Below are 72,089 nucleotides of genomic sequence, written 5' to 3' on the forward strand. Positions count from 1 at the left end.
GTAAAGTTCAAGGATATTTAATCTTATCCTCTTTGGAAACTAAAGAGGAAGTCGACTTGAAAAACATAGTTGTTGTTCAAAATTTTCCTGAAGCTTTTCCTAATGATATTCCTGGTTTACCACCTGACAGAGAGATTGAATTTTCGATTGATTTAATACCTGGAACTGGACCAATTTCAATGGCACCTTATAGGATGTCACCTTCTGAATTAGCAGAGTTGAAGAAACAATTAGAAAAGTTGCTTGAAAAACAATTTATACGCCCTAGTGTATCACCTTGGGGGGCTCCTGTTTTGTTAGTTAAAAAGAAAGATGGAAGCTTTAGGCTATGTGTGGACTATTGACAATTAAATAAGTTTACCATAAAGAATAAATACCCTCTTCCTAGGATAGATGATTTGATGGATCAATTGAGAGAAGCCACTATGTTTTCTAAGATAGATTTAAGATCAGGTTACCATCAAATCAAAGTGAAAGCAGAAGACATACAAAAAACTGCATTTAGAACAAGGTATGGTCATTATGAATATCAAGTGATGCCTTTTGGAGTAACCAATGCACCTGTAGTGTTCATGGATTATATGAATAGGATTTTTCATCCGTATTTGGACCATTTTGTGGTGGTTTTATAGATGATATCCTCATATATTCTCAAACTCATGAAGAGCATGAAGAACACCTTCAAACTGTTCTCCAAATCCTGAAAGATAAACAACTGTATGCCAAACTTTCTAAGTGTGAATTTTGGTTAGAGGAGGTTAAGTTTTTAGGACATGTGATCTCCAAAGACGGAGTGTCTGTGGATCCGTCTAAAGTTGAAGCAATTCTGTTATGGGAACCTCCAAAGACGGTAACAGAAATCCGTAGTTTTTTGGGTTTGGCAGGATATTACAGGAGATTCATTGAGGGATTTTCTAAAATAGCTATGCCTTTAACTCAACTCACCAAGAAAGGACAACCCTTTGAGTGGACAGAAAAATGTGAGAATAGTTTTCAAGAGCTTAAGAAAAGATTAACTACTGCACCAGTTTTAGCCTTACCCAATCCTAATGGACAATTTGTCATATTTTGTGATGCCTCAAAAATGGGATTAGGGTGTGTTCTTATGCAAGATAGAAGGGTAGCATCATATGCTTCTAGACAATTGAGAGCTCATGAAAAGAATTACCCAACCCATGATCTAGAACTAGCTGCCATTGTTTTTGCACTCAAGATATGGAGACATTATGTGTATGGTGGTAAGTTTGATGTTTTTAGTGATCATAAGAGTTTAAAATATTTGTTTGATCAAAAGGAACTGAATATGAGACAAAGAAGGTGGATGGAATTTTGAAAGATTATGATTTTGAATTACATTACCATCCAGGGAAAGCCAATGTTGTGGCTGATGCACTGAATAGAAAATCATTACATATCTCTTCATTAATGATTCATGAGATGAATTTGATAGAAAAATTTAGAGATATGAATTTATCAACTACAGTAAGTCAGGATAGAATACAATTGCATGCGGTTCAAATTACTAGTGACTTACATGGACAAATTGGTGAGGCTCAGGTAGTTGATAAATTCATTCAAAAGAAAAAGAGATTATTGGGTAAAAAGGATGGTGGAAAATTTAATATAGATCAAAAAGGAGTTTTGAGATTTAATGATAGGGTATGTGTACCTAATGATTCTGAAATTAAGAAAATAATTTTAGGTGAGGCACATAAGAACAAGTTGAGTATACACCCTGGGGCAACAAAAATGTATCAGGATCTCAAGAGAATGTTTTGGTGGCCCAAAATGAAAAAGGAAATAGCACAATATGTGGCTACATGTTTGATTTGTCAGAAGGCCAAGATAGAGCACCAAAAGCCAGCAGGAATGTTACAACCCTTAGATATACCTGAATGGAAATGGGACAGTATAGCAATGGACTTTGTAGTTGGTTTACCACGAACAATTCATAAGTTTGATTCCATATGGGTTATCGTGGATAGGCTGACAAAATCTGCTCACTTTCTACCCATTAACATTAGGTATTCACTAGAAAAATTGACTGAACTGTACATAAGGGAAATTGTACGATTGCATGGTGTACCATCTAGTATCATATCTGACAGAGATCCTAGGTTTACTTCAAAATTTTGGGGAAGTTTACATCAAGCATTAGGAACTAAGCTTCGCCTTAGCTCTGCATATCATCCTCAAACAGATGGACAATCAGAAAGAACCATACAATCCTTAGAAGATTTATTGAGAGCTTGTGTGCTGGAAAATTCGGGTAGTTGGGATCAATATCTGCCTCTGATTGAATTCACGTATAACAACAGTTTTCACTCTAGCATAGGTATGGCACCCTATGAAGCTCTATATGGGAGAAAGTGTAGAACTCCTTTGTGTTGGTTTGAGACAGGAGAAGATTAAATCTTGGGCCCTGAATTGGTGCAACAAACCACGGAAAAGATCAAAATGATTTAAGAAAAATTGAGAACGACTCAAAGCAGGCAGAAAAGTTATGCTGATAAAAGAAGACGACCTCTTGAATTTCAGGAAGGTGATCATGTATTTTTGAAAGTTACACCAACAACTGGTATTGGTAGGGTAATGAAATCAAAGAAACTCACACCTCGATTTATTGGTCCTTATCAAATCCTTAGAAAAATCGATCCTGTTGCTTACCAAATTTCTCTACCTCCTTTTCTTTCTAATCTTCACAATGTTTTTCATGTGTCTCAATTAAGAAAATATATTTCTGATTCATCTCATGTAATAATGTCTGATACAGTACAGTTAAAGGATAACCTTACATTTGAAACAATGCCTGTACAGATCACAGACAGGAGGATCAAGCAGTTGAGAGGCAAACAGATTTCACTGGTAAAGGTCATCTGGAATGATGTTACTGGAGATGCTACGTGGGAATTGGAAGAGAAAATCAGGGAAAACTATCCTTATTTATTTCTAAGCAATAAAAATTTCGAGGACGAAATTTCTGTAAGTAGGGGAGAATTGTAATATTCTAAATTTATGATACAATATTATCTTATATATATATATATATATAAATATATATATATTCTTTTTAAATTTTAGTTACCTTATTTAACATAGATAAAATTGGTTGTATTATTTTTTTTTTATATAGTTATATTTCACATTTTTTTTTATCATGTATATATAAATAAATCTATATATAAATATATATATATATATATATACACGACATCCAACAATGTTATAAATATTTATCATATTATGATTATATATATAATTATCTATTACAACTTATATACTTTAATAAGTAATTAGTATAAATAAATAGTGTTTTATTTTATAAAAATTTTATGTTCAGAAAGATAAATAAATAAATATATATATATAAATATATATATATATATATATATATATATATATATATATATATGTGTGTGTGTGTGTGTGTGTGTGTGTACTAATTAATTATATTATAAATATTGCCCATGAGAAATAACTTATTATAAATTTACATGATGTTATAGACATATAAAATAAAATGGTTCAGTGGTTTCATTCCTTGTGCTTAGGAACTTCAAGTGCTTGGCCTCCCTTCCTATTCCGTAAAGAAGAGAGAAAGCAGTGTAGTGAAAAATAAAATCTTGATAAACCTACATTTTAAGGTAAGGGGGAGGAGAACTTTGTTTCTTTAAATTTTATTTACTACTATGTTATTTATTTATGTTATTTTCTTGATTCATTTATCTAGTGAGGTGTCCCTAACCTCATTTATTTGCTTAACTTATGTTTATTTTTATCTACAATAATTGTTAAGGTGTTCATATGTTATATTGTTTAATTATTTTATAATGACTGTTATATTTATTTAATTATTTGATACTCTTAATATATTTTATTTACGTATACGTTATTTAATTAAAGCTTAAATGATGATAAATTATCAAATTTATTTAGCGTGGTTATTGTTATGATTTATTATAATATAATTTTGTTAAATTGTCTTTGACTCGTTTTAAAGATAAATATTATTCTATGGCCATAGAAGATAAAATTTGAATTATTTGTAGCTGGAGGTTTGACCTTGGGGATTTAAATGAGTAAGAAATTATGATTAAAAATTCTTGCGCTGGTTGATATTATAATACTCATTTATCCTGACTAGTCACTACAATTGTAGTTCAAATTTTATATATATTGTTAACTATTGTTACGCATGCTTCATGATTATAAATATTTTTTTTGAAAATGTTATCACTCCTTATGTTTCTTATGTAATAAAATAATTAAATAAAAATAGATGGATGTTCCAGCGATACCCGCCCCTTTCCCTGCTGTCATTTCTGCTGTTTTCTCTGGAACCACCTGGAGCGTCGATGCTCTCGCCAACTCTGTAACTTTCAATGGGGTAGCAGTGTCGTCGTTCACTTTTTCTCCCTTACAAGAAATTCTCACGATGATAGATGGACCTATCATTGTGACTTTTTACTTACCCCCTGCAAATCACGTGAACCCTATCGTAAATTTGTTCCAACCACCTATGTAAATATTATAGAAGTAGACAAAGGAAACTATGACTTGTAATAGGAATGTATAGTAAATGTTTTCAATAGTAAGTAGTATATGTATCTGTAAGAAAAGCAACCACGTGCGTAGGGAAAAATATGGTATGATGTAAAATATTATTATTATATATATGTTTTCTAGTTACAAATATTATATATATATATATATGCATATTACTGAAATTAATACGACTAGACGTTACACAAAGAAAGTGTAGAAAAAGGGTGATTGTGAAACTGAGTACTAGAAGTTTGTCTTTCTCATAGCTGAATTCTAGTTCTCTTTGTTAGCCTTCTTACAAATTAAATTTTGCATGATCTAGATCTGAGTCTGTTTGTTGTTTATTCTTTTACAGATGGATCGGGGCAACAAAAAGGAAAAGGAAGTTTCTCGTGCTTCCGATTTCGATTCTAGTTCAAAGCAAAACAAGCTGGGTCTTCAGAGAAAAGGAGGTAGATGTTGATATGAATTTCAAGTTATACATACAATAAGAGGCTTTGGTTTAAATACATGCATATGTCTTTTTTAATTTCTTTGAAGAATTATTTCTAACCGGCTTTCTTCCAAAAGTTCCAGGCTCAAGAAGAAAATGTTAGAGGCCGATTTGAAAAATCAAGCCAAAACATTAGAGGTGATTAATGTTATTTCAAGATTCCACTTTAGATCGAATTGATTTTGAAAATTCCTATGTTACATATGCAGGATGAATTAGCCGGACTTGAACGACAACGGGCTTTCTACCAAAATCAGAAGCAGTTCTTGATAGCGGAAAAGCATGCATTGGAACTGGAAATCCAATTGCTTTCATATATAGAGCCGTTGTTGACTGTTGAGTGATATGGCAATTAATTAACCTCATTACTTTGACTCTAATCCCAGTCTTATCTTTGGAATCTGCTTGTGTTTGTATTTCTCTGCATGTTGCTCGTAATAAAATTGTCTTTCGAATTCATTTATGGCTAGCTAGTTGACGTGGATTCTGGATATTTTTATCCCTGGCAGTATAAAGTTCCAATGAAAATGTTTAAGGAAGTTTATTTAAGCCTATTAAAAAGTTACCTTTATCAAGATAAAATAACCTAAATGTACAATAAATTAAGACTATACAATGCATTTTATATTAAATCCCTTGCGACAATAATAAGCTTATTAATGGTGTAGGTTTGAATGGTGAGGGAGATACCTAAGCAAGGTTGGAACAACGCATCATATGTGAATTTGTAAACGTAGAGTCCACCTACAAACATTTCAATACCCAAGCCATTAACTAAAATTTTAATTTACGAATATTATTCCTAATTTGAACTAAATTTAATATTGAAAGATTATGAATTATCAAAAGAAGAACACGTGGTCTTCAACATGCACATAGACACCCATCTAAGTATGTTCAAAAGGGAAATCTTTTCTAAACCGGTGAATGAGAGGTATAATTTGTTATTAAAAGAAATATTATATAGTTACATATAAAAAATGTTATGATAAATATAATACATAAGTATAAATTTATTTAACATATATTTATATAATTTTAATATTGATTGTGAATGAGATTTAATATTATATATTGTAGGTTACTATAGTTTATACTTATACTTTTTAAAAATATACTAAACATATATTATATTTATAGTATAAATAAAATTAACTTTTAATAATAATAAATATTGTGTCATTATAAAATATATATATCACTATATGATGAGTTTTTTGTAAAGTATATGTTGACGAATTCATTTTTAGCATGGAGCTATAGATGAATAATGCATCTTAAGTTAGAAGCTAACCTACAAAACAAGTCGCAAAACATTACAAAAACAAAACTAGCTATATGGCTGAACGTAAAATTGTGTGTAGTTAAAATGCATATTTAAAATAAAGAATAGTACTGAATACTTCTAATTAAAAGTTGAAGAGTAGAGTTTTGGAGTAGATTTGTAGAAAAAACAATCATATAAATTATACAATATTTTAAAATTGAATAAGTACGGGTTAGGTCACTACAAAGTTACCTATCATGAATGGTTAATGGTTTTATTTGGTGAGATGGATTTAAGGCATAAGACAGTTGTATGCTATGGATTGCTGCATGATGGTGGTGATCATAAGGTTATTGACATGTTATTTAATTAAAAATTTTGATTATATTAATAATTAATGTTTTATCCATGATTAGTTGAGGATTAGATCCAAGTATGGAGATAGTTTTCATATGATCTGTATGTAGTCTAAATTAGTAATTGGTCACTTAATTTTCATTTCAAAAGTGTGTATGCACGAGTATAAAGGTTTTTACATAAATAACATTTGAGTATCATCCAGGCTACTCAAATGTTATTTGGTAATTGATTGTTATGTATAGTATATTTGCTTTGAAATATATATATATATATATATATATATATATATATAACAACAATTTATGTACCATTCATTGGTTCATTTTTATAGAAAAACAGTGATGGAGAATAGAGACACAGCATTCCACCTAATAGAGATACAATTTTTGAGGCTTATTCCATTGTCGCCTTCATTGAACAAAAGAAAATAAGGAAATAGATTAATTGCTTGATATGAGTTTCATGTTATACTTACTTTAATTAAGTGTGTATGGTTTACATATACATCTATGGAACTTAATTTGTTAAATATAAATTTGTCAATTTTTAATAATTAGGAATAGTTATATTATTATTTAATTTCTATATTAATTAACTCCTATATTAATAAACTAATTATTCAATATTACTCTTCAACAAAAATCATAATTCACATAATTATTATATAATTTTTCTAATTTATATTGTGTTTTTTGATTGAACTTTTATATATAGTTAATTAGGAACACTTTAGTCATTTTTCTCAAGAACTTTAATAATTTCCAGAAAATTTTAAAAATATACTTTTAAAAAATTTTAATCTAGAGTTTAAGACTAGGAGTATAAGAGTAGATTTTGGATAAAATAATCATCATATATTTTGTTACTATAGCTTAAAATGAGATACGTATATTATATTTACAAATAGGGCTAGCTAGTTGATCCCACAATGTTACATGTGAGGATAGGTTAATGGTTTCGCTTGGTTGGATGGCTTTGAGGTATACGACAATTGTATGCTATGAGTTGTTGCATGATGGTGGCTATCATAACGTTACTGACATGTCATTTAATTGAAATATTTGTTTGTATAGTTTTTCTAATTTATATTGTGTTTTTTTATTGAGCTTTTAAATGTAGTTTAGTCATTTTTAAATATAGCTTTTAATTAGGAACACTTTAGTCATTTTATGCAATAACTTTAATAATTAACTTCTAAAAAAAATTTCAAAATTTACTTTTAAAAATTTCTAATTTAGAGTTTAAGATTAGGAGTATAATAGATTTTTGAATAAGATAATCATCATGTTTTTGTTATTATATTTTAAAAAGAAATATGTATATTATATTTTCAAATTGACAACCCACAATGTTACATATGATGAATGGTTAATGGTTTTGCTTGGTGTGCTGGTTTTGAAGCATAAGGCAGTTGTATATTATGTGTTGTTGCATGATGATGGCTATCATAGGGTTACTAACAAGCCATTTAATTGAAAATTTTGGTAGTATTAGTGATTAATATTTTGTCCTCAATTAGTTGAACATCAGTTTCAAGTGTTGAGACAACTTTCATATGATTTGTACCTAGTCTAATTAGTAATTGGTCACTCAATTTATGTTTAAGTGTGCCTACATAAGTATCAAGGTACCCTAACTTCACATAAACATCTTAATATTAACGAGGCTAGCTACTCAAATATTAATTCACTAAATTACACTAATTTTGCATTCATGCATGCTCTTAAATATTAGGTAATTGGTCGTGTGCAATGTATTTACTTTACAACACTATATAAAAACAACTTATAAACCAACAACCCCCATTGCACAAAAAACTCTACTTTGCAGCTCTCAATATTCCATTTGTTGTTTCATTTTTAAAGAAAAATAGTGATGGAGAATAGTGACACAAGCAACTCTCCACCTACTAGAGATGAAGTTTTTGAGGCTCATTCCTTGTCACCTTCATTGATCAAAAGAAGAGAAGGAGGTAGGTTGCTTGATTTGAGTTTTATGTTATACTTACTATATATGTGTTTGTTTTACATATACACGCATGGAAGTTAATTTGTCTTCTTTTATTTCTTTTATAAAAGGGAGTTAAACCGCGTTTATTTCCAAAGATTCGAGCTCAAGAAGAAAATCATGTTGATGGACAATTTGGAAAATCAAGCCAAATTTTTAATTAATTTGGAGTTAATTCATTTAATTAACATTATAAAATCATTGTTATTAGCAATTTCAACTGTAGAGACAATTTTTATATCATTTATAGGTGGTCTAATTAGTAATTGGTCACTCAATTTTTATTTTAATAGTGTGCACGTACGAGTATCAGTGTATCCTAACTTTACATAAACAACATCCGAAGCTACTTAAATGTTATTTGGTAATTTGTTGTGTGTCATCTTTTTTGAATATATATATATATATATATATATATATATATATATATATGAGGAGAGATCAATTTTACTCCAGGAATAAGTCAACCTAGACTTATTCCGTTCAATAACTTATGTTTTATATCAAATTGCAACGATCCAATCGTTCAATTTAAAGTTCTTAATGTATAAAAAATTTGAAAATCATTTGATACTTCGTTTCATTAATTCAAATCAATGTATAAAATGATTTTACGATTATCCGTCAATTTGAATTAATGAAATAAAATATCAAATAATTTTTAAATTTTCTAAAAATTTGCAGATTTGATCTATGCATTAAGAACTTTAAATTGAACGGTTAGATCGTTGAAATTTGATGTCGAACATGAGTTATTGAACAGAGTAAGTTTACCTATAGTAAGTCTACGTCTAAGTAGACTTACTCCTAGAGTAAAAAGATCCCTCTTCTGTATATATATAACAATAGCTTACGTACCATTTGTTGTTGTTTCATTTTTATGAAAAAATAGTGATGGAGAACTGTGACATTAGTAGCTCTCCACCTACAAGAAATGTAGTTCTTGAGACTTATTCCAATGTCGCCTCCACCTAACAAAAGAAGAGAAGGAGGTACCTAGGTTTCTTGACTTGAGTTTCATGTTATACTTTTAAGTGTATTTGGTTTACATATACATGCTTGGAACTTAATTTGTCATATATAAATTTTGTCAATTTTTAATAATTAAAAATAGTTATATATATTATTTTAATTTCTATATTAATTAAGTCACATATTAATAAAAATAATTGTTCAATATTACTCTTCAAAACGAAAAATTATAGTTCACATAATTATTTTATAGTTTATCTAATTTATAGTGCTTTTTGGTGGAGCTTTTATATATAGTTAATTAGGAACATTTTATTTTCTTTTGCAAGAACTTTAAACATTTCTAAAAAAAAATTCAAAATTTAATTTTAAAAAATTCTAATCTACAGTCTAATACTAAGATTATATAGGTATATTTTTGAATAAAATAATCATCATATTTTTATGACATTTTAAAATAAAATATTTCTTTTATATTTATAAATATTGAGAAGTTAATAGGGTAATTAGCTAACCCCACAATGTTACATGTGATGAATGATTAATGATTTTGCTTAGTGGGATGATTTTGAGGCATAAGGTTACTACTTGATGATTGCAATCATAGGGCTAGTGACACGCCATGTAATTGAAAATTTTGGCTTTATTAATGATTGATGTTTTTGTCCACAACTAGCTAGTTGAGGATCAGTTTTAAGTGTGAAAATAACTTCCATATGATATATACGTTACTTAATCACTACAAAAAAATTATAATATAATGACAAATTTTATAGTGATACAAAAATTATTACTAAAAATTACTTTTATTTATACAATAAATATAATATATATTATTTTATTGTTAAAAATGTAGATATAAATTATAATAACATGTAAAATATGTTATTAAATTTCATTTAAAATTAATATTAAAATTATGTTAAATAAATATATATCTACATATATCTATAGTGACTTTTTATTGTATATAACATTTTTTTTTGTAGCGAATTAGTAATTGATCACTAAAATTTCGTTTGTGTACATGCACGAATATCTGGATAACCTAACTTCACAATAGCATCTTAATATTCACGAGGCTACCCAAATTTTAATTCACTAAAATACACTAATTGAGCATTTCATGCATGTTCTTAGATATTTGATAATTGGTCATGTGTAGTGTATATGCTTTGTAACAATATATAACAACGTACATACTAGCACTCCATTGCACAAAAAAGTCTAGTTTGTATCTCTCACTATCCATTTGTTGTTTCATTTTTATAGAAAAATAGAATGGAGAACTATGAAATGAGGACCATCTTTGGTGACACTAGCAGCTTTCCACCTGCAAGAGACGTAGTTTCTGAGGCTTTCATTGTTGCTTCGAATGAACAAAACATGCTTGACGAAAAGAAGAAGAGGAGGTAGGTTGCTTGATTTGAGTTTAATGTTATACTTATTATCAATGTGTTTGGTTTACATATACATGCATGAAATTCAATTTGTCTTCTTTTATTCTTTTGTAGAAGGGAGTTAAACCGGGTTTATTCCCAAAGATCCGTGCTTAAGAAGAAAATCATGATGGAAAATTTGGAAAATCAAGCCAGAATTTTGGAGGTGATTCATTTAATTAACATTTTAAAATCTCTATTATATTAGCAATGTTTTTTGAAATTTTATTTTTTAACCAAGTTGAATATGTATGGTTGTGTGATTTATGCAGTTAACTTTATTTAATATGATAAGAATTTTGTTATTGTTGTAATATTATTATGAATCTCAGTCTTAATAGTTGTAAGATCTTTGTCTTGTAAGTTGATCGTCATGGAATCAATTACGATGATAATTTACGCTTGTGAGAATAAGATTTTATATTAACCTTTACACTTGTAGCTATGCAGTGGATCACAACTTTCAAACATTTCTTTGATATGATGAGGATGTAATGCATTTATACATTTCTATGTATATACATATGTAGGATGAAATGGCTAGACTTGAACAAGAAGAGGCTTTCTACAAAAATGAGAAGCAACGCATGAAGGTGGAAGAACAACGATTATACCAGGAAATAGAATTTTTTGAGAAAGAGAGATTGCTTAGACAAGGTAACTAATATTAATACTTCGCATGTAATCCCCATATTATCTTTGAAATGTGTTTTTGTTTTCCCACAATAAAGTTGTTTGTTGTAGACCAAATGCAAAACTTAAGTGGAGATAATTTCACTAATTAATTTTATGACACTCTTTTTTCCAGCCGAAGATGAAAAGAACATGGGAGAAGCAATTAAGATGAGGGAACTCCAAGCTAAGAAAGATGAGCAAGTAGATTCCTGGTTGCTTAATTAGAAAAGCACTACTATTCTTACGTGAATTAGTGGTTTCTTTTCGCATTTCTCTGTGCAAGATGTTGGTTTCAACAAGACAATAAAAAGTGGTCCTCGTATTCTTAATTAAACCTACATTCTAGATATATTCTTAACCTTGACAATACCAAGTTCCAATAAAAATGATTCTTTTTGTGGGGCTTGGGGGTGGGTTGGAGAGACTAATAATAAAGAAAAGAAAATTACAAGTTGATAGTACCAAGTTCCGATGAAAATGACTGTTTTTTTTTGTGGGGGAGAGTAAATGGAGACTAATAATAAATAAAAGAAAATTAAAATTTTAGAAACTACACCCCACTTACAATAGCTACAAATTGGTGGTGCAAATCAACTAAGAGAACTTTCAAATCAAGTAGTGGGGTACCAAAGTTTAGTCTTAACTTTGCTAATAAGTCAGCACAAATATTACTTTCTTTAAGAGTATGCTTAAGAACAACATCAAGATTTTCTCATCAAAGATCATGTGGATATTTTTTTTTTTCAACTTGTATGAAAGGAAAAAGTATAAAAATAGGGAGAAATTGTATTTGTATCGGTTTTTCACTCGCGTTCATTTTAGTGGTAACTTTTTCTTTAATTATAATTTATTATTATACATTTGTAATTATTTTCATATCAAATCTTCTTTAACAAACAATGTTGCTAAAGATAAATGAACTTGTTTTCCCATGTAATTCCTTCTCGGTCCTTTGTAAATGGATGATAGTATTGACCATGTCATATAAAAAGATTAATAATTTCACTTTAAATATAAAATTTTAACATAATTTATCATAGAAATTATAGAATTTTGTACATGTGTATATTTTATATGAGATTTCCTTATACATCCCTTGCCCAAAGTCACGGGAAATGAAGTGGAATATTCATACATACCACCACATCCAAGTCGGATGTGGAAATTTCTTGAGCAAAATATGCATGAAACCAATGTGATTATGCCCAGATCCATAGGTTAGCCATGGCGAATCTGAGACCCTAGATTAGTGGGAATAATTTCTTTAAAAAAATTAATAATTAATAATTATTAGCATATATATATAAAGAACAAAATATAAATATTGAAAATAATCATCAATAGGTTCAATTTATAAAATTAAGAAGTGTAAAATACAATATTTTTAAACATATACTAATAATTTAATTAAAATGAGATGGTACATCTATCCATCATTACTATAAGAGTTAATCACCTATATATTGTCAGTGTAAAGTTTTTTTATACTGGTAACAAATTATGTCTTTTAATTGTGTCATATCACTGTTAAAAGTAAATGTGTTTATAGTGACATAACACAATAAAAGAAATAATTAATTGTCAGTGTAAAAAAACTTTACACTGATAGTGTATATAAGTGATTAACTTTTATTATAATGTAGATCTATTATTATAGGTCGATGAATGAAACAAATCATATAAGTGAAATTGCTCCAAACACTAATCTTAACTAGTCATTAATTTATGTGAAATCGAGGGTTTTTTTTTTTTTTTTTTTTTTTTTTTTTTTGCATAGGATTGTCATTTCATGATCGCCTCATGTTATGCTTGTTTTTAAACCATTTACGCTAGATAGCGAGAATTCCTAGTTTTATGGTTGCTTGAATATGCGACTTAAAATTTACATGGTTGGTTGCATTTCTAATGTGTACGTATTTTATACATATATAGTTGTGATCTCTAGAAAGAAGTTGTGGCTCACCACTAACATTTGTGAAGGATATATATGGCCATATAGGATTTCAAAATGTATTGATTTTGTGTATATGGAGGGTTCAAAGTTAATTTTCTGACTTTGAATAATGATAATTTTGATTCAGTGGTAATTACTTTAAATGATATATGTCTAATTCGATTTAACTAAAGCATCAGCAGATTTAAATTTTGTATATAGAAAAATAAAAATTTTCAATATAAAAGTTAGCTGACTATAGTTAGATCAGCATAAATACAATTGTGGCATCTTAAAAACGAAAAAAACATAAGAAAGAAACTAACTAATTCTACCTTTAATTTTTATGTTCATTTATTTTTTATAGCTTTTGAGAATTTTAATTTATGTAGTGAAAAAAATAATAAATAGCAAGTCTAACTACATACTAAATATAATAAGGTAGACTAGGAAAAATTCAAATTCTACATTGATTAAAGATAAGATAATTAAAAATTAAGTATATAAGTGAGAAATAACTATTATCGTACAAGTCAATTTTGTATGATTAAATTAGGTTCAAATCTATCATTTAAGATGGTATTAAAACTATTTAAATTCACTCTAAAAGAGTTGTCCATCATTCATACACACCAAGCTAGCCCAATAGTATTAGGTATGAGACAATCTATTGGAAAAAATCTAAGTCCCAAATATTAAAGATCATTAAAAACAAAGATCACCTACTATTTATTTACATATTAAGCTCAATAATAATTAGAGAATATATAAATGAGGGACAATCCTCACATTACAAGTTAGTTTTGTAAGATTGAATTATGTTCAAATTCATTTTGTAAGATAATATAAGAGTTATTTAGATTCACTCTAAAAAGATCATCTATCATTGATATATGCATCAAGTCCAATAGTTTTGGGTATAAAAGAGTATATTGGAAAAATAATTCAAAGTCTCACCTATCTTAAATATTAAAAATGATCACTTATCATTTATTTACATTAGTTAAAAATAAAATAATTAAATAATATATAAGTGAAAAATAACACTCACTTTATTATAAAATAATTAAGATTATATTTACTGTGTAAGAGACAAACACAGAAAAACATAGGAGCACCTAAACAAGGAAACATAAGTGCTTTTTACACATTATTCCTAAATTGAAGTAAATAAGAGACAAGGCTAGGTTGGACCATTACTTTTATCCTTTAGATTATTATCAGTCTTATAGATTCTACCATATACATCTTTTCACACAAAATTATTTCTCCCTCAACCTACTCCCACCACTCTTGTGCCAACCACCATACGTGACTGCTATAGTAATTAATCGTGATGCATAGACTCTTGCAGCATTGAGGGAACGCTAAAGGCGTTGAGCCCCTCGCGATCTTAGACTAACAACAATCTTGCAACAATTTACCAGGAACCTCAAATCCAGTTCTTTGATTTTGTAAAGATAGAAGGTTTGGATTCACATAAATTTGGGACCACTAATTGGCAACGTACCAGTAGACTTTGTGTATTTCACGTACACAAATCAAATTTTAACCGGTATATTAGGAGGTCCATTTTTTAGACTAAATATTTATTATAAATAATTAAATTTTATAATAAATTATATCTTTAAATAATGATGGAGAACAATATATAATACTAGCAGCTCTCCACATCTAAGAGATGCAATTTTGAGACTTATTCCATTATTGTCTCTACCAAACAAAAGAATATAAGTAAGTAGGATGCTTGATTTGAGTTTAATGTTACACTTACTTTAAGTGTGTTTGATTTACGTATACAATTATGTAACTTAATTTGTCATATATAAATTTTGTAAATTTTTAAAGATTAGGAATAGTTATATTATTTTAATTTCTATATTAATTAATTCTCATATTAATAAAATAATTATTCAACACTACTCTTCAACTAAAATTGTTGTTCATTTAATTATTATATAACTATTATAATTTATATTGTGTTTTTCTTAATTGTTATATATATATAGAGAGAGGAAAATACAAACACTTTAGTCCTTTTCGCAAGTACTCTAATAATTTCAAGAAAACTTTCAAAACTTATTATTAAATATTTCTAATCTAGAGTTTAAGTAATAAGTAATAATTTTTATATTTTAAAAATAAGAAGCAACATATAATTTAGTCCTTACAGATGTTATAGATTTTCATTTTGTTTTCTATATGTGAAAAATTATTAAATAAATTTCAATACATAAAAATTAATATTATTGATTTAGTCCCTAAAATTGTTAATTATCTTACATATTTCTAATTTAATCCTTATATATGTAACTCATTCTTAAGTTGGTTTCCACACAATCAACACATTCTTTATTTGATCCTCTATGTGTAAGAATCAAATTAAGAAAATACAAATGCTTAGGAACCAAATTAAGAGTATGTTATTGTATAAAGGTTAAATTAACAATGTGTAATAGAGTTAACAATGTCAAAGATCAAGTCAGTATTGTTCATGCAAGTTTAGAAATTTAATAAGTTTTTATGTATAGGGACCAAATTTAGAAATTACAATACATGTAAAGGCTAAATTGTATATGTAACTTATAATTAAATAGTTATATTAAATTTTCAAATGTTGAAAAGTTAATCTAGCAGTTGATCCCACAATATTACATGATAAATGGTTAATGGTTGCTTGATGGGATAAGATTTTTGTTGTTGTTGTGATATTATTAATTATAAAGATGAGTTTTATCATAATGATAAGATTGTTGTTGTCTTGTAACTTTATATTATCACAAAATCAAATTATGGTAATGATTGGTTGGTGGGATGGTTTTGAGACATAAGGCAAGGTTGTTGCATGACTTAATTGGTGGAAATCATATGTTATTGACATGTCATTTAATTGAAAATGTTCACAATTTTACTCAAGGATTAGTTTCAAGTGTGGAGAAAGTTTTTGTATGATATGTAGCCTAATTATAATTAGTTCCTCAATTTTCATTTCAAAATTGTGCACCAATATTAGTGTAAACAAACTTCACATAAATAACATCTTACTATTAATGAGGTTACTCATATGTTAATTGGCTAAATTACTCTCATTGACCATTTTTATGCATGCCTTTAATTATTTGGTAATTAGTCATGTGTGTTATGAGTGTAGGTTTTTATCTTTGAGAAACATTCTAGAGAATTATTTATATTCATTAGATTAAAGTTGTGTTGACAAAATTCTAATCATTGATTTAGGAGGAATCACTAATATAAATAGAGGTGATGTCTTAGAGTTTGTATCAAGTCAAACTCAAGAAGTGATCAATTATAGATATAACATATTCCTCCAAAATTTCTAATATTATTATCAAATATTTCTAATAAAATTTTATTCCAACAATGTGTAGTGTATCTATTTTGAAAAGAAAAAAAATATATATATATATAAGAACTACTAAGAAAGTCTAATTCTCTTTATTAGGCTTCATACAAATTAAATTGTGAATGTACTTTCTTGTTAATTCTATCCATCTAATTTTGAACCAAACAAGCTTGACCAAAAGAAGAAAAGGAGGTAAGTTGTTGCTTGATTCCGATTTCATGTAATACTTGAGATAAATTTGTTTGATTTACATATATCCGTGAAATTTAATTTGTCTTCTTTATTATTTATTTTATAGAACGAAGTTAAGCCAAGTTTATTCTCAAAGATCCAAGATCGAGAAGAAAATCTTATTGACTAATATAGTTAATCTTATTTAATGGGATAAGACCTTTTATTTTTTTGATAGGTGATTCTTATCATAATGGTAAAATCATTGTCTTGTAACTAGATGTCTAGATCATAAGAGAATAAATTTCTTCTAATAACATTTACGTTTATGGGAATAAAACTACTCCATCCGTTCTAAATTAAGTGTAGTTTTAATATTTGAAAATTATTTTAAAATAATTGATGTTTTTACTTTTCAATATAGTATTAATTTTTTTTTTCTAATTTACTCTTCATTAATTATTCAATCACTACTATTAAAATTATTGCATTTATTGAGAAAGTGAGATTATTTTGGTAATGATACATTTATATATTGTTATTCTTAATTTATGTGGAGAAATCGTAAATTGTAATCATTGTATGACGGAATGGGTATATATCAACTTTTATCACACTTGACTATATTCAACTCAATAATTAATTTAGTATGTCTATATTGTTGATCTCAATTTTCAAACATTTCTTCTATGATGAGATATAACCCATTTATATATGTATATAAGGATCAAATGGTCGGACTTGAACCACAACGAACTTTCCTCCAAAATGAGAAACAACTCATGATGGTGGAAGAACATGCAATTTGTCAGGAAATAGAATGTTTTCAAAAAGAAACATCGGTAATTGGTGGTAATTAACTAACATTGTTTGTATGTGTTTGCATGTACACCAACTCACAAATTTTTTTTTTGTAGATTTCACTAATTTTTAGGCACTATCTCTTTAGTTGTAGATAACAAGAACTTTTGAGAAGCAGAAAGGTTGAGGGAACTCCAAGTGAAAAAAGATGAGCAAATGGATGCATGGTTGCTTAATGAAAGAACCATACTATCTGTATGTAGTGAGTCAAGAGTCTTGTTTATGCAATTCTTAGTACAAGATGTTTTAAATAAAGTGGTGATTTTTAGAACAACAATTAAATGGAACACTCTATCAAATTTTGTTAAGTCAAAAGATAATTTTAGACCCCTTAAGATTTCAAGTTTTAATAATAAGAAACATATATATTTTTCAAGAGATTTTTTTTAAGACAAATGTTTATATAACGATTCGATTGAGACATTTATTTATCTTAACATTAAGTCTCATAGATGAAGAATTTCATCTATAAAATATATGCTCTTAATTTATATCATTTATGATATCTAATAACAAAATCATTTTTGTTCACATGATTCCTTAATAGATCAAATTGATAAAGTTATTTTGGTACTCACAATTCATTAAAAGAATTAAAGACATGATTTTCATATAAAAAAAAGGACTAACATATCTCGTAAAAAAATGGAAAAGTAGGAAATGTTGTTTTGGATTGACACATGCATGGTTCCTCTCCTAAAAGGTGATAAGTAGTTTCTTGATTGAATAAAAAGTGATAATTTGGTAAAACGTATTTAAAGTAAACATTTAATGCATTAATGAACACTTTTCTCTACAAAGAACAAAGATAAAGACAGACAAAGCAGACTTGTGAAATATGCTCAAAAATTTGCAAATATCATCTTTATGAAACACCTATATAAAAAAGCTTAAAGATTTAGAAAGAAAGAGAACACACATTCATTGTAAAAGATATATTCATTCTATCAGTAAAGAAACAATGTACTTAATAACTTGTATCATGTCTTGATAGTAAGACAAAATAACATTGTTAACTTACCCAACTTTAACTTAGTATTATTGCTTTGAGTCTAGAGACTTGACTATAAAAAAAATATTTGGTTATTTGTGTAACACCCTCTACCTTACATTTCATAACACATTATAATATAAAACTGAAATACCTCAATATTAAAAAGATCAAAATTCATACATGTAGAAAGAATCACCTTTAACATAACTGCGAAAATATCAAATTACAAAAGAAATAAAATCAACTATTCAATGTAAATAACACAAATCAAATCCTAACTACTCTTAACTAATCCCCAATGACACATGTTCTATCAGAGCAAAATCCAATGTTGAGAACTAGGCTTCATCACCAACATCCTCAACACCATGTTGGTGGTTACTTACAAAAATCACAAGAAAATAACACAAAGGAAAAAGGGATGAGAAACATCTCGCTCTGGCTCACGGTGCTAGAATGCAAACCAGTTAGCCAAACACAAACAACACATACAGTAATATATGACATACATAGTTCATTCATAACATAATAAACAAAAACATTAAAATTATAATGCATATGCAATGGACACAAACTATATTTTATCATACATATGACGCTAGTAAAAAATATCACACATGTGCATTGTTGCTAGCAATATACTAGAATAGTCTAGGAATACATGTTAGGTCACACCTTCTACGCGCTCTTACTAGAAGGACTTACTATCAGGGTCTGGTTAGGATAGTTAAGCCGTGTAAGATACACACCATGTTAACGAAGGCAGGACTTAGACTTCCAAACTGAGTTCTCCCTAAGGTTGGTTCCCAAGCTTTTACACAAGGGATCTTCCCTGACTATGTATTCCATGTTGTACCCTTACAAAAACATTTTTATGCATATGATGCATGACAAACAAAGTTTATGCATTACATTCACATGATTCCATATAATTTCATAGCTCACACATTCCTTATATCATATTACTCATCATTCATATTCAAGTACTCATATATAGATATCCTTTTACATTCACATCAACATCACAATATAGTAAATACAACATGAAATTTAACAGAAGAACAACAGAAGGTTTATGGGTAGGATGCCGCCTAGCAGCACACATCCTACTCCCAATGCAAGTCTTCTAGAGAACCATGTTGGCCTCTATTTGAATCACACCCGATGTGACAGAGTCCACACCTAGTGAGAACACCATCGAGAGCTTTTTGGAGGGTCCATGCTTGACAAGAGTCAACTCATGCCCAGTGGAAGCGTCATAAGGAACCCTCTAAAGCTTTTGCGCCCAGTAAGGATCATCTCACGCCCGACGTGAGAGAACTCGAGAGCAAACTTTGCTCTTTACCTCAATGACGCCCAACGTGCCTCAAGTGGCGCTCGACAACATGTCAGAACAACACACATCAAAAAATACAAAATTATGAGACACACATCAATTCACCAAAAGACACGATTCAATTGGTAGAAGCTTTCCAAACCACGTAATAAACATTCTAAACAACATAATTTATTCATACAATTACATACTCAGACAAACTTCATACAACCATCAATGCATTCCTTTAGGATTCCCATAGGAACATATAAGAACATCAAAACATAATTTACAACCCAATTTCAAAAATTACTACACATACATATAATTCACATCATTTGAAACATACAAAGAGAACAAGAAGTAAAACAAATACAACTAGGGAAAACCTCTCTTACATAAGCATACAACAAACAAAGGATTGGGTGTCAATCCCACTACTCGACGTACAAACCCACACCTAGAGGGATGTTTTTCACTCTTCTCTTACCTAAATAAACTCTAGATGACGGGTGCACGACACTGGGGTAATTTTCTTCTTGCTCCTATTCTTTGTGCTCTGAAATGCATTTGTGAAAATAGGCATAAAAACCATTTTGATTAGAAAACTTCTCTTTTCTTAAAAAAAATCTAACTTCCCTTTAACCCTTTAGTTAAAACATACTAACCATAATTATCGTAAAGATCCCTTCCCTTATTAATATTATATTATTCTTTAATAAAATATTATATAATATATTCTAAAATATATTAATTACATAATTAAAACAAATATTAAATAGGTCCAATTAATAAAATAAAAACATCAAAATTATTAATAAAATACTTATATTATATTTTATGAAAAATGGGGTGAATTTGAACCTAGAGAGGTTTTATGTTAAAAGAATACTTGATTTTTTGAAGCATGGAAAGTCTTTGTATTAAAAGAATACACGAGTAGTTACTTGAATAAACAAGTTAAAGTACACTTAAGTTAAACTAGAAGTCACTTGTAAAAAAATACTTTTATCTTTGTATATCATAGTAGAACTTGATCGAGTTGATCAAAAACTAAACATAGTTTAGGTGATTAAGATAAATCAGTATAAAAACACTATATGTTCTTCTTACTATAGCTAATTATCTCTATGTACTTTTACAGTCACGTTATTACTTTACTATTTCAAAAAGTGTTTAATTTTTTGATTGATATTATTCAACTCCTTTACTTTTAGTGTCTCTCTTTTCTTCGTAACTTCTAATTTGTGTTTATATTTTCTCTTAATATTCCTTTTGTTTTTTATTATAAGAAAAAAACATTTTTTAAATATAAGCAAATTTTAATTACTTTTTCTCTTTTAATGATACTCTCCATAAAATATCTCTCCTTTAATATGTTACTCTTTTTTTTACATTTATAATAAAGACAATATAAAAAAAATTATAAAATTATAAAATTTAATATAATTAATTAATTTTCTTAATGTACATAAAAAATTATTTTTTTCTTGTAGCAAAGAACAGTATCTCAATGTGTTGATACATTTAACTATTTAAGTGTCTAAAGATTTTTTTTTCTTCTGAATTAAAGCAATAAAAAGTGGTCTTAATTTAATTAGAAGGCAACGGTTACTTATTTTTTGTCTTCATGTATGACTAATTAACCTAGGCTCAAGAAATATTCTTATCCTAATAGTACGAAGTTCCAATGAAAATGATCTGTTAAGGAAGTTTATTTAAACCTTAAAAAAAACTAAATCAAATTAAATTAAATTAAATGTACGATAAATGAAGACTACAGTGCATTTACATTAAATAAATGTAGAAGTGTTCTCACACCTTCCTCCATTAATAAGCTTATTAATGATATACAAGTAATTTGTAACTATATATGCTTTTGATTTTTTTTTTTTCCCTTTCAAGTATGTTATTATTAACTCCTTTTCTCTCACATGTACTCATATTATTTTATTTCTTCTAAATTAATTATTAACTCTATTCAATCGGCATTTAAACTGTAGTAAATCGTATGGATATATTTTCATGCAACAACTTGTATGAAAAGAAAAGTATAAAAGTTGGGGGAAACACTACAAAAAAAAACGTGTTAATAATGGCAGTTGTAATTGTAAAAAACGACGGTTACAAGCGCACTATCACAACACCCGCCATTTAATACATTGTATAAAGCAACGGTTTAGACGTGTAAATAATGACACTCTAAAATGTCGTAAATTACACAATAAAAAATAATTATATAGGTTAATAATGACAATTTTGAGCGCCATTATTTCCATAATAATATGGCGTGATCAAACTGTCATTATTATAACAATTTGTACATAAAAGTATGACGCTTCTAACTGTCGTAGTTTTCAAATAAATATTTTTTTTTCATCATAATTATTTATAAAAATTGAATTTTTAATTAAATATTTTAAATATTAAAAACACCTGTATATTTAAAATGTCATGATTGTGTGAAATCGAAGTAATCAACAACTCTTAAAAAATTCAACTAACCAAGTTCATTCAATATACTTCAACTTGTAATAACAAAATACAAAACATAAAGTTGATTCATTCATTACTTGTACTAGGGAAAACATAAATAGTTATATCAAACAGAGTCAAAGTACTTCATAAGTTTTAGATTCATTACATAAAATAAAGTAGCATTTTATAATATACTAATGTGCCTAACTAGCCTTCCTTTGGCTACCCTCATTATCACTATTACTTCCTCTTGATGATCCTCTTATGTTGTTTGGTGATGGAGCACCACTTCCAACATCTGATGCCTGAAATAAATAAAAATAATTTTATATCAATTAATTTCAATCACATAATACAATAAAACTAAGACAACATATGCACATTTCTTAACTCAATCATTTTCAACTATTTAATTATATACTTGATTAACAGAAGTATGAACTAAGCCAGCAACCATAGCAGCCAAATCTTCAGGTATGTTGCATCCTCCAGCAATATAAGAAAAAAGTGTTTGCATTTGAGATTTAACAGTTGCAAGTTCATTTTGCATATCTGCAAACTTTTCTTCCATATTTAGTGCACTTGCACTAGTTGAACCAAAGGTGACACCACTTAGCCTCGTGGTGGTATGCTTAAAAGCAAGGGTAGGACAAGCTCCCAATGATAATCCTCTAACACGACCTGGATGCTCTTTACCAAATATGACACCAATTGGATCATTTGGAGAAATATCATATGCAATTTCTGGGTTTTGCATCAATAGTTCATCAATTTTCTCCTGCATAAACATACACAACACAAATAAAACAACAATGACCATCAATATAACTCAACTAATAAATACTGTAAGCCTAGCTGGTAACTAACCATTGCATCGTCCAAGTATGAGCACAATAAAAAAAAAACTAAACCCTTTACCATCACTACCAAGAAATTCAACATTTAACAATATGAACCAAATAAACAGAAATTATTTAACACTAATTCCTACATATTTTCCAAGAAACTCGTAACATGTAAACAACCTTTGGAACAAATATACAAGCAAAATTTTGAACTCTAGCATAGGCATGATGGTTGCAAAAATAATTCATTGCAGATAAGCATAGACAAATCTCAATACAGAACATGCAACAATCATCCATACATGCAAATAAAATGCAATAATCTAAAATTTACAGAAAATTCTAAATTTATTGACCCCTATTTCCATAGCCTCATCATTGACATAGGTGCCATTTTTTCTCTTGTGAGTGATCAGTTTTTCATTTGCTTTCTTTTAAGTCCTACCTGTCTTTAGTTATAGTTATCATACATTTGTAACAATTTTCATATGCGTAACAATTTTCATATGCAATCTTCTGTATCAAATAATGTTACATAAAAATAAATAAATAAACATGTACAATGATTTCTCAAGATATATATATTTTTTCAGTTCTTCTTGGTCCTTTGTAAATGAACTAGTATTGCCTATGTAGATAAAAAGATTAATTATTTCTTTTTTAAATATGAAATTTTAACAAATTTATCATTTAAATTATATGAAAAAAAAATCAATATAAAAGTTAGTTAGATCAACATAAGATGATGCACTTGCTTTTAGAGAAAAAAAAATGCACATGTGGTGTCTTAAAAATGAACAGAAATTATGATTTTGTGTTTGATTAGTTAATGAAATATTTTACATGATTTTATTTCTTCTTATTTAATTATTAATATACCAAATTGATTTAATTAAGGTCTTTTCTACCATTTTGACTTGATGTTGGCTTTAGCTAAATGTAATATATTTAACATTTCATAAGCGAAGAACATATATTTAGATTAATTTCTATTTGTATTTCTTTAAAAAATAATTTTATAAAGCAAATAAAAAATACAAAAACAAAATATGAAAGAGATTTATTAATTCTACTTTTAATTGTAATGTTCATTAATTTTATAGCTTTTGAGAATTTTAATTTATGTTGTGTAAAAATAAAAAATAGCAAGACTATATACATACTATATATAAAGGTAGACATAAAGACAAAATGACCATAATTAAGGAGTCTATAAACAAGGTAAACATAAATATTATTTACACATTATTCTTGATTTGAGCAATATAAGTCTATTGTAAGGGTGGAGCTTACTTTTATTTATTTATTTTTATATTAATCTCATTTCTATTAAAAAAAATTATGATAAAAAAAGGTTTAGGTGAGTTGTCTCATCAAAGTTAGAATAGGTCTTAAAGTTTTGTGAGAACTTATAATAATTCTTAAAGTCTTCACTTTTCACATAAGTAGGAATGAATCTCACATCCTTTTAAAATATGAATCCATTTTTTAACTAGTGAACCAATTTTTATTAGTTTTCATTTATATATAGATCCTACCATACACATTTTTTAACTAGTGGACCAATCTTTATTAGTTTTCATTTGTATATAGATCCTACCATACATATTTCACACTGGATCATTTCTCCCCCAACCTTCTCCTATAGTCACTCCTACCGCAAACCATCATGTGGCTGCTGTGTCTAACTCCTAAAACTAAAGTTTCACCCTATTTAAACTTTTGTGTATACAAAAAGAAAAAAAAAATCAATATAGTTAGATTTGTGGAAAGGAATTTGGGGTGTCGTAGATACAAAAACAATTTATGTTTGTGTATTTAATTAGTTAATGTTCTTAATTAATTATTAATAAATAATTTTGAAATAAGCTTCTTCTCCACCATTTTCCAATGATATTGGCTTTAGCTAAATGCAATTTATTTAGTATTTAATGTAAGACGAATATGTAAAATCCTTAAAAATATTTTTTGTAATGTATATGTAAAGTCTAAAATATTTTTTAAATCCCTTTCATAGGCATTTATTTCCCTTCAAAAAGCTTTGTGATATGTTTCACGTGTTCTAAAAAGCCGAATCAATGCATGAACACAAGACATTATTAATTAAGTATTTAAGTTGTAAATAATTCATCATTTTTAAGAATAAGACATGACAAACATATCCTTATAGTGTTTACTATAAAGTTTTTAAAATTCACTACGGTCTCGGTAAATCAAATAAAGTCTTTCTGGCGTTCTAAATTCTCACACACACGCTTGACATATGATATGTAGGTGGCATATTATCGATCTAATCATATACTATTCTTTTATTTGTTTCTTGTAATATTTTTTTAAATGATCTCCATAAAATTAATTTTTACTTATTTTGGATTTTATTTTTTTATTTTAGTTCCGTTAATTTGTTGGGAAAAAAATTAATAAGGACTAAAATAAACTTATTCACATGTTACAAAAGATAAAAATGAAAAATGAGTATATTACAACTGCTAAAATAAAATAATGACAATCAAAATAAAAATAAGAAATTTACGGGAATCGTTTAAAAATAATAATAATAATAATAATAATTTGATAAGGAGAAAAAGTATATATTATGGTCGAAAATTATATATAAAACTCTTAATAAATTTGCCCAGTAGTAAGCTTACAGTTGTTGGTACTTCCTTAATTTTCCCGGACTAGTAAGTTCTTTTTTATTATTATATGTGAATGTTATATTACACTAACAAAAGTACACAAAAAATCGTATAAATTCTATTTCAACCAATCAAATCAATGTACAACATTAGCGAGAAGTTACTATACAATATATGTAAATAATTATAAAATGAAATGTTGTATTTGTTTATGTTCGTTCTGCCCTTTATTTGCACTATAACATACGACTTTGCCTTACTCTGCATGCAATATACGAGATTTCCATGTTATTTCAAAAGTCAAGTTCTAAACATGACATACAATTAATATTGTTCCATGAGAAATGTTTCCATGCCCATGAAAACTTATGGAGTGAACCAATACAATAATAGTTTGAAAATGATGATGTTGTTAAGAAACAATTTGTTTATTGTTTAGAACTTTCAATTAACAACGTAAATACGAAAATTTCTGGAACGACGGTGAGAAAGGGAGATGATGGAGAGAGAAGGAACGATGGAGGTTACTAGGTTAGGCAGTGAGAGAAAGAGGTAACCAAAGAGAAATTGGGATATAAATAAAAACACAAAAAAAGAAAAGAAAATATTAGTCATTAATTAAAGCTATCAAATCTAATAGATCGATATGAAAAAAATCTCCCACGGTGGTAGACATGGCTAGCTTTTTCGTGATAGCCTTCACCATTATTCAGTCACGACCATACAAACTCACTGCTTCAAGACCTCACGTACCTATCTCTATTAAAACCTCTCCCACATTATGGTTTAGATTCTTAATATTTTTGTCTAATGAAATTTTAACCTTTAATTAAAATTAAAATAGAAAAATAAATAAATAAAAAATAATATGAGATTTAATTTGATGGGAGAGATTTTCATTATAGAAAATTCAAGTGAAAATTTCATATGAGAACATCTATTTTCCTGCATCGAAACCTTGTTATTTACTTGGGTTTTTATATGTGTTCCTTTGAATTACTTTTTCCAAAGGAGGTAACTAAACTAGACATTAGAAGCATCATTTTTCTTTTGAGAAACGTTAGTTGCGTAGTGTTTATTCTCCTGCATCGAAACCTTGTTATTTACGTGGGTTTTTATGTGTTACTTTGAGCTTACTTTTTCTAAAGGTGGTAATTAAACTAGACATTAGAAGCATTATTTTTCTTTGAGAAATGTTGCGTATATAACATACTTAAAGGCAGCATGTCTTATCACAGGAATATCGATAAACAAAGTTTAGATATCAAACTTAATTAAATAAATTGGTTCAAGCTAGTATTATCAACTTAATCACAATTTTGAATGGTTTAAAAGAATTGATTTTAATCGTGAAAACATGACAGGATTCATGTGGATTGGAAATTAAAGTAGAAAAATGGGTTCATTATAAAAAAAATTGTCATATAATGGCACATACATATTATAATGACATAATATTTATTATTAAAAATTATTTTTACTTATATTATAGATACAATATATGTTGGTATATTGTTGAAAAGTGTAGTTTTATATTATAATGAAACATAATATATGTTATTATATCTTATTTAAAATCAATATTAAAATTGTGTACAATTATATATATATATATATATATGATATTTATAGTGACATTTTTTGTATATCACTATATATAATATTTTTTTTAAGTAATTCATTAAAATTTGAGACTAAAAACTCAAGCTTGTGACTTCATTGATCCTAATAATCACCCTCTGTCAATTGTATGAATTCTAACATTTGTTACCAGTTTTACTTCTCAAAGTTTTTAATAACTTTTGTTTGTAGAAATTAAGAGTCCTTATTTTTTGAAAACCCTAAATTGTTCATATAAAGTTTATGGAGAGCAAGGCATACAAAAGAAGAAGTTGATTAAATAATTAATCTAGTTGGACACTTAGAAAATCATTTGATTATGCAAGTTCTCCAAATTTGATTGTCTTAGGGTTTCATTAATTAGTAGAGTTTGGTCATACATACTATCAATTAACTAAGACAACATTAAAAAGTCAGAATAAATTCAACAATTATAGAAAGAATTAACTCAATTTATAATCGAGGGTTAATTACATCATCACCTTAGAATAAAAGTTGGATAGATGGTAAACCTTAAAATCTTACTAAAATTCAAGGACATAGGAGAAAAAATTGATCACAAAAGGGGAGAGTCCTTCTCTAAGGATAACTCTTAGTCTCTTACAAAATCAGATTCAAGAACTAGGAATAGAAAAAGAAAAATATTCAAATTAAAACTAATAACAAGATAAAAGAAATGTAATCTAAAATGTCTTATTTATAGAAGAAAACTAGAATATGATTATCAAGCATAATCATGCATATCAAATAGCATGACCATGCTTTCAAGCATGGATGTGCATCTTCATATTCTAAGCATGCATCATTATTGAACGTACAATCGTGCTACAAAGAAGTAGAATCGTGCAACTTTTGTATGGGCATGCACCTTTCAACTTAGGCGTGTTTCATTCAAGCATGACTATGCTTCAAGTAAATACAATCCTCCATAGTGTTTCAACTCAAACTTTCATCTTTTAGATTGTTTATTGCATAGATTTCTCTATTTTGTATTTTCTCACCTATTTGTTGCATACTTAGCCAAAAGGTAAAAGTTGTTAGAGAAATTGTTCATAAAACAAGACAAAATAACAATAATTAACATGATAAGATATGTAGTAGTTTAAGATTTAACAAATAGGTTAGAAAAAAGTTAGAGAGTAAGTTGTTAGTTATCTTCTCATAATAATAAACTATTTTTAAATTCTTTGTTTATATCAAAAGTACTGTTTACCTTAATTTAAAAATTAACATTTTATAAAATATTTTTTAGAAGTTTTCAAATCTCTCACTCTCATTTATTTTTCTTTCTATTTAAAAAAAATAACAGGTTAAAGTTTATACAATTGAATTAATTTAGAATAAATGTAAACTTAAATCAAAATTTTATCCTTTCCTATATATAATCGGAATTTGATCACAATTTTCTAAATCAATTTTATTTTCTTAAATAAAATAACTTTAGTGATTATATATTTATTATTTTTCTTATACATATATCTTCCTTCGAAGAGATCATACTCGAAATATAATAAAACATTAAAAGCAAACACGTGTTTTAAAAAGAAATTTAAATTTCATTTATCATTTTGTGAGAGACTAGTTCTTCCCTACATCAACTCCATTAGTTAAATATCTTTTTAATTATTCTACAATTAAAAAGATTCCCATCGTGATAATAATTCAACCTGATCAAATTAAATTAATGGTCTACCGCGCAAAAATAAACATATTATATTTTCTACCTAAAGTCCTCCCACCAACCAATGAGTTACATTTATCAATACAATTCTTTTGGTCAATAATTCTACACAATCAACTAACCTTGATTTATGTAATAAACATTGAAATTACATTATAATATAATATAGTAATGTAATCCAAATAACCAATTCAGATAACCACGTTGTTCTAATTCTCTTTTATTATATGTCCGGTGACCAATTGCTGTTTCATTTTGTTTCTTAGACTGAAACGGTGAGAACTGTGTAGTAGCGGTTGGTACACGTTTCTCACCCTATAAACCCTTTAACCTTAGCAAGCAAATTGCAACTTATGCTGTCTCTGTCTTTGTTTCTATTCCAATTCAGACACATGCCAACCCCAATTTTTTTTTTTTTTTAATTCACTTAATCTCTTTCGTTGAATTTTGTATGGCAATAGTTATCGCCCTTCAATTTTCTCTCTTGTGCTGAAGTCACTTTCCTTCTTCTTAGTTGGATGGATTAAGTTTGAGCGCCATCAGGCCATCTTGTTTGGATGCTGAGAAAATTGTGGGAAAAATCAGGTTTTTCTCTTTCTATTTTTCCTTTTCTGTTTCTGGGGCTTAAATTTCACTTGAGAATTCACTGAACCCACAAACAAAAATTCAATCTTTGTTCTTTCCCCGTTATTTTTCTGTGTTGGTTGTTCATGGACACTTCTCTGTAGCACTGAATTGAATCCATTCAAGTAGAGAGTGAGAAGAAAAATGGCCTATGCACATGGGTATGCTCCAATTTTCAAATTGGCTTTTGTGTTTTCTTCTGTTTCGCCATCACAACAGAGGCTCCCTTTGATGTTTCCTGCATCAAACTCTGGTTTTTCCCTCAAATTCTATGATGGGGCATCTGCCAGTGTCAGATCCTGTAAGTTGCAAAACCCTTCCTTTGTTGCTGCAAAACACAGTTCAATAAGGGGTTTTAGGGCTCTGAAATCGGTTGAACTGGACCAGTTTGTGACGAGTGATGATGAGGAAGATGAAATGGGTGAAGGGTTCTTTGAGGCAATTGAGGAGCTTGAGAGGATGACAAGGGAACCCTCAGATATTCTTGAGGAGATGAATGACCGTTTGTCTGCAAGGGAACTGCAGCTTGTGTTGGTGTATTTCTCTCAGGATGGGAGGGACTCATGGTTTGCTTTGGAGGTATTTGATTGGCTGAGGAAGGAGAATAGGGTGGACAAGGAGACCATGGAGCTCATGGTTGCCATCATGTGTAGTTGGGTGAAGAAGTTGATTCAGGAGCATCATGGGGTGGGTGATGTGGTTGACTTGCTTGTGGACATGGATTGTGTTGGGTTGAGGCCGGGTTTCAGCATGATTGAGAAGGTGATTTCCTTGTATTGGGAGATGGGGGAGAAGGAAAGTGCTTTCTTGTTTGTGGAAGAGGTTTTGAGGCGTGGAATCCCTTATGTTGAGGAGGACAAAGAAGGGCACAAAGGAGGGCCAACTGGGTATCTTGCTTGGAAAATGATGGTAAGCATTTGATGTTTTATGTCTAGCTTTTTAACTTGATTGGAGAGTTAGCCTATGTTTGAAACTTTTTGAATTTGGTATTGAAGAAGTCTTAATTGAACCAGTCATTGTGGGGGCTTTTATCATTCGGTTCATTTGACTTAAATTTCTTGTTGATTGGAGCTATTAATTCACATTTATTCTGCTTTTGTGATGTTTGGTTTGTATTGGTTGTCTTGTCTGATATTGCACCACATTTAGTCACTTGATGACTTTGTAGCTGGTGGGTTTGATTTATATAATTAGGTTTGTTTTTTCAAGGAGGGGTAATGCGTCTCCCTCCCTCTTGAGGTTTTTATTTTGAACGTCTAATGATGAATGGAATGGAATGAGATGGAACAGAAACCAAACAATTTTGGGTTAGTTTTGCCTTTCTCTCCCCTCTGTACCCCCCATCCTAATGTAGAGTTGGAGCTTCTTGGTTATTTATCATCAAAAGAACTTTTTGTGTACTAGAATAGCTTGTTTCTGGTAGTTTGTTAATCTTCATTTAGTCAAATATATAATACCTTGATTTTTAATTCAAATTTCTAAGTTGTATATGTGGCAAGAACAGTGTGTGACTCGTAGCTGAATTTGTTTTTAGTATCTTATGCCTATGATGTTCTGTATGCACTTTACTCTAGCCTTTTTTCTTTTTCTTTTTTTTTTATGGGGTAAAGAAGGTCAGGGAATCTCTTTTCTGATTGTTGATTCTATTAATTAGCCTAGTTTGAGGAAAGAAAATTAGGATGATCAAAATGTTTAGGCCCATTGTTTATCACTCTTCTAGGATACTTGTTGCGGTTTCATTGCAAGCCTATCTTTGCAAGTGACTGTTAGAAGGATGAGTTACAATGTGAATGCTTTCTTTTGCAGTCTGAGGGTGACTATGTAGGCGCAGTTAGATTGGTAATTCGATTTAGAGAATCTGGCTTGAAGCCAGAGGTCTACAGTTACCTTGTTGCAATGACTGCTGTGGTTAAGGAGCTGAATGAATTCGCCAAATCTCTACGCAAATTGAAAAACTTTGCAAGGGCCGGGTTGGTAGCCGAGTTAGATCTAGAAGATGTCGAGCTCACCGAGAAGTATCAATCCAATCTATTAGCTGATGGGGTGCGCTTGTCCAATTGGGTGATTCAAGATGGCAGCCCATCCCTTAATGGAATTGTTCACGAGAGGCTCCTTGCTATGTATATTTGTGCCGGCCATGGAATTGAGGCTGAGAGGCAGTTGTGGGAGATGAAGCTTGTAGGAAAGGAGGCTGATGGAGATCTCTATGATATTGTTCTTGCCATTTGTGCTTCACAGAAGGAGGCCAATGCCACGGCAAGGCTGCTGACCCGGTTGGAGGTTGTGAGCTCACCGCAGAAGAAGAAAAGTCTGTCATGGTTGTTAAGAGGATATATCAAAGGTGGCCATTTTAACGAGGCGGCGGAGACGGTCATGAAAATGCTAGAGTTGGGTTTCTTTCCGGAGTACTTGGACAGGACAGCTGTATTACAAGGTTTGAGGAAAAGGATCCAGCAATATGGGAATCTAGATACTTATATCAGGCTATGTAAGTCCCTCTCTGATGCAAATCTGGTAGGACCTTGTCTTGTACATTTGTATATAAGAAAATATAAGCTTTGGGTTGTGAAAATGCTCTAAAGGCTATGTACGGATTGATAGAAAGGAATAAAATAGTGTGAAATGAAATGGGATGATTATTGGTTCCATTGTTTGCATTGTTTACAATAGGATGGGTCATGGGATGGAATGGAATGAAACATCAAGGATGGAACCATCTATTCATTTCACTCTATTATGTTTCTATCGCATTCCATACCATTAGATAGAAAATGAACTGGTACTGTGCCAACATTTGGTTTGGTGGCATATTTGTATACCTCGAGCACTGATTTGCTTGGTGCTTGCTTACATGTATAATTTTGTATAATGTATAGTCTTAATGTCAAACCAATTCTAGAAGAGCAATGTTGTAATGAGTATGAATGATTAGTATCTCCACAGGAATGAACTACTCATGCATTCGATGCATGATGTGGTACTAATGTACTTAGAGGTGGCAAAATGGTTAGTATATAAGGTTTAGACTTTAAAATTGTCATAATATTGTAATTAGAGTGACAAAAATGGGTCTGATATATAAGGTTTGGACTTGAAATTGTCTTAATATTGTAATTAAAATTGTCTGAATTAAATGCGAGTATTTTAATCTGATTCGATCATTACCCAATTTAGGCTCTACTATAAAAATTTGCAAAAGGCTTTATAACTCGTAACCCAAATCGGGCTGAATAATCAGTTTTGACATTTCGTCAACTTGATGTTATGAGATAAGCATACAGATGTCATGTACTTTGATGATATGAAATAATCATATAGGTGTTATACATTTTAATGGTGGACCCTGTTATAATAATCTTGAATCCTCATTCCTCATTTCCATGAGAGAGCATGATTTGATCTTGGCTCTTAAGAAATGCTTAATGATGTTAAAAAATTATTTGTTTAATGAAAAATGTTGGCCTTTGATGAATCTGTGGTGTATCTTTAAATTGCCTAAAACAAGTTTGATTTTACAGGACTGATGTATGTATAATTCATTAAAAATTAAAAATAAATATTTAAAAATATTTTTCTATTTCAAAAGTTTGTTACCGATGAGTTGTCTTTTTATTTTTTGGTACTATAGTTGTCTTTTGTCTGTCTGTAATTCATTAAAAATTAAAAATAAAATTTTATAAATGTTTTTCCATTTCAAAGTTTGTTACAGGTGAATTGTCTTTTGTCTTATTTTCCTGTGTTTTTCCTAGTAGTACTGTTATGTATGTATAGTAGGCTTTGGGCTTTGTTACCAGGCCACATGGTTGGAGATTGCTATTCCTCCCTCCTATCCACCCCCTTTCTTTTTCTCTTTCCACCCTTTTTTTGTTATCAAATTATTCCTATTCCCTCTCAACTTTTTTTTTTAATATTTTTTTTTACTTAAATGCATTTTTAGTATTGGTAAAATGAGCGTGTTTTTGATTTACGTCTGTGTAAAAATTTTATTTTTATTTTTATTTTTTATCCTTCTAAAATTTGTAGATATTATTTTTAGACCTTGTAAAATATTTTTTCTTTATAAAATGAGTAAATTTTAGTTTTGATCCTTCTATAATATGTTTTCTTTTATTTTCATCTCTTTAGAATTTAAAATCATTAATTTTTGTTACTAAAAATGATTTTAAGGTATATAAATAATATTTATTTTAAAGATTTATAAAAAGAATTAGTGGTATGATATCATTAAAAGGGTCATTTAACCTTGTAATTAAAATGATTATATAATAATAGAAACTAAACTTAGTTCTAAAGTTCAGAGAAATGATAAACAAAGAAAAAAATTATAGAGATCAAAATAAAAACACATTCATTTTACATAGATTAAAAACATATTTAACTCTTTACTTTTTTAACTTTTCTCATATTTTATAGAAACTAGTTTTTAATGTAAATTTTACGTTACAAAAAAAGTTTCCTTAATGAAACGTTTTTGTCCACTACTAATTTCTAAAATATGTTTAGTAGGATTTAGAATCGAATTTAACTTCGTTTATGTTTTATATCCTTTCAATAAATTTGTGTGAAAAATAAAATAAGTGATTCATAATTTTATTAAAAAATTTTAAAAAAAAATTAGCAGTTGATTCTAATATTGGACGCATCTGCCACATCTTAATATAAACTTTTTGTTATTGAAAAATGTGTTTAGTGGAGTTGACTGTTGAGTTATATGTTTTGAAAAAATGTGTTCCAGAAACCAGTTTTTGGAAAGGGTGTTTTTGCAAAAGAAATTTACAAAAAAAAAAAAAAGAAAGAAAGAAATACCAGAGAATGTGAATAAATAACGGGTTGTAAATTGTATCTTCATCTCTCTTTTGCCTTTTTCCAATGGGCTTTGGGCTCTATATGGGTGTGTGTACGTATTGTCTTCTGTTCTGTTTCCTTCTCTCTTTTGTGTTTTATCCAATGGGCTTTAGGGGCTATTATCATAGGAATAGGTGTTTTGTGTTTATTAATAGATACTACATTATCCAAGAAATAAAAACGCCACTTTTTATATATATAAAAAAAAATTGTAGTAACATTCTATATATATATATATATATTTTTTTTTTATAAAGTTTTTGAGTAACTATATTATTAATATGATATATCTATTGATTTTTCTGTTGATTATTGTTTGTTAGAGAACCTAATCAATCATTTTTAACAAAATTTTCAATTATAAATATTTTTTCACTAGAGGTGTTCAATACTACTCGAATAAATAACTTGTTGGTTATACATTTTTCTAGTTAATTCCTCTTATAGTTATTTTTATTTATTTCTTAGTACACTTTATCACATAAAGCAACGTTTATTTCAACATATGTTTATCTAGAGCATCTTGCTAGGTGAGACATTCATTTACACCTCTCATTTTTTTTACCTCTACACCATTTTTTATGAAATGTTTCTTACCATTTTGATTGCTTAAATTAAAAATAAAAGGTAAAACATTATTTCTGCATTGAATTATCTGTCTACTATATATTTATCATATTTGTTTGAATGACAAGATATATAACTATCACATTGATTGCTGTCTCCACCCTAATCAAGGAGCTAGATTGACTTGAAGCAAAGGAAACTCTTATATGTGTTCTTGAAATGTAAGCATTTTTGTTTGGGAAGAAAGTTATGGTTTGATCTTCATCACCACAATTCATTTTATAAAACACTTCCATCTGACACGTGACCTTTTTTTTCTCATGCTCATATCATTGCATGTCTAGTCATGCTTTTTAAATAATGTGTTGATCCATCAATTGTGTTTTCATTTATGAAGAAAAAAAAAAAAAGAAAAAAGAAGCTAACATGTAACATGTAGCAATAACTTTCTAATAAAAGCACTATAACTTAGTAATTTTAACTTGCCGCAAAGTCTTGTTAACTCAATTATGTCCTACTATTTGATTCCACCTGACTTGCATTTAGTTTGACATTGATATTTCTACCTTACCACTCCAGTTTCATTATTTCAAATTCAATTATATCTCTTCCATTTATTAGTTTACTTTATCCTACTTGCAATAGGCTATAAAAAAAAAATAAAAAAAAACAGAAGTGGGAATTGAGAGAGAGAGAGAGGGGGGTGGGTAAGGTGAGGAATGAATGAAAAACAGAATTTAAGACTACTCTTAATATAGAATCATTAAAATCGGTCTAATAATTAAAAATTAAGATAAATGCATAAAAATTTAAATTTAATCTTCATTGTGATCATTATAATTTTTTTTTTATTTATAAAAAGTGTAATTTTTTGGTTAAATTTAAAGTCTTGTATCAAACTATCAATAACTTATACAATAAAGATTGATGTTTATAGCATGTATAGGGAAGATTATTTTCTTCCATTTTAGGTGCTTTTTAAGGGAGAAAAAAAGTTTTTTGCAAAATAAGTTATATAATTGAGATAATAGAGATTTTTTTTATAGAAAAATAAGTTGTTTTTATGCATATGAAAATATGAAACTTACGATTATTTTTCAACATTTTTTTTTCTACTAAATATTATTTGTTATATATAAAAGCTCTTTTTGTTATATCCTAATGAAAATAAATATCTTAAAATTACTTTTTAACACACTTATTTAAGTACAAATTCATTTTTAATTATAACCTATTATAAATACAATCCATTATTGAATTAATATAATTTTAAGAGCTTTTCGGAAAAGAGAATGTTTATAAAATAAGTTACATACTTCTTTAGTAATTATATTATTGGTGGGATGTATTTATCAAATTTGTCAATAACTAAGAGTACTTGACTAATTATCTTTAATGGGTTTCCTTTCCCAGTTTATTTTTCACATACCAATAAGTTGCATATGACAATAGCTAAAATTTGTAAGAATTTTTTTTAAAAAAAAATTCTTCATATAATTGAAAATTTGAGACTTATAATTATTATCCAATAATTTTTTTTTCTAAAGCTGATTTATTATGTAAAAGCTATTTTTTTTATATCTAAATGAAATTGAATATCTTAAAATCACTTTTCATCAAACTTATTCAAACAAAATCTCATTCTAATTATAATCCATTATAAAAATAATTTATTATACATATGATTAATTATTTAAATAATTTATTTTTCACAATTATATATAATCCATTACAGAGTTGATTTTCAAAGTGAAACTTCAAACTTTTGAATTCAAATGACTTATCCAGCATTTATAGAGAAGACATTCACATTTTATAAAAAAAATTACAATAATATTCCTTTTTCTTATATATAATATATAATTATGTTATTATTGTGAAGTATCCACTAATTTTATTTATAATTAATTTCTGTCAAAAAATTATATCAACCGCCTTTAATAAAAAAAATTCTTCTAATCACATTTTTTTTATAAGACAAATTTGAAACTTTACTAATATATCCTTATATCAACTATATATCTGTTTGTAAAACATATATTTCTTTTTATATTCTCACCATTTATAATTATTAGGTATAAATCTAAACGTCAATATCTTTGCTGCAGTGACACAATGGTTGTAGATTGTAAAACTGTAATTTTGACTGAATAACCATATAAAATAATTTTAAAGAAAACAACTATTTCATCTAAGTTTTGTGAATGAATGAAAAGAAAGAAAAATCCCATCAGGCCACAGTACAAAGAAGCAAAGACGACCACAACAGAGGTGTGATGAAATTAATGAATTGAAAGTTCATCTGCATATATACCAAGAAATTATCACCTGATTGACATCATGCGTCCACTTGTTTATCATCACGTGATTGTGTACTACGGAGTTGATCGATTTTCTTGGCAAGACATGTATACGTAGAGCTGTCAAAACGGGTTATCCGGCCCAGCCCGGCCCGGCCCACCACGGGTTAGTCATTTAGTGGGCCAATCCAACCCGGCTCACTTATCAGTGAGCTCAAAAAAATCGAGCCCGGCTCGGCCCACCACGGGTTGGTGGGTTAAACGGGTTGGCTCACCTTAAAAAAAAAATAATTTTTTTCATTTTTTTTTCTTAATATACAACTAAAGTCCAAAAATTTAAACTTATTTTAAAAATTTTAGATTCTTAATTAAGACATCCTTAAATGAATTATCCATCCCAAACATTAAACGATAATTTTAAATACAATCAAATCAAATCTAAATAATCTCAAATAGATAAATATAATCCAAAATTATCTTAAACTTCAAATACAATCCAAAATCACAAAAATTACATATCACAATCTAACATTAAATTATTATTGTCTCATGTTGGACTGCACCATGACCCAATAATTATTGTATTTTTTCAACAAAAAAAAATTAATCACGGGTTGGTGGGCCAGCCCAGCTCACCACGGGTTCAACCCGGGTGAGCCGGGTTGGTGGTGAGCCGGGTTCAAATTTGACCCGTATTAAAATTTTCAAATTTTTTTTAACCGAACCCGGCTCGAACCCGTGGTGAGCCGGGTTGGCTCGCCGGGTCAAACCCATTTTGACAGCTCTATGTATACGTACTCTTACAACACTAAAATAAAAATTAAAAATAGTGATAAATTTGTTATTATTAGTGCTCATTATTTATTACTCTTTAAATTTGGCAGCTATTGTCCCCTGCAGAGTTTGTCAGCTGCAACGACTCATATGCTAGCTTCAGCAACATTTACTTCATGCTACTGCTACTGCTATACATTTCATCCCATACTTTTTCTTCACTTTATCTATTATTCATATTGGTGTAAGTCTTAATCTCTCTTTTCAGAATAAAAAGAAATTATAAAAATATTGATTCGTGTATTGATCTTCAAATTTCTTAGAATGTAAATTTTGTTCCATACACTCCCTCCCACTCAGGATTACTGTGTTTAAAGGAAAAGTTTGTATCTTATTATTTTGGAATAAAATGACATTTGAGTTATACAAGCGGAAAAAGAAACATATTGCTAAATATTTATTCTTTGATGTGAAAGAATGTTAAAAATCTCATGTCAATTAGTGATATTGTCAAAATAAAGTATATAAATAGAAAGTAATCATTAATTAAGATAAAATTGAAGGAATAAACAAAATAATAAAATGAAAAAATGGATAAAACTAAATTCCTTTTTTAATTTATAAATTTATTTATTTAAAAACATAATAAACCAAAACATATCCCAAGAAGCCTCTTTTAACTCTTTTGTCAACACACTATCTTAAAATTTCCAAGTTGTGTAAAAAGCTAAGATACTCTCACTGGGGGCATTGACCAAAGAGATGCTGCAAACAAAAAGGCTTGAGTTCTGTGCCACAAAAAATATAGTGCCATACAGGAATTAGCAACTATCCAGATTTGCATAGATTTGAGGAATTGTTTTCATAAAGCTATTTGAGTCATTTTCCACAATTTGCCTTGAAGTTTTCCTACTGTGGGACAGTGCCAAAGAAGAACATGCTTCAGTTGTGTCACATGGTGATTGTAGTGATATGTGATCATTTTTCTTGTCATTTTGTTCTCCTGAGATTAGTATATATTCCCCTTTGCTTTTCTCCTCTTACATGAACTCCAACTTGTGTTGACGTGAACATATATATTATTATTCTCTTGTACATGCATCATATACATAAATCCAATTATTGCAAGAATCTCTATGCTGAAGAGCCATCATACATGGTTGATGTAGGTTATATATATATATATATATTAATAAATAAATTTTACAAAGGTGTTGCTAAATCTACCATCTTCCTGACCCATCAATAATTAGAAGCCCCATGAGTAGCATCATTGGCTTATATGTTCAGATTTGATGTTTTTTACCACTTTATTTAGACGTGTGACCAATCATATCCTCGCAAATTCATGTGCCGTGTAGATGTAGTGGACCATTTTTAATTATTTCGCACATAATATTATATGTTAGTATACATCTGAATTGAATCATATGTTGTACAAAGAATATATTAATAGAATATTGAGGCCTCAAAAGGAAATGCCGTTCCTTCAATCACCTTATGCCTTTTCCTCCTCAAGAAAAAACATATAAAGAGCCACGCATGAATTGGACATTCAACCAATAAACAAAATGATTTATTGTGATGATCGCCATTAGATTAGACAATGCGTAGTAAATCAACTTTGTTGGAGAAAAGAGTAAACAGAAGTAAAATTTAGAAAGTAAACAGAAGTAAAATTTCAAAGTCTTATTTTTCATTATTATATAAATTATGAGAAAACACACTATTCATCAATATCGTAAAGAATTTTACATTTACATTCAATTACAGATCATTATATGTATAGTAAATTTATTAATTTTTATAATAATTATCTTAAAAATTAAATTGACAATAATTTTATTTTATTATTTGATAATTTAAAATATTTTATATTAAAAATGCTGCATGAACATTAAACTTTTGTATTATTATTAGTGTTATCTTTTGGTGAGGGGAGAGGGTATATTTTAAAATGTGAGTAGCTGTTTGGTGTTGATAAGACTACCTAACGTAAAAACAATAATTGGATTGGTTACACAACTCACTCCACCTTCTGCACTTTGCTTGACATGCAATTCCATCTCAATCCGAATATTTGAATAATCAATCAATTAAGGTAAAGGGTGCGTAGCTAATAAAGAAAGAAGAATTCGTTTTCATCATTAAGGTACGTTTCACTTTGGTGGTGGAAACAATTAAATAATCTGCGACTCTATGTCCTACTTTTTAAATACAACAAAAAGAAAAGAAAAAGAAAAACGATCATGGAACCAGTTGACCAGACTGGCATGCTTGCTGGTGTCTCAAATTGGAGTGGTTCTTCTCAAGGATCTCTAATTGTATCCCTCAAGTGGAGTCAGTTAATGGCACTGGTTCAGTTGAGCATAGCAGCTTCACCTGATCACACCTAGAAATTAAACTGCTAGCTGCTGTAGCTTGGTTTATTTACACCACAAACACACCAACTTTTTCATTCATTCAGTGTTTGTGTGTGTGTTGAGTCTTATATTCTTTGATTCTAAAATCACACATTATCCAAAGCCTGAAATTTGCACTCCTTTTTAGCAAAAAAAAGATGCCAAGATCAGTTCAGGCCATTGGTCTTCATCATAACCCATCATCCACCATCAACAAGAACCATTCCTTTTTTTCTTGAAGTTTTAGCCTAAAACTGTTTAGTTTAAGTTTAGCCCCTATAGCCTACGAATGACGTTCCTTCTTTCAAAGGTTCACAATCACACCCCAGGTTTATGTTTATTCAAAGTTCAACACTTAAGCCGAAGGGGTTGAAGGGTTGAACTCAGAGTGCTTATAATTCATCAGAGATGCGTGGTTTGAAGCTGGCTGAACGTTTCAAGAGCACTCAAGTTCATGCCCTCAGTTCTTCTTCATCAGAAACAAATGGTGGCAATAGCAGCAAAGCCTCAGTGGCTGCCACCAAACCTCGCAGCAACAACCTTAACAGAAACAAAACCATGTTACCATCATGGTCAAAAACCAAATCCAGCACCAGCAACAACAACAACGCAGCCTCAGCATTTGCAAATCTTGTGCCTCTTCACCTCCCTTCCACCGACACCATTGAACCATCCATAGAGCCTCACCTCAAGCCCATCAACCTTGTGGAGACCTTATCAGAACTCTATCAGCGTTTGGAGTGTTGTTCACACTCCAACAAAGCATTAGTGTGTGTGGAACAGTACTCTCTCTTGCGCGGAATTGGTGACCAGAAAGTACTGAGAAGATGTCTCAGGACAGCATGTCAAAATGCTGAGGATTTGCTCTCAAAGGTTGTGTTGTCTGCGTGGTTGAGGTTTGAGAGGAGGGATGATGAGCTTGTTGGTGTGTCTTCAATGGATTGTGGTGGCTACGCTCTGGAGTGTCCAAAGAAGAATCTGGAACAAGGGTTTAGTCCTTGTTCAGTTAATGATCACTGCCAGTGTCTGCAAGAGGCGAATCAGGAAGCCTGCACTGAGAGTGCGTGTGTGTCAGATGAGGAAAGTGATATTTTGTTTTGTGTTGGGAGTGAAGAAATCGGTTGTGTTAGGTGCAGGATTGCAGCACTTTCAGACCCTTTTAATGCTATGCTCTATGGTGGATTTGCGGAGTCCAAAATGAGAAAGATTGATTTCTCAGGAAATGGGATATGTCCAAAGGGGATGAGGGCAGTGGAGTTTTACAGCAGGACAAAAAGATTGGATCTATTCTGTCCAATGACTGTTTTGGAGCTTCTGTCCTTTGCCAATAGGTTTTGTTGTGAGGAGATGAAGTCTTCCTGTGATGCTCATTTGGCTTCAATTGTTGACAATGTAGAAGATGCATTGATGCTTATTGAGTATGGATTGGAAGAGAGAGCCACCCTTGTTGTAGGGGCTTGCTTACAAGTGTTGCTTAGGGAGCTTCCAAATTCACTGTATAATCCAAAGGTGGCAAAATTATTCTGTAGTTATGAAGCAAAGGAAAGGTTGGCCAATGTGGGGTGTGCTTCTTTCTTATTGTACTACTTCCTGAGTCAAGTGGCCATGGAGGAAAGCATGGTGTCCAAAACAACAATGATGTTGCTGGAGAGAATGGAGGAGTGTGCTACAGAAAGATGGCAGAAAGCCCTATCATTCCACCAATTGGGGTGCGTGCTGCTTGAAAGGAAAGAATACAAAGATTCTCAGTGTTGTTTTGAGGCAGCAGTTGAGGAGGGTCATGTTTATTCTTTGGCTGGTGTGGCCAGAACTAAGCACAAGCAAGGTCAACCATATTCAGCCTATAAGTTAATTAGTTCTCTCATATTTGAGTATAAACCATCTGGATGGATGTATCAGGAGCGTGCACTATACAACATGGGAAAGGAAAAGTGTTTTGATTTAGATGTTGCAACTGAATTGGATCCTTCCCTTTCATTTCCATATAAATATAGAGCACTGGCTAAGGTGGAGGAGAAGCAGATAAAGGAAGGAATTATAGAGCTAGATAAGTTTATTGGATTTAAACTCTACCCTGATTGCCTAGAATTAAGAGCTTGGTTGTATGTTGCACTTGAGGATTATGACAGTGCGGTGAGAGATATTCGTGCAATGCTAACCATAGAACCAAATTACATAACTTCACATGGGAAGATCAAAGGGGAATACTTGCTTCAACTTCTAAACCGCGGAGTTCAACAGAAGAGTCAGGCTGATTGCTGGATGCAACTATACCAACAATGGTCTTGTGTAGATGATATTGGTTCTTTGGCTATTATACATCAGATGCTGGAGAATGAGCCTGGAAAGAGCCTGCTAGAGTTTCGTCAGTCTCTACTCCTGTTGAGGTTAGTATATCTATAACATAACTGAACTACAAATATCTCTGGTATTTATCATTCAGTTCTCAGTCTCACTGCCCATAAACTTCTCTAAAAATACTTCTAGGAGATAAAAATAAAAAAGAAAAAGGAAAAACTCAAATAAACTTCCTCATAGGCTAAAATTAGTTTGTCTGCTTTGGACCTAAGTCTTCACAATTTTGCTTTTGTTCTACATAATGTTCCTCATACTACAGTAGTGTCCATAATGTTGTTTCAATGTAGCTTTTTTCTGTATTCAAATTAGTTCTATTTTACTATGTGAAGAGAATCTCTTACATGTATGAAATCCACAGATTAAACTGTCAAAAGGCTGCAATGCGCAGTTTGCGGTTGGCCAGAAACCATTCTAGCTCAATGCAAGAAAGGCTAATTTATGAAGGATGGATCCTATATGACACTGGTAATCGCGAAGAGGCTTTGGCGAGGGCTGATAGATCCATTGAAATTCAGAGATCATTTGAAGCCTTTTTTCTAAAAGCTTATGTGTTGGCAGATACATCTCTTGATCCTGAGTCTTCTTCCTACGTTATTCAGCTTCTAAAAGAAGCACTTAAATGTCCCTCAGATGGTCTTCGCAAAGGACAAGTAAGTGATATATGATACATTGATACTATCCCTATAGCTAGTGAAGGAAGTGTTGTACAGTTAATTGATTGTCTTGTGCAATATTTTGCAGGCATTGAATAACTTAGGGAGTATTTATGTGGATTGTGGTAAGCTTGAGCTTGCAAAAGAATGCTACAAAAATGCCCTTGCAATTAGGCACACAAGAGCTCATCAAGGTCTGGCACGCGTTTATCATCAGAAAAATCAAAGAAAAGCTGCATATGATGAGATGACCAAGCTAATTGAGAAGGCAGAGAGCAATGCCTCAGCGTATGAGAAAAGATCAGAATACTGCGACCGTGAAATGGCAAAGGCTGATCTTGATGTTGCAACTCAACTTGATCCTTTAAGAACCTATCCATATAGATACAGGGCAGCAGGTACTCTCCTATGTGCCATTTAATTTTATCGATTAACCATATGTAGTTAGATTACTACTACCTTACAAGTTTGGTATCAACATGAAAATTAATAAAATGTTATTGGATCTGAATTCCTAAAGGACAATCTGTTGTCTTGCTTTGGTAGCCCAAAATCTTTTTGAATTTTCCAAGAAAGTAGTTAGTAACAAGAAGTAGAAATTTTGGGGTATGTTTACACTGAGAAAATGTTCTGTTTTCATTTTCAACTAATAAATTAGCACATTGTTTTTTATTTGTTTCATGTTTTCAAGAGTTGTACAGAAACAGATTAAAATAAAGTGACAATTTTGTTATTAAAAGTGAAAACAGAAAACATTTTCTCAGAGTAAAACAGTCTTAGTCTCTTCTATTTCTACCATTTTTCAACCTCGCATATTTTCCCATCAAAGATAGACTGGAAATAGGAGAGAATGATTTGATGCAATGCAAGGCTTGTTCCAATTAAGCAGCACTTCAAAAGTTGCTCTCTGTTATGATCACTTACATAAAGTATCACATGTATGAGCAGTGATGATGGATGAGCAAAAAGAAACTGAAGCAGTAGAAGAACTGACCAAGGCCATAAAATTCAAGCCTGACATGCAAATGCTTCATCTACGAGCAGCGTTTTATGAGTCAATGGGGGATCTATCATCTGCTGTTCAAGATTGTCAAGCGGCTCTTTGCTTAGACCCAAACCATGCAAGCACACTTGATCTATATCGAAGGATACAAAATTGAACTTTTAACATTAAAGTATATGTTCATCAGAAAGATAAAATGTGGAGATACTGATTAGACAATTGATGGCGAATTCCCAAAGGAAATGAATGAGCTTTTACCACACAACAATCATTTAAGGACAAGGATAGAATGCGATGGAGGATATGCAGTGAAAACAAAACCAGAAGGCGCTACTTTTTGGATGAATGAAGAAAAAGATGGATAAAAGACACGGAGTTATGAGTTATATTGTCGGATAGAGAGGATGAATCAGGTGTAAATCATATGAATTTCAGAATAGTAACTACATTGATCTGATATGTATTCTTGTGAGCCATATTTATAGAATTTGTCTCACATTATTTAAACATCCTCTTGTACAGTTACAGGGTTATAAAGAGATTCACACCACTTGTTTCTTACAATGTATAATTCTCTTTCTTTACTTTTTTGGACAAATTTGGAAGAAAGAATAAATAATCACTTTTTTCTCATATTTCCTTCTTTGAATGGTAGGCCTTGCAATTAGAAATTCACACGTTCATTTTAAAAAGAACATGACAAACCAAGTGGGAGAGTTTACACTGAAGATTCGATTGGAACCTTGTTCTTGGTCCATAATCCATATCCATAGTACTTAGTACATCAGGTACACTAAAAAACACCCAATGGAAAAGATGAGATTGCATTCTCTTTTTGGCCCCTCTGCCCTATCTTCAATCTCTATCTTAGGTGGCATGGTGACATTATTTTCCATGGCAAATTTTTAAGTAAAAACTAGTATATTTGCAAGGGTCTGTTGGTTGTACGCATAAACCAAAACAAGTTTTAAATATAGTAATAAGTTGGAATATACCAAATTCATTCTTATAATTCATGACTGTTATTAATACATCAAAAAAAAATTCATGACTGTCAAGAAGTTAGTATGGATATGTGTGCATATAGAGAAGGATTGCTACTTATTTTTGGTTTGCAAATGTAACAACTTAACATTGAACTATACAAAAGCTTATGTGGATAAAATAATCATATTTATTGATACCGAGAATGATAATCGGAGACTCAAACATGGCCACTATGTATCTGTGGCTGATATGTTCGATGCCTAAGCTGAGAATCAGAATTAGGTTGTTGCAGAAATATTATTTTTCATATCATCATATGACAAAAATGTGGCACCTGTTTCTTTCTCATTGCAAACTAACATAACAATGATCTTTCTTGCACCTAGCTTTTTCCACACTAAAGAAACGCAAACTTCATTTATAAAAGGATACAAACAAATTCATTCCTCAAATATTTACAAAAATAAATTGCTCTACTGAAACAAAAGTTGTTTCTTCCATCCACCCTAATTCAGTTAGCTTCAAATAAAAAGAATCTAAACATAACTAACTAAAAGAAATTAAACAATGGCATCAAACTCCAAATTCAGAGTAGTTGCTCAGATTATTATCCCAATATATACTCTCTCTTTTTTTTTTTTTTGGAGTTATGGATTAATATCTGAATTAAAGTCAGTGGACATAATTTCTATTTCTGCCCACCAAAGAGGAGATGGTTTTGGAGTTGCTCCATCAGGCCCCATAGCAGTGATTTCCTTCAACTTAGCAGAAACTTCTATCATAGTTGGCCTTTTTTCTGGATCAGGATCTACACAGCTGTTAATCACTTCAGCCCATTTTTCAATTTCATTTGCTTGCAAAGAGTTGAGGCTTGTGTCCACCAACTCTCTCAAGGGTTGCCCCTTTATATATTCTCCTGCCCAATCATCAAGTGAGTCATTCTCCACTGCATAGGGAACTCTCCCTGTAATCAATTCAAACAATAGTACCCCAAAGCTGTATACATTAGCCTTTATATATTCTGGAGTTGTTTCTAAGAGCTGTGTGGCTTCTGAACCCTTCTTTGCAGTGTCCATGTCAGTCCAGAAACTAAGGTCTGATAATTTAGCAGCATAATCTTCAGTCAAGTATATAGAGGAAGATAGTATGTTTCTGTAGACAATGGGTGGTGTCAGCTGATGCAAGTGTTCCAGACAGTAGGCTATTCCCATTGCTATTCTCATCCTCATTCCCCAGTCTAGTTGTTCTGCTTCTCTAACTGTAAAACATACATGAACGCTGTCAACACAAAACTAACTGCCACAAGATGTCAACTTTCAAGTTATCAAAGGACTAATCAACCTAAAATCTTGACTTAAGAACTTAGAAGTAAAATTCAAAGAAAGATATCATATTATCAAACTGCTAAACAATCTAAAGTTTAGAAGTTTAGAACTTAAAAGTAAAATTTAAACTGTTCAGATAAAGATGTAAGTGAAGAAATTATTATTTGGTTCATGACTATCATGATCCAAAACAATCTTTAGTGACACATAATCAAGTTTTATTAATTCTTTCGTTCATAAATTGAAAAACTTAGTCATGTGTCGCAAAGAGATTAGTAAGGACTATGGACACCTAATGAAATAATTTCACTTGAAGGCCTAATAATAGTTTTTCATACACAAAAGAATTTGCTGAACAAAGCCATGTTCATAACTTCTTATAAGGTATCAAGTAATATGAGGATACCATAAAATTTGCATGCTTTTCAGTGTAATCATGCAAGTAAATTTTGAACAAAAGAACACTCACTGTGTAGATGCTCGAATAGTGTTCCATTTGGGGCATACTCAAAAACCATCATCCTTGTGAATGGCTTATTCTCTTCACAATATCCAATAAGATTCACAAAATTCTTGTGGTTCACTCTCGACAACATCTCGATCTAGAATCATGGAAAGGAAAAAAGTTCAGAACTAAAATCAGACTAGTGTGATGCATTTTCTACATTTGTCGCCTGTATACCTTCTTTCTGAATTGAGTTTCCATATTTTTTGACCAGTTTTGGAATGAAGTCACTGAAGAAGATGCTACAGCTATCTCAACTCCACTGGAGAGAGTACCCTTATAAATAGTCCCATCAGGAAGTGAACCAATAATGTTGCTAAAATCTTCACAAGCTGCTTCAAGTTCTGTTCGTTTCAGACTTGGAACACCTAAATCATACATGTTCAATGATTATGCCAATTTCAAATAAACAAGTACTTATATTAAGTATAGGAAAGACAAGAACATAAACTTTACTATTAGTATTTGGTAGTAATATGCATTTAGCAGTTAAAAATTTATAGCTGAGCTAGTCAATGGTGTAAATAAAGTAAGCATGAGCACCAATTACCTGATACAAATGCTTTCTGCAGCTGACCACTCAAACCTGTGGCCCAAGGTTTTACTGTTACAACCTTACTACTTCTAAAGCAAACAAGAACAACCGCTGACACCAAAATCAGGAAGGAGAATCCCCCAACTGTAGACCAAATAATCACAGTACTTTTCTTTGATTTTGAACTGTCTGCATTCCCTTTGTTTGAAGATGAGGCAGGAGAAGGCATTGCAACCCAATTGGAAGGTGATGGTGTGGACTCAACCATAGGTGGATTTGCTGGAGGTGGTATATCTGGAGTTTGTGCTACCACAGGTGAAGGTGAGGGTGAAAGAGTGAAAAAGAAAGTAGGGAGAGATGGAGATGGTGAAGGGGAAACTTCTGGAGATGTTGGTGAGTCTGACGGACTCTCTGATGGTGAGAAAGGCTCAGAAAGTGGTGATAGTGTAGAGGGAAAAGGTGATGGTGAAAGAGTTTCTTTTTCATCATCACCCCTCTTAACACCATTTGTTTCTTGGAGAAGTTTCCTTTCGTATGCTATATCCCCATGTTGGCCATTGTTCCTGTCACAAGTAGGCATTTTGGAACATAATCTAATGCATCATGTACCCATTGTCAATGAAGATATTCTTTTATCTATGAGAATCAAATTCAGTACTAATAAAGTTCACAACAACTCACACTCTGTTCAATCAATTGAGATAGACTCCTTGATGTTAATGAAGATACTTAAGCATTATTATAATGGATTTCCAAGAAAATAAAACAAATATCATATAAGATATATGCTGCAGATAAAAGCTATGTAAAGCAAAAGAACATTTTAATTCAGCCACTGACATATAGGACATCTTTTGATTCATAACTGTATGATGATTTCTTGCTTACCTGATATTATATATGCTAACACTAACACATGCTTCTCTAGTGGCACCAGTTAGTTGTTCTTCATGTACATGCAATTCAGAAAATGTCTTGAGCTTATTCACTTCTGGGGTTAAGATGGCAAGATGGTCATTGTTGTCCAACAAACTGTGGTACAAGTTTGATGATATATCAACTAAAGTTCAGAAAAGAAATACTACAATATATAATATATAATATATACTTTTTGCATGAAATTTTCAACTTACAGGGTAGTGAGAGATGGATTGCTTGCTAGGTCATGAGATGGAAATTGTCCACTAAAGTTGTTATATCCTAAGTCAAGTACTTCCAGGTCCTCTAATTGTAGTATCTCCTTAGGGATGTCTCCATAGAAATAGTTGTTGCGCAAAATGCTGCATAATGATTGCAAAAGTTGATGAAAATTTTCTAGTATTTTGTCATAATCAACAATGGCAAGTAGCCATGTACATGTAACATATGTTCTTACATTGATTTTATGTGAACTAGTTTCCCAATTTCGGGTGCTAGTGTTCCGTGGAGACATAGATCTTTCAAATTCCTGCGAGATGAATAACCCCTTAATTTATGTACATGTTATGTATATATATTGAATAACCAGTGTTCATTGGACGTATATGGCAATTAATTAACAAGGTACTCCACTGGCAAGATGTTAGCATAGTTCATTCAACTTTTCCAATGCAGAGTTAGGATCTCTAAGAATAAGTTCTCTATAAGTGGCTTTTAGGAGAAAAAATAAGAAGAAAAAAAAATGAAGCGAATTTTTTTAAAAATTAAAATTGCATTATACATAAGTTTAAAAAATAGGAGAAGGTAAAAATAAAATGAACTTCTCTATAAACTAGTTTTGACTTTTAAAGAAGTCTTTATCATATTTTTTTCTTATTTGTTTCTGTAAGTGTTTATGAAAAAGTTTATTCAACCCTACTATTAGACATATTTAAAGCAAAATAAGTAAAGTTTTAAAATATTACTTGAATCACATTGAAATATTACTTAACACACACTATCCATAACATGATTTACGGACCCCGTCAATAATATGATTTACGTAATATTCCAAAGTTATATGATATGATTTTTGTTGATTAGTATTATCTTAAGTTTTTTTTATTATGATAATATATGTATATATTATCATTCAATCACGAATTATAATATATAATATTTTTGTTAATTTTTTTAGTAACTACTTTAAGAGTCATGTATATCATGATTAATAAGAAAATGTCAAAAAAGGGGGGGAAAATTATACAAACATGCTATTAAAGTTAAACTTGAAATTTTATGTCACTGTTTAATTTAAAAACTAATAACTGAAATACACAATGTTTATTTCATTTCTTGTTATTCATCATTATAATTTTAGGTATATAAAAGATATCTTATCTTAATTATACATATATATATATATATATATATATATATATATATATATATATATATATATATATATAAAGCGAATAAGGTAGCTGCAATATTTTCCGCTCCTCTGTTTTTGGTTACTTTTATTTTTCTTTTCAATTTCTATCTATTTATTACACGTCTATTAAGTCTCTACTGTAGATTAAATTTAATTGTTATTTAAAATTAATTCTATGCAATTTAGTATGCATCCATTCCTCTTTCTTTGGAAATCATTCCTCTACTGTAGGATTGATTTTCTAATTATAAATATATATAATTATGTAACTAGACTATTATTCGTCTTCTCATATAACCTCAATAGTCAGACCAAATTATTCACACACATCTAATATTTGACAATGAAATTTGTAGTAAATATTCGTGTGAGAAGGTTATTGCTTCTCAAAAACATATATTTTCTTAAAGGATCCTCTCTTTCATTTTTACAATTTATGTGAATTGAAAGAGTCCAATGCTTTTATGAAAATAAGGCCCGGAGTTGATCCCATTTCGACTCATTGAGTCACCTTCATTGTGCTCCTTCCTCTGCTGATTTCCTACACTCCTCTTCCTCATCAGCCTACAATGTTCCTTTCAAGTTTGGTGCTTCTTAGGCCTTCCACGTTTTATTTTATTTTGCTTTATTAGTTTATCTTTTAATTCAATGCATGTGTTTTGTATGGTTTTGATGAGAACCATATTTTGTTGTGTTTCAAATTGTGACTTAATTGAAGGAGGATGATTATTTCTAAAGTATAAAATTATTAGTGTTTTTTGATTGATTATTTTTTATTTAAATTTTATTGAGATGGTTTAGTTATGATCAACATGTTAGGATACAAATAAGTTTTACATTGATAAAATAAGAGAAAAAATAACAAATTATAAAGTACACACATACTTCAATGATTGAGAGACCTTTTGGGAGATGACCAAAAGTAAAACTGTGATGACTTAGGCCCAAAGCAGATAATGTCTCATTATTGTGAAGTTATGTATAAAATAACCTTATAAAAATAATTATTATAAAATATCCTCTCAGATTGATATTAAGTTAAAGATTTATCATCAATTAATCCATTAACTCATTCTATGTTGACAATAATTTAATATAAGTCATAAGTTATTTCAAATCTTTATTGAGTTATATATAGCTTTTTTTAATACTTTTATTTTAAAATAATTATAAATTTTTATTTCAATCAAGATATAATTACCAAAAACATGAAATATATAATTTTTTATATGAAAATGAAAGTAATGCATTCTAATTCTCACATTTTCTTCCCAAGGGGAAGAAAGCACGATTTAGCTTCCATATAAAATTTTTAAAAATAATAAATAAATAAAAACAACAAAACGTCATGCACTTTTAGACGCAAGATGAAGAAGATGTTTTGGACGTTAATATTATCAAATCTAACAAATATTTAATTTTTTAATGCATATTTTTTAAAGAAAAACTATTTTGACAAATTTTTATTTTTTAAAAATTTCAATTAAAAAATAGAAGTAATAGACCATTATATTTATAAATATAAAAAAACGTTGAGTCAAATACTGTAATATTGTACAATTTTGTTAATTATTGTTACTTTCTTTTAATAATTAAGTGTTGTGGTGATTTGTTGTTTGTTGTTGAGAAACTATGAGAATTTAGAGAATTCTTGTGAGTTTTAGGTGTGTAGAGAATTTCTTTAAGTAGAAGTTCAATTTGACCTTGAAAGGGAAGTTATATAAAGTTTCTTTTAAGAATCAAGTTTCATAAGTTCATTTCTTAAGGAAACCTAGAGAGAAACTCTAGGACATAAGAGGTTTCTTTCCCTCTTTTGAGTCTGTTAAGAGTGTAAAATCCTTCCCTAGAGATCTTGAGTTGTTGTGTTGGTGATTCGAAGGTCAAAGAGTTGAGAATCATAGATTTTGGAGAATTGTGCATAGTTCTCAAAAGAGCTTTTTTCTTCTTCCTTTTTTCCTATTTTCCCTTAGATTATGAGGTAAGGAAAGTTAGAACTGAATCTTGATTGATTGTTAAAGTTGCATGTTGCTTGATTTCATTTATAAACATGTTGAGTTGGTTGACTTGGATTAAATGAGTGAAATTGGAGTTGTTGCTTGTGAAGCATGTTTGGGATGGATTTGGGTGATTTTGAGCAATTGCAATTGCATGTGGATATATTGGTTGGATTCAAGTTTCTTTTATGGTATATATGTAAGATATCTTACATTGCATGTTGGAGTTTTTTTGAGTTTAAGGTGAATTGAGCAAATTTGTGAATCTACTATGTGTAGATTTCACCATTGCGTCGGGCATACCTTCATGACATTGGATGTGACTTAAATCAGGGGCCCTCTATTTTATTGCATTGGGTGTAAGATTTCTGGCATCGAACATGAAGAGAGAGAAAAGTATTTGACTTAGTCACATCAAACGTGGATTGATTGACATCGGGCATGACGTGACAGAATGATCTCAAACTTGGTGACAATTAAGCCCTATGTTGTGTGGTGCCTAGCATGACCAAGACAAAGCTCTCTACCTAAGTGACATTAGGCATCAATGGAGTAATATCAGGCATAAAGAGAAAGAATCATCTCTATCTAAATTGGGGTCGGGCATGGGTTTAACCATGTCAAGCATGATTTTCCTAGGGAATCTTTGAACTAATCCACATCGAGCGCAAGTTGAAAGGCGGCGTTAGGCGTGGGCGAGGCAAAAAGCTCCATGTCTCAATGACACCAAGCATAGGGTGGATGGCGTCAATTGTGAAGTTGTTTTATGAAAACTTGTTGTTTGATTGAGAAAATGGTAAACATGAATAGATTAGGTGAATCTATTTCATGTTGCTTGTTAATTAATGTTTTTAGTTTTATATCCATTGATATGGATGCATATAGATAAATAATTTTGAGAATTCCTTAGGCATTTAAGCGTGTTCTATTAATTAACTGGTGAAAGTTGAGGTGATGGTGTTGAGAATGCTCAAGGCATTTAAGCATCGCAGTTTCTTGTGATGATAAATTTAGGACTAGGAGAGGGTATTTTAGAAAGTTGGATATCTCATTGTGAGAATATTGGTGTGGTGCTCTACCAGTCCAGTTGTCAAAAACCCTTCTTGAATAGTTAACTCTAGAAGTGGATAGTTGAGTCTCCTCTAGAGGCTTAGTTGATGTAGTATGTGGGCTAGGTCGAGGCATACTAGCTATAAGTAACTAATGTTGATTCATATATGGGTAAGATTGAGACATACATGTATAAAGTGACCAACCAAGTAAGATACAAGATCGGAGGCTTAATCCCTAACTGAATACTAAAAAGGGATAATATATGGAGAGTAGTTAGGGGGCTAATTCCACAAGAGACTTAGTTATGAAATTTAATGTTGTGATAGACTCACACCCAAGTTATTCTACCCTAATTAACAAGATACTAAACTTATTAGGCGACATCAGAGAAATTATGTTGTTAGGGATTGATATCCCAATTAGCTGTTAATCTAGAATGTGTAAAAATAGTGTTAATTCAGTAGGTTCAAACCACTTAAATTATTCATCTTTGTTGTAGGAGCTCTCTGTAAGTGAATGCGTGATGACATATATAGTTGAGGTGTATGTATATGATGAGTTGTTGTGTTGTTGTTCATATTTTATGTGAATTGTGATTGAATGACATTATTGTGGTGAAAGTTGAAATATGATGTGATGTAAATAAGTTGTTTACCTTCTTAAGGTGTTGAATGTTATGTTGAGGTGCTAGTTGTAAGGCATATTGGTGTTGGTAATATAGTTTTATTACTTCTATATTTGTTATGTTGTAGGCTATGAGTTGTTATGTGATATGGTTTACATGTTGATTGGCAGTATAGTTGTCTTTTCTCCTTTACTTGTTGTATGATTATTCTTTTGAATACTTGCTTAATTTTACATGTTTTCTTGTGATTGAATTATAATGATCATGTTTACATAGGAGTAAGATAGAGATAAGTTAGAGACATCCATAGAGTGAGGGCCATGTTGAATGACACAATGTAACTTAATGCTACTTTTACATAAATGTTGTAGTGTTGTTGACCAAAAATATATATTCATACATTTTAGTTTTTGAACTTTTATATATATATATATATATATATATATATATATATATATATATATATATTAGTCTCAATATCATATGCATTAATTTCTATATGATTTATAATTAGTTATTTATATTCTAGTTTTAAGAGAACAATAATTTAAAACTATAAAAAAAATTATATATACAACACAATTTCTAAACTTAAATTTATAGGCAAATAATATATATTTATTATATATTATTTTTATTATATTTATTATTATTATTATAATATAAAATATATTTTAAATTAAACACCCGTACATAGCACGAATAAATATATACTTATTTACTAATATTTTTATGATGTACATTTAATATTTTTATTCAATTAAAATTATAGGAAATGAGCCATAAATAGAGAGGATCCTAACTCATGATTTACCATAAGTGCGTGCTCTTAAATAAATGAAGAAAAAAAAAATGAACAATTACAGTACGCATATATATGTTTGTGGACTTTATTAAGTTGATTTAAAATATATTCGAATAATTCATTAGCTGTCATTGTAGTTTATAAAATAAAAAATATATTTTATTCTCGCGAAAGAACAAATTTTTTTCCCTCTTTTTCACCGTGATTTTGGTACTCAAAATCGATTGTATTTTCTAAACACACTACACATTACTTTTCTAAAATTTAAGTCGAAGTAACATGTTATAAGCTTTGGACAATATTTACATATAGTTTTTTTAAAAAAATTTAATGGTATGATTTAAATATATTTTTAGTCTCTAAAATTTAAGATTAGTTTATTTTTTATCTTTCAAAATTTAAAATAATTTGTTTTATTATAATAATAAATAAATAAATTAATCATTTTGACCATTTCAACCATCATTAACAATGTCAAATTTTGTCGGTTTAAATCAATCTTACTGTAACATTTGAATTTGATGTAATATATATCCAATAAAAAAGAAAATTTTATGCGACAAATTCATTAATAAATAACAAAAGCACTAAAAGAAAAGTTGAAGTAAGATTTGTGAATAATGGATGAGGTGAAAAGCAAGATGATATGAAGAGAATTAGCGTAAAGAAGAAGAGTGAGAAGTTGCTTACAAGGATACAACATTGCCATGGGAACACTCTACTCCGAACCATGAGCAAGGATCAATCCCTCCTTCTTCTTTGCCATTCCAACTCCACAAAGCATCCATTGGGTCTCTCACCAACCTCTCTCTCATCTTTTTCAACGCCAACCCTACACCACATCTTCAAAACTTAATTACGTACGATTTCAATTAATGTCCTTAACTTTTATCATGTTAATAAAAATATACATAAGCTAGCTAGTTTTTACACATGATCATGGATCGTCTAAAACCCATCTCATAAATCTAGGAAACAACCTCAAAAAACAAAGACATGCAACAATAGCAGTGAGTGTGAGAGACCTTGGGTATTGAGAGTCGAAGACGAAACAGGTTCCATGGTGAAGGGAGACAGAGACAAAGACAAAGACATGACCGCCACAAAGACGCGGAAGAGCTTCAACCAACTCCACGCTTCTTCCATTGTCTTCTCATGAATCAATGTTAGTACATCATATATGGATCTTATAAATTTCTTCTTCTCATATATCTTGAAACTTGAAAGAGAAAGAGGATATATATATATATATATGTGTATAGAGAGAGAGAGAGAGAGATTAGAGAACAAAATGATTGGAGAAAATCAAACTCACCAACACAAAATGAAAAAGGGTGGATTTATTCAGCGTTTCAGATGATTGATTGTGTCATGGAGTTGGAGAAGTCGTAAACTCATCTTCTTCTATTTATACAGCTAATATCTACTCCTCACCTCCTATATACAAACGCACGTGTCGTATACCTTATGTATTAAACCAGTGCCTTAACTGTAAAGTGCTGGTTTCGATAAAATAATTTTTTTTTAAAGTTAAAATTAAATTATGTTTAAATTAATATATAAAAATTTAATCATATTTAAAAAAATTTATGAACAATTTATTTTTATTTATCTTATTCTATAAATATTTATGAAAGTATTTGGATAAATTTATAAAATATTTTATAAATAGTATATAAGATGTTTTGAGTTTATTTTAATAAACAGTTCAATATAGTTTATTAATTAGTATATGCAATAATTTTCTTATTATAAAAGAAAAACTTGTAACTATGTTTTTTTTTTAAAATAGCATATTTGAAATAATTTTCTTGTTCATATTTATACAATAATTTTTTTAGTTTATAAAATATATATAGAATTTATTTTTAATTTTTAAAAATTATGACTATTAATTTTTAATCATAGTTATATATATAGAAAAATTAATTTCTTATATTTTATTATTAATTTTATTTTTTTATAAATTAAAATTAGGTGAATGGTGATTAGTGCTGTTTTATTATTTTTAATATTATTGTGATGGATGATGTCATTTTTAAAAATTATTTAGTTACTTTTATATTTTTATTTTACCTTCAGTTAAAATTTAATTTTTAATTTTTAATTTTTAAAATAAGATAACATTTTATAAGTACTTAAATAATAATATATCTAAACACTTTAAAATTATATGAGTATTTATTAATATGTATATCCAAATATAATAATTTATTAAATTTAAAGTATTTATAATATAAGTTTTTATTACATAAAAGTTTATTGTATAAGATCTAGGGGTGTGCATTAAACCGACACCCGAACCGAACCCGAAAAACCCGAAAAAAAATATTGTTTTTGGGTGGGTTCGGGCGGGTCTTATAGGTAAATCGGGTTAAAATTTTGATTTTATACGGGTTATATTGGGCGGGTTCGGTTTTGAATTTTTAAACCCGCTAAAAATCGAACCCAACCGAAAATGAGATAAGTTTAAATTTTTATTACTTTTGTATAACTAAACAACAATGGTCTAAATTTAAAAGTCTTTATTTCAAGTATAATATAGCCATCAATTTGTAACTTATTTTTTTCCTTTTTCTCATAACTTAGATATTTATTTTGTCTTCTCCTTCCTCATTCAACTTCTCAACACACTAGTCCATTTTTAGAGTTGTCTTTTTGCTTCTTTCTTTGTCTTTCTTTTCCATCTTTCTTTTCCATCTTCTTATCTTCATTTTGAGTACATTTTGTGTGACTGTGATTTCTTATGGTTTTGTAATCTAACTTTATATTTCTTTTCCATGTAACAACTATGAATTTTGTTATCTTTTATTTTTGCTTCTTTAGTTTGTAAATGTTTCAACTACGAATCTATTTACACCATCTATTGTCACCTTCATTCTATTTTTATACACTATTTTAAAAATATTTTTTATCGTTTTAAGCTTCATCTTCGTTAAGATAAATTGGTCTACAAAAAAATTCAAACTCGATTATACCCACTCGCTTAAATCCGAATCCGTTTCAACCCGAACCGCCTCAAATCGAAAGCTCAGTCGGTCAGATATGGGTCACATTTTTTCAAAGCCGGTTTACAACGGGTTGGACATTTTTCACCCGAACCCGACCAAACCCACCCGTTGCTCACCCCTAATAAGATCTCATATAACTTACTTGTCTAAACTGACCCTAATTAAATATATGTTTTTATATTTATATATGTATGAATTAATTTGAGTTTATGAAATATTTTATTTTATTAAAATTACTTTTTGAAGTTTATCTAAATAAAGTTCGTATAAGATTATAAAATGAAAATTTTAATAACCCCTGCACCGTTCGAAGAAAAAAAAAAAAGTGAAAAAAGAAAAAGAAATATAAATACATTAATTGATACGAAATGAGAAGGATTTTTTTTTTTTTTATCATATTGTCTCACCCTATAATCGCCAGAATATCTCAAGTGAAAAATAAATCAACCCTTATATATTAAAGATAAATTTATATCTTATATAAAAGTGTTTTTAATGATTTTTCTTCTACAAGAGAATTTGTAGAAATTTTTTAAAATTCTTATCTAATTCAATTTTTACTTATCATAATTATTAATATTTTGAAATAAGTTATCAATAAATAAAAATAAATTTTTTATATGATACAAATTATTTATCACAAGTCTAAAATATAATTTCTATATCTAAAAATACTTATATATAATGATTTTAAATATAATTTATATATTTAAACATAATATTTATTTATATATATATATATATATAATTTATTATAAATTTTAATTATATATAATAGACATGTTTATGCATTGCAAAGATTAAAATACTAATATAATTATAAAAATAAATAAATAAATATAAAAAAGTAATAACAAATGTCTAGAAAGATTTTTCACTTTATTGTTCATGTCAACTTAATATATCAACGTTCATTAGTTTAACTAGTGTTAGGTTGGTCCTCAAGTTTCAACATTTTTAGATTTGATAAAAAGAAATGACTTTCGAAAAGATAACCTCAATGTAATTAAAGTTTTAAAGGAAACTAATCTCAATACTCCTGTCAATATCATAGTATAAAAACAAAAAGTCAACTTAATTGATTAATCACAACACAATTTACATACTTTTTTCCTTTTCTATTTTTTTTCTCTAGATTCCCTCTTTAAAGTGTCTAATTGTTTAAATTAAAAAAAAAAACATTTTTAATAAAACAAATTGTTTTTTTTAACTATTTTTATATGTTTATTTAAATTGTATTTAAAAAATAAATGTTTAATAAAAAACAATTTTTACAATATATTTTTTAAATTTTAAACACCCATAATTAATACGATACTTCCTAAAATTAATTATATACATATTCAATTCTAATCAATAATATTTTATTAAATAGGTCATTTTCTTAAAATTCTCTTTTAAGTTCACGGTAATATTCAATATCTTTTGAATATTATTAATTTATTTTGCTTTTATAAATTTTATTAATATCTTTTGACTTTTATGTTCACTAAAAAAATAAAAATTACATGTATTAAAGATTCAAACTTATCATTGATTAAGTTGAAATAACATTATGTCAGTTGATTCATGCATTAGGTAGAATGTAATAGTCCATACATATTAGAATCAGAGTGCTTCAAAAATTTATAACAGTATGAGACTATGTAGTTGAAAATAAATTAATTTGTATTATTTATATTAATAAGATGTATCTATTTTTTGATAATCCATCTCATAAAAACTTTACAATTAAGTATGCTTAACTTAAATATGGTTTAGAAATGAGTGACCTTATAGAAAATTTTTAAAAAAGTGTGTAAGTGAAGATAGAACATAATGAAAAGTTTTAAAGTTCAAATTCTATCACTGATATAAATAATTTTTATTTTTATTAATATCTTTTGACTTTTATGTTGACTAAAGAAATCACTTGTATTAAGGCTCAAACTTATCATTGACTAAGTTGAAATAACATTATGTCAGTTGATCCATGCACTAGGCAGAATATAATAGTAGTCCATACACATTAGGATCAGAGTGATCCATAAATTTATAGAAGTGTGAGACTATGTAGTTGAAAATGACTTAAATAAATTAATTTGTATTATTTATATTAATAAGATTTATCTATTTTTTGATAATTCATCTCATAAAAACTTTACAGTTAAGTATGCTTAACTTAAAACGGTTTGGAAATAAGTGACCTTATGAAAAGTTTTCAGAAAGTGTGTAAGTGAAGATCGAACATAATGAAAAGTCTTAAAGTTCAAATTCTATCACTAATATAAATAATTTTTTTTATTTTTGTCATTTTTTCACTAAAAAATAATTATATATATATATATATATATATATATATATATATATATATATTTCATAACTCATTTCAAAGATTTTCGTTTCTCCCTCCAAAAGTTTTTGTTTCTCTTTATTTTTTTTCTTGTCTCCAATTTTTCTTTATCTCTTCCCTCAAAATTTACATTCCCCTATTATAAAAAAAATTATTCCAACTTTTTTCTCTCTAAAATAGCTTATATGAAATAATTTTGTTGTTAACATTTATACAATAATTTTTTAATTATGATTTATTAAAATATATAGAATTGATTTTTTATTTTTAAATTTATGATTCTTAAATTTTAATCATGGTTATATATATAATTAATTTCTTATATTTTATTGATAATTTTATTTTTTTATAAACTAAAATTAGGTGAATGGTGAGTAGTAAATTGTTATTATTGTTGTGATGTATAATATCATTTTTAAAAATTATTTCGTTGTCTTTTATATTTTTATTTAGTTTATATATGTTTTTAGTCCCTGTAAAATTGGGAGTTTTGATTGATCTATGTAAAATTTATTCTTTGTTTTTTATCCTTTTAAATTTCTAAATATTATTTTTTATTTTATAAAATAAATAAATTTTTCTTTGATTCCTATAAAATACTTTTCTTTGATTTTCATCATCTAAAATTTAAATTCACTATTTTTTGTCTTTAATAATTATTTTAAGGTAGATGAATAACAATTATTTTAATGATCTATACAAAATTTTATAGGTGTCATTTACTGACATCATATTCATTAACAGTTATATGTAACCGTTAGAATATTGGATTAATCTTTTAATAAACAAAAAGTGATTAAAAATGATCAAACAAAAAATAGGGACTAAAAATAATAGTTTCAATTTTATAGAGATAAAAAATAAATAATTTTTTTTTACAGAAATCAAAACCAACTTACTTTGCAGAGATTAAATTTTTTTTTTTGAAGTTTTTTTTTATTTTATTTTATCAAAATTTAATTTGTAATTTTTTTAATTTTAAAATGAGATAACATTTTATAAGTACTTAAATAATGAATATCCAAACACTTAAAAATCATATAAGTGATTGTTAATATGTATATCTAAATACAATTATTAAATTTTAAAATAATTATAATATACGTTTTTCCTATATAAGAACTTATCAAATAAAATCCAATAAGTTATTTGTCCAAAACAACTTCTAAATCTTATATGTTTATCTCATTTTTATTTATTTATTTCTTTTACCAAAATATTTGTTCTTTTTATTTTTATTTTTTGAAAAAGAATGGTGAAATGAGAAGAAACTCCAATATTACCGAACAAGGTGATAATGATACACTGGAGTTGAAAACTAAAACCCACATATTAGATTATTGCACAAATTCAAACTGTGAGCAGTTTGACCCAATACCATGTATGTCAATCCCCATTTACATTTGTTCAAATAATGCACAACAAATTAAATCAATATGCTTTAACCTTAATATATATATATATATATATATATATATATATATATATATATATATATATATGGGTTATAATTATACCGATGTAATTTTTACTAAATATTATACCGTTTAATAATTTTATATTAATTGTAAATTTTGTAAATCCAACCGTTAGATTGAAAGTTTATATCTCTTAGATCATCATATATACAAAATTTTATATTAATCCAAGATGATTTGATACTTCATTTTTATAAAACAAAATTGACGTAATATATTCATTTCAAAATACACTAAAATATGAACACTTTGATTACCTTCAAATTATTGTTCAATTTTAACAAAATTTGATACACACGTATAAGGTGATATGAATTTTCAATCTGACAATTGAATTTACAAAATTCACAATTAATATAAAGTTATTGAGTTAGGTGTAATACTTAGTAAAAGTTACACTGGTATAATTATAACTCTCTCTCTCTCTCTCTATATATATATATATATATATATATATATATATATATATATATATATATTAAATTTTTAATTATAATGGATTTTTTATTAAATGTCTATATTAATTGAATGAAAAAGAAAACAAATAGACAATAATTTAAATAACAATTAAATGAAATGATCTTTTAAAATAATGTTTAAATCTTTTTTTAAAATGGTTATATTTATTGAATGAAAAAGTAGACAAATGGAAGAATAAAACTGAAACACCAGTTACTACACTATATAAAAGTTAATTATTTCAATAACATTAAATAAAATTATTACAAGATGATAGTTTAAAACTATAATAAATAATTTTTTAATAGAAATAATATTATAGTGTAAAAAAAATAGAGACAATATTATATATTAATAATTTAACATAATCAGTAATTTTCTTAAATATCATAAATATTAGTTATAATATTAAACTTATTATTGGAGACATTAATTTATAAATTCTATATAATGCAACTTTTTTTTATAAATTAAAAAAATGAATAATTTAAAACTATAAAAAAATACATTCAAACATATTAAACTAATAAATATATAATTAATTTTATTATATTTACTAATTCTTATCATATAAATTATCTTTTAAATTAAATACTCCGTATATCACAGGAGAAACTCCACACACACATATACAAACAATATGATTATTTATCCTGTATAAGATTATTTAACATGTAAAATTATTTTATCTTATTATTCTCGATTGCTAGCTCCTTACGTGTAAGTTTTTGACAAAGAATATAAAAACTAACATTCGCAACAATTCGCCATGACATGGTTTCTTTTAATTATTAATTAGATTGACCTGAGAGTTTTATTTGCATTATTAAATTATGTAATATGCTTGTCTTTATGAAATAATATTATGGTTAACACAAGTCCTTATTTTTTACAAAAAAAAAATATTTATTTTCTATATAGTATACAATTTTTTCACTTTTATTTCAAATAAAGTTTTCTATGTACTTTTGTTATCTTAATATCATTCCTAACTCCTAAGTCAACAAAAAACCGAAAATAATATCACTATTTTTTCCCTGTACGTGTATGCCAATATTTGCCACTACTTTATAATAGACTAATTAATCTATTTAATTTATTAAACCCCACTTCCGGTAAACTGATGGTACAAAACTTATTGAGTTGTCAAAAGATCTTCTTCACATAAAATTAGAAAATTTAGGACAATATTCTTCATATATCTATTATATATATCTTCAACTAACTTCATATATATATTTGGCAGAACATAAAACTAAATAAAATTCGTAGCATATATGACTTTTCAAAAGGAGAAACACTAAACAGCACAGGGTACAATATAATTTACGGATTCAAACCAATAAAAATATTCAATGTTTGAATCATTATAATTATTTGTTGGTTTGAAGTTTTAAAAGCTCCCGATCAATATTATAAAATAAAGATGATGAAAAAAAATGTATCTGACATTTGCTCAATGTTAAAGATGCTCTTAGTCTTTCCCTTTGTCTAGTTCCATTGCAGGTACCAAGTCTTACTTTTCTTGTAGTTATATATAACCTTTTATTATCATGGTTAACGGTATTATATTGTTCAGCAAATCGTATACACACATACGAAAAATTCTACGTGTGTTTTGGCGTACACTAATATTGACTGCTTATACGTCACTCATACGTGGGCCAATTGATGGTCTGAAACATTTTTATACAAGCATACACCTATGATGTTAAGCCTAACTTTTACGGTGATGGCTAACTTGATATCTAATTTTGTAAGGGTGGGAGATATTTGAAGAGGTCCACACCTCCACATATGTATCATGTGATTGGAGTATCAAGAACTTTCTTCTATATGTTTTCTTGATCCACCTAAAAGCATGCAAGAGACATAACCTTTCAACTTACAAAGTTTTAGGATATTGCCCGAAGTCACGTAATTGGGTGCTTTTAGTACTCAATAACAACCATTGTTTGTATCATGATTGTTTAGATAAAAAAGTAAAAAAATAAAACTCATTGTTTAAGAATTAAGTGTAAAGATAATTTTGACATATTGATATGTTTTTTTAAAGATAAAATAAAGATACACATTATATAAAGTGTATAAAATGAGCAATATATCGAATATAATAATCTAATAATACAAAAAATTTATAGCAAAAACATTATCGCTAAAAGGAGGGATTTGATTGTATAAGTGGTTCACATACAAAGCACTCTAATAGTCTAACTACTTAACCTCAATTTGTAGTTGTACTAGGTAAGTCTCAAATTATTATGTCGAATACTTATAAGTTCTTAACCTTACATCAAGGATATATTTGTAAGTATAACAAATATTCAATAGTATTCATCTAGATCAGACATAATATTTCCATAGACTCAAGAGTGTTCAACTTACTAGACACATTTCTTTATAATCAAATCTTGCAGAAAGTAATGTTTGAGCGTTACATAATAATAAAAAGTCTTGAATGCATTTAAAAAACTAGATCTTTAATGATAACATTTTCTACCCATCTATATATATATTTGCATTTTATCTTTAAAAGGTACATTGACTAGAAAGAATATATTCGAACACACATTTACTAACTTAGGCATCAAAGTTCTTTTTGCAAGTACAACTACTAGTTGTAATCTTGAAGATTGAGAATTTTGGATTGAAGACTTTAGAAAGATACTTCTCAACAATTACAATAGCTAATCCTCTTGAAATACAAAAAAAGAATCATATTGTTTAAGAGTAAAGGTCAAGGACAATTTATAAAATAAAATAAAATAAAAAGTAAAAAATAATTTATAAACATTTTTGTTTTTAACATGTGAAGATATATTTCAAGAATAAAACTCGGAGACTCACATAAACAACAAAACGAATAATAAATCAGATTTATATAGATTCCATATGAGTCAAATATGTCGATTAAAGTTGAAGATAAATTTTGTTAATAATAAAAAAAAAAGTTAAATGTGGTTTTTGTTTTCATGAAATGAGTGTTCTAATATTGGTCTCTATAATTATTTTTTCATCTCTAAATACTTTGGAATTACTATTTTTTGTCCTTATTTAAAAGATTAAAAAAAATTAATTATGATCCATATAAAATATTTTTCTTTAATTTCAATATCTTTAAAAATATAAAATCACTATTTTTGATACCTAACATTCATTTTAATAAATACCATTCATTTTAAGAACCTATATATTTTTTTAGAAGGGATATGCTAACATGATATCATAAATAATTATAGATATCACTTAGGATAATCACTTAAAAAAAATCCGAATAGTTAAAAAGCATAATAGATAGAACTAAAATAATAATTTCAAATTTTAGAGAAATAAAAATGAATAAACTTTTTTAACATAAAATAAAATCAAAATTTATTTATTTTATGTTAACTAAAAATATATTTAAACTAATTGAAAAAAGAACTAGGCACACCTAGTTGATTTTACACTGAAACGAAATGCTTATCATCCATATCCACTAAACAAAGTCATGGCGTGAAAGACAAGTACGAATAAGATGTTGGGGTTGGGTGTCTGAGTGTAACAGTAACACTCCATTAAAGAATAAGAAAAAAGATGAGGGAGAACGATATCCAATCTTCTATGAATGTGACGCCAGAAAATGGTGACTTATCATTCATTAGTACTCCTCCTTCAACATTTTTTCCAAAGAACAAAATTGTTCTAGGCAAAAGATCGAGTTAAGAATGTCTTTCTTCAATCACCAATTTCGGCTAAGTGAATTAACTGATAAATTAAAGAACAACATTTGGGGCCACAATATGTAGTATTATACTATTTCAACTTTCTTTAATGTCGAAGAGCCAACTTCACAATGACATAAGAATTACCAAGAATTTGATGCTCCACCATATACATTAACTTTGAGTAAGCTAGCACTATAACTGTGGAGTCTGTTAAGATGCTCATGTCAAATTTTTAAAGCCATAAAGTCTGTTATGTTGAATATGCTGTCCCCATGAAATTTTTTTTTTCTTCTTCTTCTTCTGCATTTTTGGTACATATTAATTTCATATGTTTCTAGATATAGAACTCAATTACGTATATAATGTAACATGTGTGCACTTTAAAATGTCCCCAGGTGAGAGCTGCCAAATACAACAACTCTTACTCCTCTGAATATTTGTAGCCTTGTACAAGACTTGCATTATTCATTTAACATTTTATATAACAATATTTTCTGTATATCTCTTTTTATATTGTATCATTTATTATCTCATTTTTTCTCTTTGAATTATAATTAGTTTTTTTTTTTTTTTTATCTATAGACATGTTCATATAGTACACATTAATTATCTCATATATATGATCTATAAAGTATTTTAAAGTTGACAATCAAAAATTAATTTATTTTAGTGTTAAGTGATTTTTGTTAATATTATAAATAATAATTTTTAATTAATTAATATACAAAGAGTCATGTTCATGACATAAAGTGGGCCTAGGTTTGTCTCCTAGATGAGCAAATAGACAAGACAACCTCCTTGTTTTAGCAGAAAACAGTATGTAACCTATTCCGAATGCGACACTGAATTATATCTCCACATCATACCCAACTTCAACTGCTTCTAAATCTTCTTCATTGTGCTTTGGAGAATGGACGATTAAATAGTCGATAGAGTGCATGCATTCCGTGGTTGGGTTCATGCTTCCATCATACATCAATGTTGTAATCACAATCGAGTTTAGTTTAGATTTATTGCTATAAGCTCGAAAAACCCTAATTTCCTAATAAGTAACAAGCTTACACAGTTCAAAGCGATGCTTTGACATTAATATAGCAAAACCTTAAAAGAAAAGATTAAATTATACTTTTATCTTATATTATAAATTTATTTTGACCTTTTATATGTTTTTTTTAATCTTTTATCTACTAAATTTAAATTGATTTGATCTTTTTGAAACAATCATTATTTTCAGTTTTGCGATATAGTTTTGGATAATTTTTAATTAATTTAAAAGGTAAAATTTGTAATATTAAATTTATTTATATAAAAAATATGAAATTCAATTAACATTCGAATATGAAAGAGTGATAAACATAATAAAAATAGTGTGAAAAATATATCCTAACGTGTAATTAGAAAATATTATGAAATAAGGTTTTCTAAATTTTTTGGTTGCTTTTTAAGTTAGTTTTAAACGAAATTCATCATGGTTATAACAATTTTTTTGAATTTCAATTATGTTCAATAATTTTAATATCAGTGAATAACAAGTTTCAAATCTTAAGAAAAATTTAAAATTATATCTTAAAATTAAAAATAATCATAATTTTAAAATAACTAAATCGTTTCGAATTTAAAAATAAAGGATCAAAATAAATTTAAAAAATAAAATAAAATATTAAAAATATAATTTAACCTAAAAAAAACAAGGTCTTTTACCTACATATATATTACAGAGTTGATTTCGTACAAAGAATGTATTATTATTGTATAACATTATTTTTGTCAAAAAAATCTTGTAAGTCATTTTTAATAGGATATAAGACTTAAATTTGAAACTTAATTTCCACTTAACAATTTTGAAATAGATAGTCATTATTAATTAGTTATTAATGTGTAAAATAAAATTGTGTAACCTCCTACTTATTTAGTTATAATTAACTATAAAATTTATTTATTTATTATATAAAAAAACTAGTATATTTTTCTCATAATTCGATCATTTATTGGTAAAGTCCGAGGAAGGAAAATATTTATGTAAGATGTTATCTTTGTTCCTACGAATATCCGATCAATGCTGGAGAATTTTCTTATTAGAAAAATTTCTTGGGTTAATATATTTTACTATTTTTAAATTTAACATCACTAAAATGCAACTCATATATATTGACAGATGATCAAACACTAAGTAGTTCAAAAGTGGACATTTTTTAATTTCAATTATTATTCATTTATTTATTTAAAAAAAACACAGGTAATTTTAATTTTAAGAACTAATATGTCGACTTATTTAATTTGTCTTAATTTTTTATTTATATGAATATTTATTTATATTATGTTGAAATATTTACTCATCTATATTTTTTCGCCTTTTAAATTAGTCCCATTTTTTATTAAAATTAAATTTAAAAATTATTAATTCAGTTGGTTCGATATTTATACTTTTTAAATAATTATGGAGGTTTGGTCTATGTCTTGAACCTATAATCACAACTAAAAATATTACTTTAGTTTTATAAGAATCAATTTGATGAAAAGTAGCGATATTTTTTTATGAAGGAAAAAAAAATACTTGGAAAGTCTAACAGAACAAGTGGACCTGGTTGGAAACCGCAAAACAATGGGCCGATTAAAACCATCTAGGCCTTGAGAAAGCCAATTTCTGTTGAAGCTCTTAGGAATCATTGCGCAACACATTGTCCAGTACTCAATGGGGCTGTTACGGTATCAATAGGGCCGATCCATGACCTGGGCTGAGTGGCCCATAAAAGTTTTAGACAATTTTGAAATGAAAAAAAAAAGTATTTAACTAATTACTTCTTTTGGCTTTTTTTTTTTTTTTTTGGACTTTTCAATGAGATCTAACTTCATTGATTTTTTTAAGTTCTCGTGTATTTTCTCTCAACCTACCAATACCATAGTGGTAGTACCTTATTGGTAAAATCATTTCTTTTTAATCATTACAACATGTAAATTTTGGTCTTTCCTTGGTAGCAGTATAACTCGCTATTCATTTATATCTAACCTTATAGCCTCGTTGATTTTGAACATGTCTTAAAAATCAAGCAACTACATACACAGTATTAGTTCATCAGAAACAAGTGCGATTTTTAGTTTTTTTCTTTTATTCCTCCCTTGCAACAAAACAATCTCCTAAACATGTTCAAATGATAAAAACACATACCCGACAAAGATTATGCCTCACAAAATGTTGATACAGAGAAGCACATCTTTAGACATTCGGATACAAAGAAATAAAGTCATGCACTTACTCTACACCATAAGTTTCGATTATAGCAGCTTCCAAATGGAGTGTCCAATCCATCAACACTTACAAATTATGAACTATGTCTACAAGAGATGTATAAGTACCCACAATAGCAATAGCAACCCCCATCACAATTATTGAATAGTTGATGATCATTTCAGACCCAAATCTCTTGTAAGCTCCTGAAATCTTCAAGTAGCACACTGATGGCACCAAAATTGAAGCCGAGACACTAAGCAATGCCCCAATTAGTGACATGAGATATCCAAACAAGGGAATTGTCACTGCTACAATAAGAGTGCTAATGAGCACTGTGGTACTAACAAGCATGTGAGTGAACCTTTTGTTGTGATGCCATGAAACCTTGTTTTTTATGGCGTTTATGACTGGTGTGATCATCAATGCATATTTTGTTATAGGGTTGACCAAGGTGGTGAATATTGCCACGTGTGAACTGAACTTGCTTGTTGGGAGGTTCAGTGTCACCTGAGATTCAACCTCTTGTCCAAACATTAAGTAGCCAAACACACCAGCTGCTGCATAACCAAGGGTGCATACTGAAAAACATACAGACAGCACCTGCCAAAACAGAGGAATTCACACCATTCCTAACTGTTTACGAGCCAAAGCATGAACATGATGAAGCACTAACCCATTTGTCATTAAGAGTACTTTTGGATAAATTTCTCCGGATGTACTTATAGAAGAAGAAAATAGGAAGAAAAAAATGAAATGAACTTCTCAATAAGCTAAAATTAGTTTAAACTTGAGTTAAACAAAAAGATTTTAAAGAAACTAATGTGAAAGACTTTCTACAAATTAATTTATATATAAGTTAATTACATTTTTTTTTCTCCTATAAGTGTTGGAGAAGATTATCCAATCAGCTGCTAATAACTCAATTTGGGTAACTTAATTATTACATGAGAGTTCACATAACAAGCTCAAAGCTATTAAAATAAGCTTATTAAGGTGGTTATAGAAAAGATATAATGTAAACTTAAATGCTGATGTTCGAGTGAGCATTTGCAAAACTGATTTTGATGTAAGATTATAAACTTGAAATAAATTTTTTTATTTAATGCAAAAGTTACTCAACGTTGTTTCAACCCAAAATTTACTTTTTTAGACCAAAAATCAATTCCCCAATCCGATATCAAACATGTGAACATTTACTTAAAATCACGTTAACTAATGTTTCAATGTAATTTTAGACACTAAATCACTAATAATGTGTTTGATTGGGTGTCCTCAATCTACATCTCATGCATGCAAAAGCAACTATTAATTGCTTTTGTAACGTGTGTCTAAACATGGATTGAGATCCAAATATATTTTTAAAATCTGTTTGGATATAAGTTTAAAAGTGTTTTTGAGAGTTTTTTTATTAAAAAATATTTTTTTATTTTCAGCAGAAAAGTTTTTAAAAGCATTTTTAACTTGTATCCAAATAGACTTAAGTCATTAAACTTTGTAGAAACTCTTGAGCATTTCTAAATCATTTAAGAGTTGCAAAATTTCTTTGTACTTACCCTAGAGAACTGGCTTTTGTCTCTCATGGAATTGTAGAGAGTAGGAAGGATTGGATGAGCACTATAGCAGAAGGCATACAAACTAACAGCAGCAGGTATTCCACTAAATCTGAACAAAGTTCCCTTTGCATGAAAGCCAGTGCCATCAATGGTTCCATTCCAAAACAAAGAGAGGAGAAAAATGGAAGAAGCCAAAGCACCACTAGCAGAGACATAAGACAGCAGGCTCAAATCCTCCAACAAAACACTAGGCAAAATAACAAGGGCAGCAACCACAGTGAAAACTTTTGTGCCACCAAATGTTAACCCTGCTAGGTCAAGTTCCACGTTTGGCACTAGCTTGTTAAGGTTGTCACCCTCTAAGATCAGAAAACCTGTCACAACTAGATAGAGCTCAGAGTTCATGGCAATTGATACAATCACCCTTCCCTTGTCTCCAAATGCACGTTGACCTATGTCAGGGAAGGTCCTAATATCAGGGTCCATGTCCATGCATCTTTTCACCAACATGCCCGTGTAACAACATGAAATGGCAATCACAAACAGAAGAAATATGCTTAACCATCCACCAGATGCCAGAGCATAAGGCATTGATATGATTCCAACTCCTGAAACCATAGCACCATACATTAATGTTACAAATATAAGTTTTCATAACTCAACTACAGCGTGGTGATAGGTTGAATTCTTATGCATGCTCGTATAAAAAGTTTTACATCATAGTGACACAGTGTGTATAATTTAAAAAGTTTAATTTTATTGCAATAGTAATGTAAAGATCGACAAATGTATAAACTGTGATTACGCTGTCAATATTAAAATTATTAGATGCTAGAATAAAAAATATTAACACTGTCAATACACATTCATCTGATTATAAAATGTCATAGTAAGTTTGATCACTTTTTTAAAAATCACTTAAAAATATACCATCGTATTCCACCCTCTTAAAAGTCGTTCAACTAAATTAAAAA

The 72,089-nt window shown here is 28.8% G+C and overlaps 5 protein-coding genes across 6 annotated transcripts in view; 3 read left to right on the forward strand and 2 right to left on the reverse strand.

Annotated features, from left to right (window-relative positions):
* The first annotated feature begins 10,733 nt into the window (after positions 1–10,733).
* On the forward strand, positions 10,734–12,087 carry LOC109788259 (uncharacterized). Its single transcript, XM_020346942.3, has 4 exons — positions 10,734–11,056; positions 11,159–11,249; positions 11,614–11,740; positions 11,892–12,087. Exons 1-4 carry the CDS (start codon positions 10,926–10,928, stop codon positions 11,981–11,983), a joined length of 441 nt encoding a protein of 146 aa, XP_020202531.1. The 5' UTR covers positions 10,734–10,925; the 3' UTR covers positions 11,984–12,087.
* A 17,847-nt stretch (positions 12,088–29,934) lies between these two features.
* On the forward strand, positions 29,935–33,184 carry LOC109788261 (pentatricopeptide (PPR) repeat-containing protein). Its single transcript, XM_083071246.1, has 3 exons — positions 29,935–30,244; positions 30,388–31,192; positions 32,090–33,184. Exons 2-3 carry the CDS (start codon positions 30,428–30,430, stop codon positions 32,861–32,863), a joined length of 1,539 nt encoding a protein of 512 aa, XP_082927372.1. The 5' UTR covers positions 29,935–30,244; positions 30,388–30,427; the 3' UTR covers positions 32,864–33,184.
* A 7,633-nt stretch (positions 33,185–40,817) lies between these two features.
* On the forward strand, positions 40,818–45,833 carry EOL2 (ETO1-like 2). Its single transcript, XM_020346947.3, has 4 exons — positions 40,818–43,558; positions 43,888–44,179; positions 44,271–44,580; positions 45,131–45,833. The coding sequence occupies exons 1-4, from the start codon at positions 41,580–41,582 to the stop codon at positions 45,340–45,342; spliced, it is 2,793 nt and encodes a 930-aa protein (XP_020202536.1). The 5' UTR covers positions 40,818–41,579; the 3' UTR covers positions 45,343–45,833.
* A 726-nt stretch (positions 45,834–46,559) lies between these two features.
* On the reverse strand, positions 46,560–56,766 carry LOC109788264 (inactive receptor-like serine/threonine-protein kinase At2g40270). 2 transcript variants are annotated; one of them, XM_083071240.1, is made up of 10 exons: positions 56,662–56,766; positions 56,372–56,495; positions 56,037–56,178; positions 49,913–49,984; positions 49,671–49,817; positions 49,426–49,569; positions 48,553–49,130; positions 48,180–48,370; positions 47,967–48,099; positions 46,560–47,430 (listed from the first exon to the last, which is right to left on the reverse strand). In XM_083071240.1, exons 2-10 carry the CDS (start codon positions 56,490–56,492, stop codon positions 46,820–46,822), a joined length of 2,139 nt encoding a protein of 712 aa, XP_082927366.1. In that variant the 5' UTR covers positions 56,493–56,495; positions 56,662–56,766; the 3' UTR covers positions 46,560–46,819. The 2 variants fall into 2 exon arrangements, with proteins under 2 accessions (XP_082927366.1, XP_082927367.1); XM_083071241.1 differs by having other exon boundaries at positions 48,553–49,100; positions 56,372–56,725.
* A 12,636-nt stretch (positions 56,767–69,402) lies between these two features.
* The window catches only part of LOC109788266 (amino acid transporter AVT1I), a 5,071-nt gene continuing 2,384 nt past the window's right edge, over positions 69,403–72,089 (reverse strand). Inside the window, exons 2-3 of the mRNA XM_020346954.3 lie at positions 71,116–71,723; positions 69,403–70,162 (exon numbers count right to left, since the gene is read on the reverse strand). Coding sequence (XP_020202543.1) covers positions 69,647–70,162; positions 71,116–71,723 — 1,124 coding nt within the window. The 3' untranslated portion in view covers positions 69,403–69,646. The remainder of the gene's footprint in view (positions 70,163–71,115; positions 71,724–72,089) is intronic.

This window comes from Cajanus cajan, chromosome 3 (genome assembly GCF_000230855.2).
Source record: "Cajanus cajan strain Asha chromosome 3, NIPB_CcT2T_4, whole genome shotgun sequence".
NCBI classification, from domain to species: Eukaryota; Viridiplantae; Streptophyta; class Magnoliopsida; order Fabales; family Fabaceae; genus Cajanus; species Cajanus cajan.

Excerpts from the sequence above, each read along its gene's own strand:
- LOC109788259 (XM_020346942.3), top strand. The coding sequence starts at position 10,926 with ATGGAGAACTATGAAATGAGGACCATCTTTGGTGACACTAGCAGCTTT. Across the intron at positions 11,057-11,158 it reads GACGAAAAGAAGAAGAGGAG|AAGGGAGTTAAACCGGGTTT; the intron begins GTAGGTTGCTTG and ends ATTCTTTTGTAG. Across the intron at positions 11,250-11,613 it reads ATCAAGCCAGAATTTTGGAG|GATGAAATGGCTAGACTTGA; the intron begins GTGATTCATTTA and ends ATACATATGTAG.
- LOC109788261 (XM_083071246.1), top strand. The coding sequence starts at position 30,428 with ATGGCCTATGCACATGGGTATGCTCCAATTTTCAAATTGGCTTTTGTG. Across the intron at positions 31,193-32,089 it reads ATCTTGCTTGGAAAATGATG|TCTGAGGGTGACTATGTAGG; the intron begins GTAAGCATTTGA and ends TTTCTTTTGCAG.
- EOL2 (XM_020346947.3), top strand. The coding sequence starts at position 41,580 with ATGCGTGGTTTGAAGCTGGCTGAACGTTTCAAGAGCACTCAAGTTCAT. Across the intron at positions 44,180-44,270 it reads ATGGTCTTCGCAAAGGACAA|GCATTGAATAACTTAGGGAG; the intron begins GTAAGTGATATA and ends AATATTTTGCAG. Across the intron at positions 44,581-45,130 it reads ATATAGATACAGGGCAGCAG|TGATGATGGATGAGCAAAAA; the intron begins GTACTCTCCTAT and ends ATGTATGAGCAG.
- LOC109788264 (XM_083071240.1), bottom strand. The coding sequence starts at position 56,492 with ATGGAAGAAGCGTGGAGTTGGTTGAAGCTCTTCCGCGTCTTTGTGGCG. Across the intron at positions 49,570-49,670 it reads AATCCATCTCTCACTACCCT|TTTGTTGGACAACAATGACC; the intron begins GTAAGTTGAAAA and ends CTTGTACCACAG. Across the intron at positions 48,100-48,179 it reads AAACTCAATTCAGAAAGAAG|ATCGAGATGTTGTCGAGAGT; the intron begins GTATACAGGCGA and ends CCATGATTCTAG.